A 72,089-nucleotide genomic window follows, 5' to 3' on the forward strand; every position below is an offset into this window, starting at 1 on the left:
TGTGGTCTCTTAGCTGGCTGTTCAAGGAGCATGCTTTGTGCGTTGATGTGTCTGGAGATATTATAGAGATGCTAAGTGCAGAAAATTAAGCTTACTGCCAGTCCCCCGCAACTGGCCTGCAGTAGCCTTAGAAATACATCACAAAGCAAAAAGAACAAACTTGGCAAAATGCACCAACAGCAGGCAAAGTGGATCCTTGCAGTTGGCTGGGCTGAAGGCAGTCATTGCTTAGCTACCTTAGAAGGGTGCACACAGCCCACACAGAAGACATCCATGGAGCACCTGGTTTTGGTGACTGGGGATATTGTGCTATAGGGCTCCACAGGACCTCTTCTACAAAAGTCTATTAATTGCAAGACCAGGAGATGTAGTTGACATACATAATACATAGAAGCAAACACAGTGAGCTATATGAAATAAGGAAAGAGACAAATATGTCCTAAAGGAAAGAACAAGACCAAATGATAGTAAAAGAGCTAAATAAAATGGAAAAAAAACAATATGTCTGATAAAGAATTCAAAATAATGATCATACATCCATTTATGTATCAGTTAGGAAAGACCTTGGGATTGAGGCTGATGTAGAGGAGATTAATTATTCTGACTTCCAATGCTTTAATGAAACTTCAGATGTGAAGCCTTCTGTCCAAGCATCTATGGTTTCATATTGTTGGGCATTCATTAGATTCATGGGGATTGCAGCTTTCTATAAGTTTGCTGTGGCCAACCAAGAAAGAAGGCATATGCAGATTCCTACAGAAATTATGATTCTAAGAAACATTTTTGAGGAGATAATAAGGCTAATATCTCTTAGAGTATAAAGTGATTTTGTAATGTTAAGAATTACTTTGGGTTGAGTTTCATGGAAGTTTGTCACTGACTGTGCTCTTGAAAGATGAAACAATAATATTGGGTTATGGAATAGTTTCTCTTGCTAAATAAACAATTAAAAATTGCAATAGTCATACAGATACTCACTGGAATTGAAGAAAGAGTGGACAAACTCAGTAACAACTTCAACAAAGAGATAGAAAATACAAAAAAAATGTCCATTGAAAGCTGAAAATTTCAATAACTGAAAAAAATGTTTTAATGTTTATTCATTTTTGAGAGACAGAATGTGAGCAGGCAGAGGCAGAAGGAAAGGGAAACACAGAAGCTCAAACAGACTCTAGGCTCTGAGCTGAAGCAGACTCCAGGCTCCAGCTCAGAGGCCGGTGTGGGGTTCGAACCCACAATCCATGAGATCATGACCTGAGTCAAAGTCAGATGCTTAGCCCACTGAACCACCGTGGTGCCCCAAATAAGAGAAATGTAAAAGTGCATAGAGGGAATAAAAAAAAAAAACAGAAGATGAACAAATGTGTAATATTTGAGGACAAGATATGTAAAACAAACAACTCGAACATCAAAAAGAACAAAAAAGAATAATAAAAAATGAGAATAGGTTAAGGGAAGTCAGTGTCATCATTAAGAATAATAACAGCCATATTATAAGGATCCCAGAGGGAGAATAGAGGAGACAGAAAGCCTATTTGAAATAATAGCTGAAAACTTCCTTAATATGAGGAAGAGAACAGGTACCCAAGCCCAGAAGAACACAGAATCCCTAACAAGTTAAAGCCAAAAAGGTCCACAACAAGACACATAATAATTAAAATGGTAAATATTACAATAATTAGATAATTTTTAAATTAACAAGAGAAAAAAAGGTTACATACAATGGAACCTCATAAGGTTATCAACCGAACTTTTTTTTTTTCAAAAGAAACTTTACAGTCAAGAAGATATTGGCACGATACATTCAAAGTGCTGAAAGAAAAATACTACAACCAAAAATACTCTACCTGGCAAGGTTATTATTCACAATAGAAAGAGAGATAAATAGTTGCTATACAAACTAAAGTTAAAGGAGTTTATCAACAGTATCCCAGTCTTACAAAAAAATGTTAAAGTGATCTTTTTAGTGGAAAGAAAAGACCATAATTAGAAATAAGAAAATCATAAAAATAAAAAAAAGTCATAGAAAAAATCAAACATAGTCAAGGTAGGAAATTAACATTTATAAAGTCAGTATAGAGGTAAAAACACAAATGTAGTAAAATGAATTATATCTAGAAAAAAATTAGTCATGGCATTGACAAAATAAAAATGGGTAAAATAAGACATCATATGCATAAAATGGGGACAGGCAGCAAAAAATTTTGTGCTTTTAGAATGTCTTTGAACTTAAGCAACCAACTTAATATAGGCTGCTATACACATAAAAATTTTTATATGAACCCAAATGCAACCACCAAAAAAACAAACCCACCCTATAATAGACACACAAAGAAAAAAAAACACAATCCAAGTATAACACTATAGAAAGCCATGAAACCACAAGAAAGAGAGCAAGAATAAAAATATAATGTTGTTAAAGAGGCCAACATGGTAGAGAAGTAGTAGGTTCTCTACTTCCCATGTCTCTCAAACAAAGAAGTGCTAAAGCCAAAGGATTTTGAACCCCAAGAGTCTGGGAGTAAAAGAGACTGAGTCAAAAAGGGATAAACTGCTACATCCTTGATGGCTATAGGTGGGTGATTGTGAAATGAGGGAGATAAAACAGGCCATGTAGGTATGGAGGGGAGAGATCCCCTTTTGCAGAGAGACAAAGGGAAGAGAAAGAGCAGCCAGGGAAATGTAAGACTGTATCTGGACAAGAGATAAATCTTGAACTGGGACTGAGAGGGATCCCATCTCTAACTGGGGCTTTCTTCTGATTGGTACCAGCTGCCCCATTCTTGCACCCGGGGAAGAGAGGAGACAGCCCTGGGTTCAGTGGTAGGTCAGGGACACAGTCCACAGTAGGACAAAGCAGTCCCCTCCCTGGAATGCTGTGGGACAGGACAAAGCCTGTCTGCCCCTGCCACCCCCAGTCTCCTCTAGATGGTGAGGTCAGCAGCACAGTCTGAAGCAGGAAAAGGCCGTCCTCCCTGAAGTGCTATGGCACAGACAAAACCAGCAGGGAGCACATATCAGACTGCACAGAGAGGTGTTCCCCCAGTGCCAGAGCACATGGAGGGATGTTGAATCCTAGCCAAGTGGAGGATCAGGGGAGTCAGTGGAGTGAGAAGTATCACCTGTCTGTGCCCGGGGCACAGTGAGGACATCTTGAGCAGAGTGCACCAGGACCATGGAGAAGAGACTAGGGGATGGCCAATTTCCTGCCTCCCCCCCCCCATACTACCAAGGGGGGATCCTCAGCGATGGGTCCCCAGGGGCTCATAGTGGATGTAGGACCAGCCTTCACCATTCCACGCCCCTACACTCTGGGTAATTGCATATCTGCTGGAGCAGGATAGATGCTGTGGAAACAGATGGGTCCATCATCCAGACCAATGCTGCTGCATAACCTAGATTAATTCTAGGACAATTCTTGTTATTTAGATATATTCTCCCTTCCTTACTCTTCCCTCCTCTAGGCTGATTTATTCTGGTTGTTGGTTTGTTTAAGCAGACATATTTAACCCATTCTCTTGGTACATGTTCTACTCCTCCTTCTGTACTTTCATTTCTCTCTCTCTCTCTGGAATAATCAAGCCATATAGTTTCTCCGTGTGGGTATCTATTTCTTCGTGTTATTTTATTTTATTTTTTATTTTTTTTCTACCTCCTTTATTTTCCTTTCTCTCTCTCTAGATTAAGCCATTTAGTCTCTCTACCTGGTCAATGTTTATTTTTTCTTTGTCCCCGACCATCATTTCTCTCTTTGTATGTGCTCTTCCATCAGCACTGCCTCCACCCTGTTTTTTACTTGTAGATGGTGTTTCTGGTTTTGTGCTTTTGGATTGTTTTTGTTTGTGCGCGTGTGTGTGTGTGTGTGTGTGTGTGTTATTTGTCTGTGTGCTTGCATGTCTTTCTTTCCTGTTTGTTTGTCTGTTTGTTTTCCTTTCCAGGGCTACTTAAGGGAAAAATCAAAGCACACCTCGGGAGGGTCCAAAACATCATTACAAGTAGAGAAATAAAATAACCAAAATCACAACAACAGAGAGCCAGTAACACTCTCCAAAAAACGCCTCCAGGTGGGCCAGGCCCTGGACAGTGTATGACTCCCATTAATATAGCAGTGCACACAGATGCAGAGAACATAACAAGTTTTTAAAACTCATAAGGGATAGAAAACTAGCCAAAATGACACAGAAGAATTCCCCTCAAAAGAAATTCCAGGAAGAAGTTACAGCTAAAGTATTGATCAAAAAAGATATAAGCAATATAACTGAACAAGAATTTAGAATAAGAGTCATAAGATTAATCACTGGGCTTGAAAATGAAATAGAAAAACAGCAGAGAATCTATTACTGCAGAGATCGAGGAACTAAAAAATAGTCATGATGAAATAAAAAATGTTGCAAATGAGGTGTAAAATACAATGGAGGTGGCCACAGCATGGATTGAAAAGGCAGAGGGGAGATTAGGTGAATCAGAAGATAAAATTATGGAAAAAGAAGAAGTTGAGAAAAAGAGAGAGAACAAAACCAGGATCAAGAGGGGAGAATTAGAGAACTAAGTGATGCAATCAAAAGGAACAATATCCATATCATAAGAATACCAGAAGAAGGAGAGAAAGGGGCCAAAAGTGTACTTGAACAGATCATAGCTGAGAACTTCCCCGATCTGGGGAATGAAACAGATATTGAAATCCAAGACACACAGAGAACTTCCTTTAGACATAACTTGAATCGATCTTCTGCATGACATATTATAGTGAAACTGGCAAAATACAAGGATAAACAGAGAATTCTGAAAGCAGCTAGGGATAAACGGGCCTTAACATACAAAGGTAGAAGCATGAGAGTAGTAGCAGACCTATTTAATGAAACTTGGTAGGATGAAAGGAATGGCAGGGAATCTTCAACATGATGAACAGGAAAAATATGCAGCCAAAAATCCTTTATCCACAGGTGGTCATTCAGAATATAATGAGAGATAAAATTTTCCCATAAAAACCAAAAACTGAAGGAATTCACTACCACTAAACCAGCCCTCCAGAAGATCCTAAGGGGGAGTCTGTGAGTGAAATGTGGCAAGGACCACAAAGTACCAGAGACATAACTACAAGCATGAAACCTACAGATAACAAAATGACTCTAAACCCATATATTTCAATAATAATGCTGAACTTAAATTGATTAAATGCTCCAATCAAAAGACATAGGGTATCAGAATGGAAAAAAAAAAGACCCATCTGTTTGTTGTATGTTAGAGACCTATTTCAGACATGAGGACACCTTCAGGTTGAAAGTGAGGGAATGGAGAACTACCTATCATGCTACTGGAAGTCAAAAGAAAGCTGGAGTTGCCATACTTATATGAGACAAACTAGACTTTAAATTAAAGGCTGTAACAAGAGGTGAAGAAGGGTATTCAATAATAATTACAGCATCTGTCCATCAGGAAGAGCTAACAATTTTAAATGTCTATGCACCAGATTCAGGAGCACCCAAATTAAAAATAAAAATAATAATAATAATAATAATAATAATCACAAACATAAGCAATCTTATTGGTAAGAATGTGGTGTTTGCTGGAGACTTTAATATTTCACTTACAATAATGGACAGATCATCTAGACACAAAATCAGTAAAGAAGAAATGGCCCTGAATGATACATTGGACCAAATGGACTTGACAGATATATTTTAACCCCAAATCCCAAAGCAGCAGAATATACATTCTTCTCGAGTACACATGGAACATTCTCCAAGATAGATCAAATACTGGGTCACAAAAGAACACTCAATAATATAAAAGAATTGAGATTATACCATGCACACTTTCAGATCACAATGATAATGAAACTTGAAATCAACCACAGATAAAAGTCAGGAAAACCTCCAAAAGCATGGAGGTTAAAGTATATCCTATTAAAGAATGAATGGTTCAATCAGGGAGACAGAGAAGAAATTAAAATATATACTGAAACAAATGAAAATGAAAAAACAACAGCCCAAACACTTTGGGATGCAGCAAAGGCTGTCCTAAGAGGAAAATAAATTGCAATCCAGACCTATCTCAAGTTACAAGAAAAATCTCAAATACAAAATCTAACAGCACACCTAGATAACTAGAAGCAGAATAGCAAAGACACCCCAAACCCAGCAGAAGAATAGAAACAATAAATATCAGAGCAGAAATAAATACAGAATCCACAAAAACAGTAGAACAGATCAATGAAACCAAGAGGTTTTTTTTTTCTTGAAAAACTAAACAAAATTGATAAATCTCTAGCCAGGTTTCTCAAAAAGAGAGAGGACCCAAGTTGATAAAATTATGAATGAAAATGGATTTATTACAACCAATCCCTCAGAAATACAAACAATTATCAAGGAATACTGTAAAAAATATATATACCAACAAACTGGACAACTTGGAAGAAAGGGACAAATTCCTAAAAACCCATACACTACCAAAACTCAAATGGGAAGAAATAGAAAATTTGAATAGACCCATAACTAGTAAAGAGATTGAATCAGTCATCAAAAACTTCCCAAAACATGAGTCCTGGACCAGATGGCTTCACTGGGGAATTATACCAGACATTTAAAGCCAACTTAATACCTATACTTTTCAAGCTATTGCAAAAATTGAAATGGAAGGAAAACTTCCAGATCATTCTCTGAAGCCAGCATTACTTTGATTCCCAAACCAGACAGAGACCCAGCGAAAAAAAGAGAACTACAAGCAATTATCCCTGATGAATATGTATGCAAAAATTCTCAAGATACTATGGAATCAAATTCACCAGCATATGAAAATAACTATTCACCATGATCAAGTGGGATTCATTCTTGGGAGGCAGGGCTGGTTCAATGTTCGTAAATCAAGCAATGTGATACATACCATTAATACAAATAAAGATAAGAACCATATAGTCCTGTGATAGGTAGAGAAAAAGCATTTGACAAAATACAGTATCCTTTCTTGATGAAAACCCTCAAGAAAGTCTGGATAGAAGGAACATACCTAAACATCATGGAAGCCATTTATGAAAAACCCACAGCTAATATCATCCTAAATAGGGAAAAACTGAGAGCTTTCCCCCTGATATCAGGAACACAACAGGGATGTCCACTCTAACCACTATTGTATAACATAGTTTTGTAAGTTCTAGCATCAGCAATCAGATAAGAGGAAATCAAGGGCATCAAAATTGGCACTGATGAGTCAAGCTTTCACTTTTTGCAGATGACAGGATATTATACATGGAAAACCCAATTGCCTTCACCAAAAGTCTGCTAGAACTTATACATGAATTCAGCAAAGTTGCAGGATACAAAATTAATATACGGAAATCAGTCGCATTCTTATACACTAATAATGAAGCAACAGAGAGACAAATAAAGAAACTGATCCCATTCACAATGGCACCAAGAACCAAAAAATACCTAGGAATAAACCTAACCAAATATATCAAAGATCTGTCTGCTGAAAACTATAGAAAGCTTATGTAGGAAATTTAAGAAGATATAAAGAAATGGAAAACATCCCATGCTCATGGATTGGAAAAATAAATATCATTAAAAAGTCAATACTACCCAAAGCTACCTACACATTCAATGCAATCCCAATCAACCTTGCACCAGCATTCTTCTCAAAGTAGAACAAACAAGCCTAAAATTTATATGGAACCACAAAAGACCCCAAAGAGCCAAAGTAATATTGAAGAAGAAGACCAAAGCAGGAGGCATCACAACCCCAGACTTTAGCCTCTATTTCAAAGCTGTAATCATCAAGACAGCATGGTATTGGCACAAATACAGACACTTAGACCAATGGAATAGCATAGAGACTCCAGAATGGAATAGAATAGAGACTCCAGAATTGGACCCACAAAAGTATGGCCAACTAATCTTTCACAAAGCAAGAAAGCGTATCCAATGGAAAAAAAAAAAGGCAGTCTCTTTAAAAATTGGGTCCTGGGAGAACTGGACAGAAACATGCAGAAGAATGAAACTAGACCACTTTTCTTACACCATTTACAAAAAGAAACTCAAAATGGATGAAGAACCTGAATGTGAGACAGGAAACCATGAAAACCCTAGAGGGAAAAGCAGGAAAAAACTTATTTGACCTCAGCCTCAGCCATTTCTTAATTCACACGTCTCCAAAGGCAAGGAAATCAAAAGCAGAAATGAACAATTGGGGCCTCATGAAGATAAAAATCTTCTGCACTGCAAATGAAGCAATCAACAGAACTAAAAGACCATCTACGGAATGGGAAAAGATATTTGAAAAAGACATATCAGGTAAAGGGCTAGTGTCCAAAATCTATGAAGAACTCACCAAACTCCCACCTGAAAAACAGATAATCCAGTGAAGAAATGGGAAGAAGACATGAATAGACACTTTTCCAAAGAAGACATCCAGATGGCCAACAGGCACATGAAAAGATTTCAACATCACTCATCAGTAGGGAAATACAAATCAAAACCACACTCAGATATCACCTCACACTGGTCAGAGTGACTAAAATGAACTAATCAGGAGACTATAGATGCTGGAGAGGATGTGGAAAAACGGGAACCCTCTTGCACTGTTGGTGGGAATGAAAACTGCTGAATCCGTTCTGGATAGCAGTTTGGAGTTTCCTCAAAAAATTAAAAAGAGGTCTACCCTATGACCCAGCAATAGCACTGCTAGGAATCTACCCAAAAGGTACAGGAATCCTGATGCATAGGGGCACATATACCACAACGTTTATAGCAGCACTTTCAACAATAGAAAAATTATGGAAAAAGCCTAAATGTCCATCAGCTGATGAATAGATAAAGAATATGTGGCTTAAATATATAATTGAATACTACTTGTCAATGAGAAAGAATAAAATCTTGCCACTTGCAGCAACGTGGATGGAACTGGAGGGTATTATGCTAAGTGAAATAATTCAGGAAAGAAAGACAGATATCATATCTTTTCACTCATACGTGGATCTTGAGAAATTTAAAAGACTATGGGGGAGGATAAGGGGAAAAATAACAGAGAGGGAGGGAGGCAAATGATAAGAGACTCTTAAGGACTGAGAACAAACTGAGGGTTGATGGGGGGTGTGGGAGAAGGCAAAGTGGGTGATGGGCATGCAGGAGGTAACTTGTTGGGATGAGAATTGGGTGTTGTATAGAAACCAATCTGACAAATTATATTTAAAAAAAATATAGTGTTCAGAAATAGGACAGTGTGTGGGAAACAGCAGAAAGAGTAAAGCAGGCAGCTGCTACTAGTGGTAACACTACTTCCCTTTATTTTAAGGGCAGGGAGTGGTGTAAAGGGAACCAAGAACGCTGCCCAAATGGGTTATGGCCTTTTGTGAAGGAATGCAATCAACTCCTCAAACACAGCCTGGTGAAGGTGGGGCCACCAATACTCTGAACTCTTCCCTCTGATCTGCCAGTGCCTCTCATAGATCAAATTTAACAGGATGTCAGAATACAAGAGAATTGGGGTGATAAAGCCTGAGTAGGGGTCCATACCGGTCAAGAGAGGGCAGGGTCAAATATGGACTACCTAGCACAGACCCCATGACAGTGACCCATAGCATATGGGTGCTTCCTGTCCCAAGGCCACCAAAGGAGATTTGTCAATAACCTGTGAGGCTGAAGTAATATGTCTCCCTTTTGGGTCCAGAGATTTAAAACTGCATTCTTTCAGTATGCATACCTTTGAGGTATGGTCAGAATTGGATTACATCTTCTTACTGATATTCTTCCACCTCTGTTCAAACTTCTACTATCTCTCACTTTAAATATTGCAATACTTTTCCAATTGGCCATAGATAATGTGCTCCTGATGCTGTCTTACTGTGTCTCCTATCACTTTTTCAAAGAGTCTGGTGTCGCCTCATCAGTGTCCCTTGAACATGCTATGCCCACTTCTACACCCAAAGTCGTTTTTAAATTGTTCTTTTGTTTGAACAATATTTTCCTAAATGTACTGTCCCTCCTTTACTCATTACAGTCTCTGTTCAAATGCCCCCTAATCAAAGATGCTTTACCAGGTCATACTGTATATAAAGGCATCCCATCTCTATCTTTCCTCCCTGCTTCTCTTTTCTTCATGTCACTTATCAGCATGTTACGTATTGAGTATTTATTATTTCTCATATTCCACAACTAGAATTAAGTTCCATAAGAGTAGTGCTCTTCTTTTTTCCACTGCTTTAGCTCCAGTGCCTAAAATAACTCCTGCCATATAGTAGGTTCTCAAAAAATATTTCTCGGGGCGCCTGGGTGGCTCAGTCGGTTAAGCAGCCGACTTCAGCTCAGGTCACTATCTCGCGGTCCGTGAGTTCGAGCCCTGCGTCGGGCTCTGTGCCGACTGCTCAGAGCCTGGAGCCTGTTTCACATTCTGTGTCTCCCTCTCTCTGACCCTCCCCCATTCATGCTCTGTCTCTCTCTGTCTCAAAAATAAATAAACGTTAAAAAAAATTAAAAAAAAATATTTCTCAAACAAAATGACCATAGTCTCTGATGTCATATTGACCTGAAATTTTATGAAGAAACCCTGATGTTTGTTTGTATGTCAACAAAAAGTTATTTGTCACCACAAAACTGCTCTCTTCCTTGATAATTTTCTCTTTCAAAGTTAGAGTTAGTGAGGCATGCTCAAAAACAATTGGAAAAAAAAAAAAAAAACAAGACTTTGACCAATCACTCATGTTCTATAGTGATTTTAGTTTTCGAGATATTTCATATGTAATTTTGTATCCCTTTGACTTTTTATGTGCAAGTTGTAGAATTGGTGATTACAATCTACATATCTAATTTGTCAAGAAAGCCTCAGCTAATTTCTTGTGGTGATATGACTGATACTGCTATTTTTAATTGTCTCAAGTCAGAGAACCATTTGAAAAGTGTTTATCTTCAAATACATCCTGCCCCCTCCCCGATACAATTTAATGTTTATTTTCCATTTGTAGTATCTCAGAGTCTCTGTGCACCTGAGATTGTGGTCATCTTGTCCTTTTCATAAAAGTTTCATTTTCCTACATCTTAAACCCACGGAGTTCAGTTTCCATATTAAAGCAATTTATTCAGTTACAAAATTTTATTTTCATGTATATTTAGTAATGTGGTTGATTTTTAAATATTTTATTTATTTACAGAAGATATTTGAGTTGTTCCACAACAGATATACACATATAGGATATCTGTTAAAATGGAAGAAGAAAATTAAAATCATGAATATGAGAATGGGAAGAAACAAAAGAACCATGATTTAATTAGAATTGAATCATAATTCCTCTGAATAATCATGTACTTAACTACTTTATTTATTTTCCCCTAAAGCATTAAGTCCTCTTGTGTAAAGGTGCTCCTCCAACAATAGTGTGTTAGAACCACATAGTTTAAAGTCCAAGATGAGTGCTTTCCAGACATCCATCTGGAAAACTATTTGCTGTGAACTTCACATGGTTAAAATGTTCATTTATGAGTTACATATAAAAATAGAACTCTTTGTAAAAACTGTCAAACATAAATAACATGCTTTATGAACATATATGATTCAGCAGAAACTCTTCAGCTAGCACTATTTCATCATTTAAGTACTTCTCCCTTCCTTCCTAGCATCATCTTCTAAATTCAATCTTATCTGTGGATTCCCCTTAGAGTACCAGAATATTATAGCACGAACAACTGGGTAGTGACAGACCATTGTAGTACCTATTAAATGACCCACTCCTCCAATTTGAGATGAGTTAGAGATAGTTTTTATTTTATTTTATTTTTTAGAGAAGTGGTATTTTGAGTCAGTTTCAAGTGAAATTCTCAGGGTCCTTTCTTGAACCATATTCTCTCAGCCATTCCTCTAGTAATTCTGGAGGGGACTTTTTTAATATTGTTGGCACAGTTGAAATTTAACACAAATAATTTAAGTTTTTCCAAACTCAGCTTTGTAATACAATCTCTGAAATACAATGTCTAGTTGATGGCTTCTGAGATATTTAAGAGAAAAATAATTAGGCTGTTAGTTCTCCTTCTGAGTGTTTCCTATTCACTAAAAAACTGTTTTCCTGTAATTTCTCTCAGTCACTTCTAAAATAAAAAGTCAAGGGTGCCTGGGTGGCTTAGTCAGCTAAGTGTCTGACTCCTGATTTCAGCTCAGGCCATGGTCTCATGGTTTGTCGGATTAAGCCCCCCATTCACCTCCACACTGTCAGCATGGAGCCTGTTTGGGGTTCTTTCTCTCTCCCCCCCCCTCTGTGTCCCTCCCCTGAGTGCACTGTCTCTCTCTCAAAATAAATAAAAATAAATTAATTAATTAAATTTAAAAAAGAAACACATGTAATAAATTCCTAGTGTTCTACCTATGTAGTATATTTTTGACATATATCAATATTTTAGAAACACTATGATGCATCCTACTTAAAATTTCATTCTGTTATAAATATTTTCAATCATTCATATTTTATATAACAAATATGAGTCTTGTTTACTTTCTCAACTACTGTGTGCTCAAAATATTTAAATTCTGAAGTATTCCAAACATAAAGTTCATTCTCTACTATCTTAAAAAATAACATTAGTTTTTGCCAGCCACCTTAAAGATTATTTTGCAAGATTATTTTGCAAGGCTGGTCTAGAAAAGGGGGTCAATAATTATATCAGTGACTCACAAACTTTGGTAAACATGAAAATCACTAAAAGGTTTGCTAGTCAGATTCTTAAGCCCAATTTAACAGATTCTAATGATGTTCATCTGAGATGGGTGCAAAATTAGCATATTTTGTGAAGTCAGCAAATGATTCTAATGCAAAAGGTCAGAAAACCACTCTTTGGAAGCACTGACATAGATTGAAGATTGTATTTTTCCAGGATTAAGAAGAATTAAAATTATGTTAGGGAGAAAAAAGAAATACTGGTAACTTTATTTGATTCCTGATGATTTATCATGGGACTCATTAATTAACTTTACCAGGGAATTATCCTGAAGCACAACCTAAGTTCTAGGTGATTATTTTGCATTTTAGATATGCAGACACTGGCCTTTCTTTCATGGAATCAATATGATGCTTTGGAAATAATAAAATTCACATTACCATCAATTGTAAATCATGAAGAGAATTGATGTATACAGTCCCTTGTTCTTTATCATCACATCATCTAGAACAACTGGACAGAAATTTTTAGATACAGGGAGGAAAAGATAAACATTTTTTTTCCTTCAGATAAACTCAGTAAGATTAGTTGACTTTACCAGGGTTTGAAGGGATTATTATTTAACAGACAAAATGTCCCTTTGTTGGTACATCTTTATATTGCCTACGGCTGATATTGGGATTTCTGCCATTTACCTGGAGGATTGACACCGCCCCATTAACTTTTTCAGTGCACTTAGAACTTCCTTGTTCCTGAGACTGTAGGCAAGAGGGTTTAGGAGAGGGGTGAGGACAGTTCCAAACAGAAAAAGACCCTGATTTAACTTTGGAGTCTTGGCAGAACCAGGTCTCATGTATATGCACAAACCTGGACCAAAATAGAGACCCACCACACAGAGATGAGAGGAGCAGGTGGCCAGAGCCTTGTTCCTACCTTCTGGGGAGTTCACTCGGAGTACAGCAAGGAAGATGAGAACATAAGAAGACAAGATGAGAGATAAGGGCAGGAGCAGAACAAGGATGCTTGTTATCACCACTGCCTTCTCATAGGCTGAGATATCCTCACAGACGATCCTAAGCACAGCCATAACTTCACAGAAGAAGTGGGGAATTTCTCTGGGGCTGCAGATATTAAAATGCAAGGTAAAAGCCGTGTGGCCCAAGGAAGTAAGTGCCCCTCCAACCCAAGACATAGCAATCATCTGTAAGCATACCCTAAGATTTATAATGGCTGGGTACCGAAGAGGATCGCATATGGCTACATAACGATCAAAACACATGAGTGTTATAAGGATGCATTCCGCAATGGCCACAGTCAGGGAGAAGAAAATTTGAGTCCCACAAGCCAAGAATGATATGCTCCGCCATCCGGAGAAGAAGTTGGCTGCCATCTTGGGGATGATGCTAGAGGTCAAAGTTAAGTCCATTAAGGAGAGCTGACTGAGCAGGAAGTACATGGGTGTGTGGAGATGGGAGTACAACCAAATGAGGAGGATCAGAAGAGTGTTGCCAGTGAAGGTTGCCATGTAGATGAGGAGAATGATGGAGACCATGGCTGAAATGTATTTAAATTCAGGGAAGAAGCCCAGGAGGATGAAATCTGTGGGTTTTGTCTCATTCCCGCTCCTCAAGGCTGTCTGTAATGCTAACAGGAAGAGAGGAGATTTAAAAAAGGAAGAGAAGAGATTTTTTTTAAATATCGTAGAAATGAAGCATTTTCTTATTAAAGTTTAAGAATAATATTGTAATAACAATGGCAAATATGAAAATAATCATCCATGATCACTTGAATCAGTTCTTAATATTTCTTTCTACATTACTTATCCATGCCCTAATGTACTTCTAGAAACCAGAGTGTATGTATTATAATGCATTCCATTAATTTTATTTTATGAGATTTATTTTCATATATTAAAAGAAACTTTGGATAAATGTAGTTGTTTTTTTTTACAATTGTAAAATATGATGATGTGTTGATAAGTCACAATTTCCAACTGCCCATTTTCCAATTTTTCATAACTTTAGAAAATTATGCTATTTCCATTCTCATCTCAGTGATTTCCTTAATATAAATTATATTTATATATAATATAAAAATATAAATATATATTATATAAATACATACAAAATATTACATATATATATATACATATATATATATATATATATATATATATATATATATATAGTATATTTTTGAGAGAGAGAGTGAGCACAAAGAGAGGGAAGGATGGAGACAGAGACTGGGACACAGGATGTAATGTAGGCTCTGTGTTGACAGCAGAGAGCCAGATGTGGGACTTGAACTCACCAACGGTGAGATCATGACCTGAGCCAAAGTCCCACACTTAACTGACTGAGCCACCCACATGTCCCAATAATATTTTTGAGGAAAAATTATAGATTTTGTTTTCCCATAAAAAAAAATCACTGTTAATTTAATTTATAGAAGGATTTTTCAAAATTTTAAAATACTTCTACTTTAGTCAAGCCTTTTGGCTCTGGGCACTTAGGGGACATTATAATTTAGGAGAAAATTGATCATTAGGCCTGTGCTTCGTGTTACACACATTTATGGTTATTTAAGTTTTTAATCTAATTGGTCTGATTTTCTATCCAGGGAAACTACTCATTGTATTTACATGGTTTATAGTAAATTCAGATTATGTATTAATGAGGGAGAAAGTTATTTCTATATGAGCTTATAGGATTCTTGCTCTTATAGAATTTGTACTGTCTTTAACCTCTAGCTACAGCTGTTATGCCACTGATGGGCTCAGAGAAAAACTATAGGCCTCCTTTCCTTCAAGTTTACTAACTTTATCCTTTTTAGATTATCTTAGCTCTATTTAATCCTCTTTCTAGATATCTATAAAACACTCTAAATATCTATACAACTCTTGCTGAGTCTATAACAGTCTTTGTATGGGACTCCTATAACCTTATTACAAAAACCTGGCGATGATAGTACAAGAAAGAGAAATTGTATTCTTGCAAAAAGTTTCCAAATTATTTTTAAAAAGAGTAAATTGACCCTAATTGTGTATTAAAAAAACATAATTACCTGAATTTAATGTAAGGCAAGATTAATATCAGAGTATTTCTAAAGTTAGTTCACCAATTAGAACAGATTAAATTTTAAAAAATAATATGCCTTTTGCATTAGTTACAAAAGCTTGATAGAATTTACTAAATCATGATTTAAAAACCTACCTAAGAAACGTGTAGTAAAATAAGAGACTCCAATATCCTATTCTATTATCTCCTTGGAAAACTGTGACATTCATTCATGACATTCTTGAAAATATAATTTCTAAATTGTTAGGATACTCCCCTCTTCTGAAAGCTGTGTATGTATGTATGTATGTATGCCAACTGTAAGAGGGAGATCCAAGTTTCCTTTGTTATTTACAAAAAGGACTAAAAGAATCTGTTGCCCACATCCACCCAGTACCCTCTCCTTAGAAACAGTGTGTTCAAATATTAGGTCATTGATTACTTTTCTAATACTTGTGCAATTTGATTTCAATTCACTGCTTCTTTCCAGATACTTCATTTTGATTTGCTCACCAAAAATAGTAATGACTTTTGGATACAGAAATTATGACAACAAAAATATCCAAGTCTGTTCTCCCTTTGCTCACACTAAGAGCCTCAAACTTCTTGTGAAGAATGAGAAAGCCTCTGTGGGTTGGTACTGCCAGAAATAGGCATCTGTTTTCATATATCCATACTTTATTACAGCATTCTGTGTTGATCGCCTTCAAATCAATTGATCACATGCGAATCAGACCTGCCTTCTGTCACCAGGTGTTTGATATACTTGATGAGTTAGCCTGCTTTTAGATATGGAGATAGTTTAAGATAAAAATAATAATAGTAATAATAATAATAATGACAAAACTTGCCATCATGAATCTTACTTTCTCCTGCCTTGGAGTGAGTCTTGGTGTAACCAGTGGGTTGTCTGTGCTTGATATAGAGTCATCAGATGGCAAGGAACTGAATTTTCAGAATGGCTAGATGTTTCAAAGTTGTCTAACTTCTCAGAAAAGCAAAGCAGGGTTCTGTGACTTCAGTGCCATGTTACATAGTTTCTGATTCCTAGCTCAAGTGCTGTTTCCTGAAGCTTTTGGGTATCCATAAGCTTGGCTAAATTCTATTATAAAATTTCCTTACAAATTCTATTCATTATAGCCTGGGCTGAAACCTAAATTTCATCATTGTTTATGATTATATATTTTAACGTATGCCTTGTCCCTTAAACCATGAGATATATGATGCAAGGAACTGTCTTTGCCACATTCCACCTTTTCTCTTTAGATCCATCATGTTGCATTCAGTGAAAATGAGTTAAATACATCATCAGCTTAGGGATGGAATACTAGATTTTGTGCATGGACCAAGTAAATGTTTTTAGCACAAACATTTTTCTACCAGAAATTATTGCTTTATTTTGACTCATGATCCCTTATAGGCTTTAAAGCACTTTCCAGCATTTTATTTTGTTGAAATATATAGAAGGGGGCTCGACATTATTATGTCCACTTGAGAAATGATATAAATAAAGTACCAGGTCACAGTCAAATAACACTGTTCTATTTCTGAGCAAATTATCCATTTCCCAAGTTGAGCCTTGCAAACACTATTGATAAATATGCGTTAGCATAAACCTATTTTCACAATCCAGAAAAATTGAGTTACTTCCTCTATCAAGGTGCTTACCTTGTAATTTTTGTTCAGTCATTAAAATTTCTTAGAAAATATAAAATGTTCAAAATTCCTATTGCCAATTAATATTGAATGTATTGTTAAAGAAGAAAACATAAACTATTTTAGTAGGAAAAAAACAAGTAACTCTGTAGGCCTTGATAAGCTGTCTCTCCTCAGCCTGTTGCTTTGTGAGCAGAGCTGGGATCTGCCTAATTCCTCAGTGCCCTGGGGTTTAGTGTGGAATGTCTTCTCAGACCAAACACCGCAGCTTCATGACAGCCCTTCCAGTTTCTCATTAAGAGCTGTGGTATTCAAATGTAGCAATCTTCTCCCCATGATATAGAGTTTTTCAAAACTATCTATTAGAACATGCTTAGATTCTTTTTTGGTTTTTTTTTGTCATCACTTCTATTATTTTCCCAGAGGTCCAATTTATAATTCTCTTTGTCTTTTAGTCATTAATCCCATACAACCATTAAACAAGTTATTGATTTTTTTTTCCTTTCTAACATCTCTTATTTTCTCCTTACTTTGTATTCCCAGAACTATCACTCTAAAACTATTTCCCCTTTCTAGAATCATCTCCTTTACCGTATCTTCATAGCTACATTTTCCATTTTCTTCAAGGTCAGATTTAAGTCTGACCTCTCTAGGAAAGTCTCCTTTTATGTCCACAGTGGATAACAACATATTTTTCTTAGTTAATTACGATATATATGTTTGGGCTTATTACCTACATTGTATTGTTACTGGTCTCTTAACATGCTCTTACAGTTAATAACAACATTTTAAACTCTGGAAAGCCTAGGATTTTGCCTCAGTTTTCCTTTCGTTTCCTATTCCTGGTAGGTTTATTCTTACATTTCATTAACTCAATGAATGCTATACTATATGCTTTAAATTAAAAGTGGGAAAAAAATGAATTCACTCAAGCTTGTTAAAATGAAAGAATCTAGGGGTACCTTGGTGGCTCAGTCAGTTAAGTCGCCCACTTTGACTCAGGTCGTGATCTCATGGTGGCTCCTGAGTTTGAGCCCTACATCAGGCTCTGTGCTGACAGATCAGCCTGAAGCCTGCTTCAGATTCTGTGTCTCCCTCTCACTCTGCCCCTCCCCTGCTCATGCTTTGTCTCTCAAAAATAAATAAACATTAAAAATTTTTAAAAAGGAATATGAGGAAATTGTTTGGAGAGAATTTATTTCTTTCCACACACTCATTCTCTCTTTACTAACCCTACAGTCACCTTTGTTACTGCTAATACGGCCACATTTGAGCTTCAATCAAGTACTTTTGGCCACCCAATCCTATCACGCTACTTTTTAATATATTTTCCTCTTACAAATGGATCCAAATAGATCCCTGATTCAAAAGAAAATCTAATGATTCATCAAACTAGATACTTTTAAAACGTTAATAATATTTTAAAATAAACTTTTTATTTTTTGAACAGTTCCAGATATATAGAGCAGTTGACAAATAGTACAGAATTTCCATACATCCTTCATTCAGTTTTCTATATTGTTAACATCATACATTACTATGGAACCAACATTGGTTCTTTAGTAAAACTAAGAACCAATATTTGTACATTAATATTAACTAAAATCTATACTTTATTCAGATTTCACCCATTTTCCATAATGTACTTATCTTTTTTCAGATTTGTTTTAAGGAGATCACATTATATTTAGTCAGCATGTCTCCTTAGGCTCCTCTAGGCTGTGAGAGTGATTCAGTCCTTGTTTTTAAAGCCTTGACCATTTTGAGGAGTACTGACAGGAGTTTTTAGCACATCCCTCAATTATTTTTTGCCTGATGTTTTTCTCCTCATTAGACTAACATTATAGGTTTTGGGAAAGAAGATTGCAGATGTAAAGTGCTCTTGTCATGTCATGCTAGGGGTACATGATGTCTACATGACTTATCACTAATGATGTTAATCTTGGTCACTTGGCTGATAGTGCTTGTAAGATTTCTCCACTGTAAAGTTACTCCCCCCTTCCCTGTTATATGTCCTACTTTTTGAAAACAAGGCACTAAGTGCAGTTCACATTCAAGGTGGGAGGCAGGCTAATGTTCACCTTTTTTGAGGGGTGGGCTATCTACATTAATTATTTGGAATTATCCTATACAGGAGCTTGGTTTTCCTTCCTTCCTCCCTCCATCTCTTTCTTCCTCCCTTCCTTCTTCCCTTCTTTCTTCCTTACTCCCTCTATCCTTTCCATTCTTCCTTCCTTCCTTCCTCACTCCCTCCTTCCCTTTGCCTGCCTTCCTTCCTTCCTTCCTTCCTCACTCCCTCCTTCCCTCCCTTCCTCCTTCCTTTGTTCTTTCCTTTCTTCTCTCCTTTTCTTTCTTCTTTTTTTCCTTCCTTCTCATAGTGATTCATTTATGTCACTATGAAGTCACAGGCTTCATACTGTGGAAAAATCATATTTTTTTTATTTTCCATTCTTGAAAAAATAACAAGTGTTATGTATAGCCCTTAACTATGTTTTTTAACATTAAATTTTAAGATATGTATTTACATGCAGTTATGAAAAATAACACAGATGATCCCATTTATGCTTCACACACTTTCTCCCAATTACAGTCAGGAATTGATGTGATCCACTGACTTTATTCACATTTCACCAGTTTTATATCCATTCATTTCTATGTTTGTACACTATATGCACTTTTCCCCATGTATAAATTTGTGTGACCACCAACATAGGCAAGATACAAAATAATTCCAGAACAGGAATCCCTCATGCTACTTTTTTTTAAATAGTAACAGCTACCTCATTCTCTCCTCTTCTGTAGCCCCTGACCCACTAATCTGTTTTCCATCTCTGTAGTTTTGTTATTTCAGTAACGTTGTATGCATTGGGTAATATATTGTGTAACTCTATGATATTTGCTTTTTTTCCCCATCTAGTATTATTCCTTTGAGATCTATTCAAGTTGTACATTATATAAGTCACTAATTTACTTTAATTGCTAAGTAGTAATCCATGCTATGGATGTATCACAGTTTAACTATTCACCTGTTGAAGAAAATTTAGGTTAGTTTTGGCCATTAGAATTAAAGCTGCTGTGAGTACTTATGGGTTTTCTTGTGTAAACATAAGTCTTTATTGTCTAAGATACATACTCAAAAGTGCAATTGAAGGATGATAATTCCAGAATGGCTATGCCATTATATATTCCTCAAACAAATGTGTGAGATATCTGAATTTTCTACCATTTTTCCATCATTTGTTGTCACTACTAATTCTTTTAGTTCTTCTTGTAGGTGTGAAGTATATATTGTGGTTTTAATTTACATTTGTATAATGGCTAATGGTGTTGCACATTTTTTCATGTGTTTTTTTGCATCTATGAATCTTCTTTAGTAAAATGCCTGTTCATGTCTTTTGTTTGGTTTCTAATTAGATTATTACTGTTGAATTAAAAATCTGTTATATATTGGTCTCTTGGGTAGCTCAGTCAGTTAAGGGTTTGACTTTTGATTTCAGCTCAGGTCATGATTTCATGGTCATGAGATAAAGCCTGACATGGGGCTCCCCACTGGGCATGGAGCCTGCTTAAGATTCATTCTCTCCCTCTCCCTCTGCCCCTTCCCTAATAGCACCTTCTTTCTCTCTTTAAGAAAAAAAAAAGTCTGTTATATCTTTTGCTATAGTCCTTTGTCAGATGTGTAGTTTACACATATTTCCTCCAAGTCCATAACTGTCTTTTCACCCTCATAAAAGGGTCTCTTTCATTGTAATAAGAACACATAAGATTTACACTGTCAACAAATTTCTAAGTGCAAAATACAACATTGTTAACTTCAGGCATACTGTTGTACAGCAAAGGTCTAGTTCATCTTGTATAATTGAAACTTTATATCTGTTGAAGAGCCATCATGTTCCCTTCCTCCAGCCACTGACAACCACAATTCTGCTATCTGTTATATGGGTTAGACAATTTTAGATACTGCATATAATTGGAATTATACAGTATTTGTTCTTTTGTCAATCAATTATTTCACTTTGCATATGTTCTCCAGGTTCATACATATTGTCATATATGAAAGAATTTCCTTATTTTCTTTTTCCATTTGTCTGTTGATATACATTTAGGTTGTTTTTACTTCTTAGCGACCATGAATAATGCCACCTTCCACAATTATGAAAGTGCATGTTTTTCTACAAGATCATGATGTCAAGTTGCTTTGGGTAAATACACAGAAGTAGGATTGGTAATCATATGGGAGTTTTATTTTTAATGTTTTGAGAAATTTCCATAGTGTTTTACATGGAAGCTGTGTCGTTTTGTATTCCAATCAACAGTATACAGTGGTTTCAATTTATCCAAATTCTCACCAAGATTTGTTATTTTCTGTTGTTGTTGTTGTTGTTATTGTTGTTGTTGTTATTTTGGAAACTGGCCACCATAACAGGGATGAGGTAATATTTCTTGGTTTTTATTTGCATTTCCCTTATGATGAGCATCAGGGAAGGACATTGAATACCTCTTCATATAAATGTTGCTATGTCCTCATAGAGAAATGTTTATTAAATTCCTTGCCCACTTTTGGGGCACGTGGGTGGCTAGTGGTTAAGTGTCTGACTTCAGCTCAAGTCATGATCTCCTGGTTCATGAGTTTGAGACCCACATCAGGCTCTGTGCTGACAGCTCAGAGACTGAAGCCTGCTTTGGGTCCTGTGTCTCCCTCTCTCTCTTGCCCCTCCCCTGCTCATGCTCTGTCTCTCTCAAAAAATAAATAAACATTAAAAACATAATTAAAAACTCCCTTGCCCATTATTGAGTATTTTATGTTTTATTTTCTCTTTCTTTCTTTCTTTTTCTTTCTTTCTCTTTGTTTTTTTTGAAGGAGTGTTTTTTTTTTTTAATATATATTTGTAATTTGTTTCATCAGACATATTGAAAGAATATTTTCTCCCATTCTGTAGCTTGCCCTGTACTTTGCTGATTATTTTCTTTTGGTGCAGACACTCTTATTTGATGTGATCTTACTCATCTTTTTTTTTTTTTTCTTTCTTTTGTTGTCATATACAAGGAATAATTCCCAAGATAAGTGTTATGAAGATTCCTCTTATGTTTTCTTCCAGGGGTTTGATAGTTTTAGGTCTCACAATTTTTCTCCTTTTTATTAAATTTAAACTTTAATTAACTTATGGTGAAATACTGGTTTCAGGCATAGAATTCAGTGATTTACCTGTTACATTCAACACCCAGTTCTCATCCCAAGTGTCCTCCTTGTACCCATAACTCATCTAGCCCATGCCCTCCTTACCTCCCTCCATCAACCCTCATTATGGTCTCTATCATTAACAGCCTCTTGTAGTTTGTTTCCCTCTCTTCTCTCCCCCCCCTTACCATACATTTATTTGTTTTGTTTCTTAAAGTCCGCATATGAGTAAAATCATATGGTATTTTTTTAATCTGATCAACTTAGTTCACTTAGTATAATACATTCTAGCCCCATCTATGTCATTGTAAATGGCAAATTTTCATTTTTTGATGGTAGGGTAATATTCCATTACATTTAAATGTATATATTTACACACACACACACACACATATATATATATATATATATATATATATAATTTGTTTCTTGATTGCTTTTTCTGTCTAGATGATCTGCCCATTGCTGTATTATATCATAATTATGGGGTATATCCATAAAGAAGAGCTAACAATTATAAATGTTTATGCACCTAATTTGGGAGAACCCAAATATATAAAACAATTAATCACAAAAATAAGCAATCTTATTGGTAAGAATGTGGTAATTGCAGGGGACTTTAAAACTCCACTTACAGCAATAGACAGATCATCTAGACAGAAAAGCAATCAAGAAACAATGACCCTGAATGATACACTGAACCAAATAGACCTGACATATATATTAACTTTTCATCTTAAAGCAGAAGAATACACATTATTCTTTAGTGCACATGGAGCATTCTCCAAGATAGATCACATACTGGGTCACAAAACAGCCCTCAATAAATATAAAAGAATTGAGATCATACCATGCACATTTTCAGATCCCCATGCTACGAAATTTGAAAACACCACAGAAAATTTTACAAAACTCCAAATGTATAGAGGTTAAAGGACATCCAACTAAAGAATGAATGGGTCAACCAGGCAATTAAAGAAGAATTTAAAAAATATATGGAAACAAATGAAAACAAAAGCACAACAGTCCAAACCCTTTCGGAGGTAGCAAAGGCAGTGATAAGAGAAAAGTACATTGCAATCCAGGTGTATCTCAAGAAAAATCTCAAATAGAAAAGCTAACAGCACCCTTAAATGAACTAAAAGCAGATTAATAAAGAAACCCCAAGGCCAACAGAAGAAGAGAAATAATAACAATCACAGCAGAAATAATATAGAATCCAAACAAAAAGAACAGATCAATGAGATGAAGAGCTGTTTTTTTTTTGTTGCAAAAATAAACAAAATTGATAAACCCCTAGCCAGACTTCTAAAAAAGAAAGAGAGATCCCATAGATAAAATCACTAATGAAAATGCATTTATCACAATCTATCCTACGGATAACACAATGACTCTAAACTCATATCTTTCAATAATAGCACTGAATGTAAATGGACTGTATGCTTCAATCAAAATACATAGGGTAACAGAATGAATAATAAAAGAAATAAGACCCATGTATTTGCTGTCTACAAGGGACCCATTTTAGACATGAGGACACCTTCAGATTGAAAGTGAGGGGATGGAGAACCATATATCATGCTATTGAAAGTCAAAAGAAAGCTTGAGTAGCCATATTTGTATAAGACAAACTAGATTTTAAAGGTTGTAACAGGAGATGAAGAAGAGAACTATATCATAATTACGGGGTCTATCCATTAAGAAAAGCTAACAATTATAAATGTTTGTGGACCTAATTTGGGAGAACCCAAATATATAAAACGATTCATCACAAAAATAAGCAATCTTATTGATACAAATGTGGTAATTACAGGGGACTTTAATGATATATTATTTGTATCTGTTTTGATCAATTCTTTAGCTGTCATTTCTTCCTGGAATTTCTCTTTAGGAAAATTCTTCCTTTTAATAATTTTGGCTAGTCGTCTGTCCCTTATGTGTTTTAAAAGCTTGTTATGTGCTTTGCACCTGCAAGCACTACTATATTAAAGAGGGTCCATACACTGTCCAGGGACTGGCCCTACAGGAGGTGATTTTGGAGAGTGTTACTTGATCTCTGTTATTTTGACTTTGATTACTTTATCTCCCTACTCATAGTGATGTTTTGGTCCCTCCACCAGATGTGCTTTGATTTGTTCATTGAAGTAGCCCTGGATAGGAAAACAAACAAACAAAAAACAGAAAATAAAAAAGCATACACAAACACACACACACACAGAAACAAACATTAAAAAAAAAAAACAGAAACACTAGCTATAAGCAAACAACATTGATGATGCAGTGCTGATGGAAGAGGCCTTATCCTATACAAAGAGAGAAATGACAGGGGCAGGGGAAAATAAAATAAAATAAAAATTGACCAGACCGAGAAACTATATGGCTTATTCCAGAGAAAGAGAAAGGAGAATAAAGAAGGAGGTGTAGAACATGTATCAAGAGAATGGATTAAATATGTCTGTTTAAACAAACCAACAGAGGAGAGAGGGAAGATGGCGGCATAGGAGGACGCTGGGCTCACCGTGCGTCCTGCTGATCACTTAGATTCCACCTACACCTGCCTAAATAACCCAGAAAACCGCCAGAGGATTAGCAGAACAGAGTCTCCGGAGCCAAGCGCAGACGAGAGGCCCACGGAAGAGGGTAGGAAGGGAGGTGAGTCGGTGCGCGCTCCACGGACTGGCAGGAAGGAGCCGGGGTGGAGGGGTGGCTCGCCGGCCAAGCAGAGCCCCCGAGTCTGGCTGGCTAAAGCTGAGGGGCCTGACGGACTGTGTTCCCACAGCAAGTGCGACTTAGCGTCTGGGAGGTCATAAGTTAACAGCTCTGCTCAGAAAGTGGGAAGGCTGGAGGACAAAGGGAGGGAGAGCTGCTGCGCCCCTGGAAAACAGAGCTCAGTTTGGTGGGGAACAAAGGCGCTTGCCAGAGCCATCTCCCCCGCCCATCCCCCAGCCAAAATCCCAAAGAGAACCAGTTCCTGCGAGGAAACTTGCTCACTCCTTGAAAACACCCAAATCTGTGCTCCTGCGGAGCCAAACCTCCGGCAGCGGATCTGACTCCCTCGCTGCCACAGGGCCCCTCCTGAAGTGGATCACCTTGCTGCCACAGGGCCCCTCCTGAAGTGGATCACCTAAGGAGAAGCGAGCTAAGCCTGCCCCTCCGGCCCCCATGCACCTTGCCTACCCACCCCAGCTAATACCTCAGATCCCCAGCACCACAAGCCTGGCAGTGTGCAAGTAGCCCATATGGGCCACACCAACCCACAGGGAACCCCGCCCCTAGGAGAGGGGAAGAGAAGGCACACACCAGTCTGACTGTGGCCCCAGTGGTGGGCTGGGGGCAGACATCAAGTCTGACTGCGGCCCCGCCCACCAACTCCAGTTATACAACACAGCACAGGGGAAGTGCCCTGCAGGTCCTCACCACTCCAGGGACTATCCAAAATGACCAAACGGAAGAATTCCCCTCAGAAGAATCTCCAGGAAATAACAACAGCTAATGAACTGATCAAAAAGGATTTAAATAATATAACAGAAAGTGAATTTAGAATAATAGTCATAAAATTAATCACTGGGCTTGAAAACAGTATAGAGGACAGCAGAGAATCTCTTGCTACAGAGATCAAGGGACTAAGGAACAGTCACGAGGAGCTGAAAAGCGCTTTAAACGAAATGCAAAACAAAATGGAAACGACGACAGCTCGGATTGAAGAGGCAGAGGAGAGAATAGGTGAACTAGAAGGTAAAGTTATGGAAAAAGAGGAAGCTGAGAGAAAGAGAGATAAAAAAATCCAGGAGTATGAGGGGAAAATTAGAGAACTAAGTGATACACTAAAAAGAAATAATATACGCATAATTGGTATCCCAGAGGAGGAAGAGAGAGGAAAAGGTGCTGAAGGGGTACTTAAAGAAATTATAGCTGATAACTTCCCTGAGCTGGGGAAGGAAAAAGGCATTGAAATCCAAGAGGCACAGAGAACTCCCTTCAGATGTAACTTGAATTGATCTTCTGCACGACATATCATAGTGAAACTGACAAAATACAAGGATAAAGAGAAAACTCTGAAAGCAGCAAGGGATAAATGTGCCCTCACATATAAAGGGAGACCTATAAGACTCATGACTGATCTCTCTTTTGAAACTTGGCAGGCCAGAAAGGCTTGGCACGATATCTTCAGTGTGCTAAAGAGAAAAAATATGCAGCCGAGAATCCTTTATCCAGCAAGTCTGTCATTAAGAATAGAAGGAGAGATAAAGGTCTTCCCAAACAAACAAAAACTGAAGGAATTTGTCACCACTAAACCAGCCCTACAAGAGATCCTAAGGGGGACCCTGTGAGACAAAGTACCAGAGACATCACTACAAGCATAAAACATACAGACATCACAATGACTCTAAACCCGTATCTTTCTATAATAACACTGAATGTAAATGGATTAAATGTGCCAACCAAAAGACATAGGGTATCAGAATGGATAAAAAAACTAGACCCGTCTATTTGCTGTCTACAAGAGACTCATTTTAGATCTGAGGACACCTTTAGATTGAGAGTGAGGGGATGGAGAACTATTTATCATGCTACTGGAAGCCAAAAGAAATCTGGAGTAGCCATACTTATATCAGACAAACTATACTTTACATTAAAGGCTGTAACAAGAGATGAGGAAGGACATTATATAATAATTATAGGGTCTATCCATCAGGAAGAGTTAACAATTATAAATGTCTATGCACCGAATACAGGAGCCCCCAAATATATAAAACAATTACTCATAAACATAAGCAACCTTATTGATAAGAATGTGGTAATTGCAGGGGACTTTAACACCCCACTTACAGAAATGGATAGGTCATCTAGACACACAATCAATAAATAAACAAGGGCCCTGAATGATACCTTGGATCAGATAGACTTGACAGATATATTTAGAACTCTGCATCCCAAAGCAACAGAATATACTTTCTTCTCGAGTGCACATGGAACATTCTCCAAGATAGATCATATACTGGGTCACAAAACAGCCCTTCATAGGTTTACAAGAATTGAAATTATACCATGCAGACTTTCAGACCACAATGCTATGAAGCTTGAAATCAACCACAGGAAAAAGTCTGGAAAACCTCCAAAAGCATGGAGGTTAAAGAACACCCTACTAACGAATGAGTGGATCAACCAGGCAATTAGAGAAGAAATTAAAAAATATATGGAAACAAACGAAAATGAAAATACAACAATCCAAATGCTTTGGGACGCAGCGAAGGCAGTCCTGAGAGGAAAATACATTGCAATCCAGGCCTATCTCAAGAAACAAGAAAAATCCCAAATACAAAATCTAACAGCACACCTAAAGGAAATAGAAGCAGAACAGCAAAGGCAGCCTAAACCCAGCAGAAGAAGAGAAATCATAAAGATCAGAGCAGAAATAAACAATATAGAATCTAAAAAAACGGTAGAGCAGATCAACGAAACCAAGAGTTGGTTTTTTGAAAAAATAAACAAAATTGACAAACCTCTAGCCAGGCTTCTCAAAAAGGAAAGGGAGATGACCCAAATAGATAAAATCATGAATGAAAATGGAATTATTACAACTAATCCCTCAGAGATACAAACAATTATCAGGGAATACTATGAAAAATTATATGCCAACAAATTGGACAACTTGGAAGAAATGGACAAATTCCTAAACACCCACACTCTTCCAAAACTCCATCAGGAGGAAATAGAAAGCTTGAACAGACCCATAACCAGTGAAGAAATTGAATCGGTTATCAAAAATCTCCCAACAAATAAGAGTCCAGGACCAGATGGCTTCTCAGGGGAGTTCTACCAGACATTTAAAGCAGAGATAATACCTATCCTTCTCAAGCTATTCCAAGAAATAGAAAGGGAAGGAAAACTTCCAGACTCATTCTATGAAGCCAGTATTACTTGGATTCCTAAACCAGACAGAGACCCAGTAAAAAAAGGGAACTACAGGCCAATATCCCTGATGAATATGGATGCAAAAATTCTCAATAAGATACTAGCAAATCGAATTCAACGGCATATAAAAAGAATTATTCATCATGATCAAGTGGGATTCATTCCTGGGATGCGGGGCTGGTTCAACATTCGCAAATCGATCAATGTGATACATCACATTAACAAAAAAAAAAAAAAAAGAGAAGAACCATATGATCCTGTCAATCGATGCAGAAAAGGCCTTTGACAAAATCCAGCACCCTTTCTTAATAAAAACCCTTGAGAAAGTCGGGATAGAAGGAACACACTTAAAGATCATAAAAGCCATTTATGAAAAGCCCACAGCTAACATCATCCTCAACGGGAAAAACTGAGCTTTTTCCTTGAGATCAGGAACACGACAGGGATGCCCACTCTCACCGCTGTTGTTTAACATAGTGCTGGAAGTTCTAGCATCAGCAATCAGACAACAAAAGGAAATCAAAGGCATGAAAATTGGCAAAGATGAAGTCAAGCTTTCGCTTTTTGCAGATGTCATGATATTATACATGGAAAATCCGATAGACTCCACCAAAAGACTGCTAGAACTGATACATGAATTCAGCAAGGTTGCAGGATACAAAATCAATGTACAGAAATCAGTTGCATTCTTATACACTAACAATGAAGCAACAGAAAGACAAATAAAGAAACTGATCCCATTCACAATTGCACCAAGAAGCATAAAATACCTAGGAATGAATCTAACCAAAGATGTAAAAGATCTGTATGCTGAAACTATAGAAAGCTTATGAAGGTAATTGAAGAAGATTTAAAGAAATGGAAAGACATTCCCTGCTCATGGATTGGAAGAATAAATATTGTCAAAATGTCAATACTACCCAAAGCTATCTACACATTCAATGCAATCCCAATCACAATTGCACCAGCATTCTTCTCGAAACTAGAACAAGCCATCCTAAAATTCATATGGAACCACAAAAGGCCCCGAATAGTCAAAGTAATTTTGGAGAAGAAGACCAAAGCAGGAGGCATCACAATCCCAGACTTTAGCCTCTACTACAAAGCTGTCATCATCAAGACAGCATGGTATTGGCACAAAAACAGACACATAGACCAATGGAATAGAATAGAAACCCCAGAACTAGACCCACAAACGTATGGCCAACTCATCTTTGACAAAGCAGGAAAGAACATCCAATGGAAAAAAGACAGTCTCTTTAACAAATGGTGCTGGGAGAACTGGACAGCCACATGCAGAAAGTTGAAACTAGACCATTTTCTCACACCATTCACAAAAATAAACTCAAAATGGATAAAGGACCTGAATGTGAGACAGGAAACCATCAAAACCCTAGAGGAGAAAGCAGGAAAAGACCTCTCTGACCTCAGCTGTAGCAATCTCTTACTCGACACATCCCCAAAGGCAAGGGAATTAAAAGCAAAAGTGAATTGCTGGGACCTTATGAAGATAAAAAGCTTCTGCACAGCAAAGGAAACAACCAACAAAACTAAAAGGCAACCAACGGAATGGGAAAAGATATTTGCAAATGACATATCGGACAAAGGGCTAGTATCCAAAATCTATAAAGAGCTCACCAAACTCCACACCCAAAAAACAAATAACCCAGTGAAGAAATGGGCAGAAACATGAATAGACACTTCTCTAAAGAAGACATCCGGATGGCCAACAGGCACATGAAAAGATGTTCAACGTCGCTCCATATCAGGGAAATACAAATCAAAACCACACTCAGATATCACCTCACGCCAGTCAAAGTGGCCAAAATGAACAAATCAGGAGACTATAGATGCTGGAGAGGATGTGGAGAAATGGGAACCCTCTTGCACTGTTGGTGGGAATGCAAATTGGTGCAGCCGCTCTGGAAAGCAATGTGGAAAGCAATATTCCTCAGAAATTGCTCAGAAATTGGTGCAGCCGCTCTGGAGAGCAGTCTGGAAAGCAATTTTCCTCAGAAAATTAAAGATAGACCTACCCTATGACCCAGCAATAGCACTGCTAGGAATTTATCCAAGGGATACAGGAGTACTGATGCATAGGGGCACTTGTACCCCAATGTTTATAGCAGCACTCTCAACAATAGCCAAATTATGGAAAGAGCCTAAATGTCCATCAACTGATGAATGGATAAAGAAATTGTGGTTTATATACACAATGGAATACTATGTGGCAATGAGAAAGAATGAAATATGGCCTTTTGTAGCAACGAGGATGGAACTGGAGAGTGTGATGCTAAGTGAAATAAGGCATACAGAGAAAGACAGATACCATATGGTTTCACTCTTATGTGGATCCTGAGAAACGTAACAGAAACCCATGGGGGAGGGGAAGGAAAAAAAAAAAAAAGAGGTTAGAGTGGGAGAGAGCCAAAGCCTAAGAGACTGTTAAAAACTGAGAACAAAGTGACGGTTGATGGGGGGGTGGGAGGGAGGGGAGGGTGGGTGATGGGTATTGAGGAGGGCACCTTTTGGGATGAGCACTGGGTGTTGTATGGAAACCAATTTGACAGTAAATTTCATATATTAAAAAAATAAATAAATAAATAAAAATTAAACAACAACAACAACAACAACAACAACAATCCGAGTAACCAGACAAGAGGAGGGAAGAGATAAGGAGAAAAGTAAGGAAGAATGTATCTATACAATAAGAATTGTCCAAGAATTAAGTCAGGCTATGTAACAGCGCTGGTCTGGAGAAGGGGCTAATTTCTCAGCGTCAATCCTGCTCTTGAAGATATGCAGTTACCAAGTGTGGAGGGGCATGGTTTGGTGTAGGTGGGTACTGCCTCCACTGTGGGTCCTTTGTCCATTCCCTGACACCCCACCTTGTTGGTGATGGGGAGAAAAATGGTGACAACCCTGTCTCTCCTCCATAGACCAGGTGTCCTAAACCACTCTGTTCAAGCTGTCCTCACTGTGCCATGGGTGTAAACGAGGCAATTTGCCCCCCTCTTCTGACTCCCATGCCTCCCTGGTGCTTGGCTTGGATTTAAACCCTGATGTCTTAGAGATTCCCACTCCGTGCATCCTGGTTCTGAGTAAGAGATGCCCCACAGCCTCACAGTACAGAGAATGTGTGGCTTATCCCACTCTGCTGACTCCCATGTGTCGCTGGCACTCCGCTGGGACTTCAACTCTGATGTCTTTAAGGTTACCACTCTGTCTGCCCCGGTTCAGGAAGTTTCACTCCTTTGAGCTGATATATACCTTCTTCCCACAACACTCCAGGGAGGGGATCGCTTTCTCCTACTGTGGACTGCACCTCTGAGCTAGTTACTGAGCCTGGGGCTGGCTCCCCACCTCTCCAGGTATGTGAACAGGGCAGCCAGGCTGAGTCCAGAGAAAGCACTGCAGTTAGAGATTCGATCTTTCTCCTTATTGGTCATTGGTTTTTCTCTTGTCCAGATACAGTCCTATATTCCCCAGCCTCTCTTTCTCTTCCCTTTGTCTCTCTGTAGAAGGAGTCCCTCCCCTCCATTTGTTTGATCTCTCTCAGTTCACAATCACCCACCCATAGGTGGCCTGTCAGGTTGTCCCAGTGGGTCCTTGGAAGTGACTCTGTCACTTTGCTTTTTGGACTCTTACAGTTCAAACTCCTTTGGTCTCAACACTACTTTGAGAGATGAGGGAACGTCGGATTCTCCTACTTCTCCATCATGTTGGCCCCTCCTCCTTAATTTCCTTTTTGTATAACTTGTTAGTTTTAGAAACAGAGTTTTAAGTTTTGATATTTCAATCTGAAAATTTGCTTATTTTTTTACTCTATTTCATTTTTAATGTTTTTTAAAGCTTTGCACATATAATATATTGTCAGTTACAACCAGAAATAACTTCTCTTCTGATTCGAATGAGTATTATTCTGTTTCTTTTTTTTTAACGTTTATTTATTTTTGAGACAGAGACAGAGCATGAATAGGGGAGGGGCAGAGAGAGAGGGAGACACAGAATCTGAAACAGGCTCCAGCCTCTGAGCTGTCAGCACAGAGCCTGATGCGGGGCTCGAACTCACAGACCGTGAGATCATGACCTGAGCCAAAGTCGGATGCTTAACCGGCCAAGCCACCCAGGCGCCCCTATTATTTATTCCATTTCTTGACTAACTGCCTGGTCTAAAACTTGCAGACCTATATTGAATAGAGGTAGTGAGAGTGAGCATTTTCTTTTCCTAGTTCCTGATCTTATTTTATTTATTTTATTTTTATTTATTCATTCATTCATTCATTTTGAGAGAGACAGAGACAGGGTGTGAGTTGGGGACGGGCAGAGAGAGTGGGAGAAAGAGAATCAAGCAGGTTCTATGCCCAGCACAAAGTACCATTCAGGGTTCAAGGTCACGACTGTGAGATCATGACCTGAGCCAAAATCAAAAGTCAGAAGCTTAACCAACTGAGCCACCCAGGTGCCCCTTTTTAAAAAATTATTATTATTATTATTTGACAGGGAGAGTAGTTCCTGATATTAAAGGAAAAGTTTTTCACCATTAAGTATGATGTTCACTGTGGACTTTTTACATATCACCTATATTTTGGTGAGATATTTTTTTTTTCTATTCCTAAATTGATGAGTTTTTATCATGAAAGGGTATTGAATTTTGTCAAATAATTTTTCTGCATTTATTGAGATGATGTAATTATTTTTATTCTTTATTCGTTTAACATATGTTAATTGGTTGATTTGGGTTCTTAACTGATGGAATTAATTGACTTGGATATGTTGAACCATTCATGCACTGCAGTAGTAAATATCCCAAGTGAGCTGTTCATGGTGTATGTTCCTTTTAACGTACTGTTACATTGAGTTTGCTAGTGTTTTGTTGAGGATTCTTATGTCTATATTAATCAAGAATATTGATCTGTAGTTTTCTTTTGTTGTAGTGTCTTTGTTTGGCTTTTATATGTGATTAATGATGAACTTTTAATCTAAATTTGGAAGTGTCCCCTTTATTCTATTTCTTAGAAAACTTTGAGATGGACTGCTATTAATTCTTCTTTAAATACTTGGGAAAAGTGACCAGTGAAGCCATCTGGTTCTGGGCTTTGTTATGTTGGGAGATTTTAAATTATTGGGCCAATCTTCTCACTCGTTATTAGCCTGTGCAAATTTTCCACTTTCTCTTGATTCTTGGTAGATTTCTTGTTTCCAGAAATGTATCCATTTCTTTTAAATTACCCTATATGTTGGCTTGTAATCATTTATAGTAATCTCTTAAAATTCTTTGTATCACTGTGGCATCAGTTGTAGTGTCTTTCATTTATAATTTTAATAATTGGAGTCATCTTTTTCATACCTAGTTTAACTAAGGGCTTTCCAATTTTGTTTATCTTTTCAAAAAGCCAACTTTTAGTTTCATTAATGTTTTTCTATTGTATTTCAGTTTTCATTTTGTTCTTTTCTGCTTTAATCATATTGTCCCCTTCTTTCTATAGCTTTGGCCTTATTTTTTTCTACTTTTCTAAACCTTTCAGCTGTAAGTTTAGCTTATTTGAAATATTTTTTTAATGTAAGATTAATAAAATTCCATCTTTGTACTGCTATTGTTGCATCATGTAACTTTTGGTGTCTCATGTTTTCCTTGTTTTTGTTTTTTTTTGTTGTTGTCATTTACTAACTTCAATTTTGATTTCTTCTTTGACTCACTTGTTCAGAAGTGTGTTATTTTATTTGTATATATATATATTTTTTGTTTCCTGTCTGTTATTGATCTAGCTACATCACCGTGTTTGGAAAATATACTTGGTATGATTTCAATATTCTCATAGTTTTAAAGAATGTTGTTTTTCTTGTCACTTAAAACATGATATATCCTTTAAAGTGTTCCATAAACACTTATGAGAAATGTATGTTCTACTGCTTTTGGGAATAATTACTTGTATACATCTACTAGGCTTATTTTTTTTTTCCTATAGTATGTTAAAATCTTCTGTTTCCTTACTAATTTTTCTCTTGGTTCTTCTATCCATTATTAAAAATGAGATACTTAATTTTCCTATTGCTTGTTTTGTTATTTATTTCTCCTTCAAGTCAATGTTTACTTATACATTAGATGCTCCTATTTTAGGTGGAAACATATTTATAATGTTTATATCTTCCTCATGAACTTATTATTATTACATAATGACCTTTTTTTCATTTCATGTCAGTTTCTTCAAATAAAGTTTATGATGTCTAGTATAAATACACATCATTGCTCTCCTTTGGTTATCATTTGTACAAATATCTTTTGCCATCACTTAATTTCAGCCTATGTGTGTCTTGTAGACAGCATATCCTATTTTATTTTTTATTTTAATACTTTGAGTCATTCTGCCTTTTCATTGGAGAGTTTAATCTATTTGGTTTAAAATAATCATTAATATCTATGAAATTGTTATTGTCATTTTTTAAGTGTTTTTCATCTGTCTTTTAGATAATTTGTCTCTCTTTTTCTCTCTTGCTGCCTTCTTTTATAATTTGTTGATTCTGGGAAATGATGCACTGATTTGTTTTCTTGTTATATTGTGTATGTTCTAGAGATACTTTCTTCATGGTTATCATAAAACTTAAGTAAAACTTTATATAGTTATAACTATCTGTTTTAAGTTGATAGCAACTTACTTTAATTGCAAATTAAAACTATAATTTGACTCATTTCTACACTTTATATTATTGATGTCACAATTTACATATTTTTATATTGTGTATCCAATAACATGCTTTCAGTTATTCTTCTTATTATTACTTTTTTTAATTAAATTTTATAGTAAATTTAAAAATGAATTTCACACCACTGTTATAGTATTACAGTAGTCTATACTTGTCTATAGATTTATCTTAACCAGTGAATATTAAATTAACATGCATTACTATGGTTTTTAAGCTTGTTTCTATTTCAAGTTTAAACATTCCTAGAGAGATTTGATGGAAGATGACAGATTAGGAGAAACCCACAGACATAATGAGGCAACAAATGCACCTATCCAATGAACTCTGAAAACAATCTGAAGACTATCAAAATAGATCATCCACAGTTAATTAAATAGAGAAGGCCAGATGGGATTGCCTGGGTGGCTTGGTCAGTTAAATGCCCTACTCTTGTTTTTTGGCTCCTGTCATGAACTCACAGTTCATGAGTTTGAGCCCCTCAACAGGCTATGTGCTGACAATGTGGAACCTGCTTGGGATTATGTCTCCTCCTTTTTTCTCTGCCACTCTCCCAAATGCTTTCTTTGTCTGTCAAAATAAATAAAACATAAACTTAAAAAAGAGAGAGAGAGAAGGCCAATTGAAGAGTGTAAAAGAGGAAGAGATGTGGTTGTAAATTAAACTCAAGCCCAACTAACCAAAAACAAAAGTGACATCACAAGCATAGAGATGTGAAAGAATAAGACCCACACCTGAAGCCCCTGGAAACTGGGACCTTCACAGGTAAAATTCATTCCCATGATGTCTGGTTTTGAAAATCAACAAAGCTTAACTCCAAAAGCTTTAAAATTTGGTGGGTTCTAACTCCAGGAGTTATAAAATTCAGTGATATTGGGGAAACTAAGTAGTGTAGCAGGAAGACCCTAGCCTTGTCTTGTCCCTTGAACACAACTAGATAATTATCAAATCATTCTGAATATCCAAGAAATAAACCTTCGGACTGACAGAACAAACCCCACAGCTAGGGGGAGAGAAGAGACCACATTGATGAAGGTAGGAAGTGCAAAAAAAGTTTGGGGGAGATATGAATCATAGTGCTACAGAAGGGGGGGGGCTTGATCTAAAGAAAGATGAGAGAGACATGATCATACAGAACACATAATGAGAACACTTCCCAGTCATTGGCTGAAAAAATTAGAGAAGTTAACTTTTGCAAGTTTTTGCAACCAATGGGGCTTAATGACTGGAGTTTTAAGGTTCAGCAGCCTTGACTGAGATAAAGCCATGAGGGTATGGCCCTGCTTCTGGAGAGAAGGCAGACAACCTGGAAGCAGTTGTGATCTGAAGAAAGCCTGAGACACACACGTGGACATTATTGGATCTTCTTGGAACACATCTGTGAAAGGTAACATTCACAGAGACTCCTCTCGAGGGACAACAAAGCTTTCCAGTGCCATTTTTCTCCCCCATCCCTCAGCATAAATGTAAAACCACCTTATAGGGGCAGTGCAACTCCCACTCTGGCTGCCTAGACTGCTTAGTCCGAGTCCCATGTCCCTGAATTCTGGTGAGACTTCCCTTCTTGGTCAAGGTTCAGTGTAGTCTCAGGTCGGTGAGAGCCTCCCCAGGAGGTCTGCACAGGCCCCTCCACACACCAAATCCCTAGATCCTGGAGTTTTGAAGTCAGTTGGCTTTGCTGGGATAAAGCATGGGGAGTGTTGCAGTACTCCTGGAGAAAAGGCAGGACAACAGCCTGGAGGAAGACAGCATGAAGGGAGTGATTTGGGGGTGCCTTGGACACACAGGATGTTTGCTTTCCGTGGGGTGCTTTCCTGAGAGTGATAAGCATGAAGAACCCACTCTGGGAACAAAGCAGATGACTGGAAACATTTCTCTCACCCACATCTCAAGATAACCTTGGTACCACAACTCTGACACACACTGCATAATCAGCTTACACCAGATCCCATACCTCTGTACTCTGCCAATAGTGCCTTTCATGTTCAAATTTCCTCAGAAGGACAGGTGGGCCACTTCTGCAGAAGACCATTAGAAACCACACCCACACCAAGTCTCCCAACCAGAGAATTCTGCAAGGCTTCAATTTTATTGGAAGTAACATTATATCTCATTTAACAAGCAGACCAGAGAACACCTAGTTAAAACTCAACACACTCTAGCCAAAGAGAAAACACTGTGCACTGTAGGCAAGGAGGGCCTCTGTAGATTGCTGGACTGAAAGACAGAGCAGCCAAAACACACCAGCATAGTACACCCAGCACACATCAGAGACACTCCCTGAAGTGCCAAGCCTGGGACACTATATGACCTCTTCTTCATAAACCCATTATTTTCATGAGAACAAAATATAACAGGCTTTCCTAACACACATAAGAACATAAAGACCTAGACAAAATGCCAAGACAGTAAAATTTATCTCTTAAGAAAGAACAAGAACATTTCACATCCATGGATATAATAGAAAGAGATATAAGCAATGTGCCTAATGGAAAATTTAAAGCAACAATACTAAGGATGCTAGCTGGGCTTGAGAAAAGAATGGAAGATTTCAAGGAGGCCCTTACTGCAGAGTTAAAAAAAAAAATCAGTGAGAAACAAAAACTGCAATAAATGAGATTCAAACCTGACTGGATTCAATGAACACAGGATGGGAAAAGCAGATGAAAAAATAAAGGATATAGATTATAAAATAATGGAAAATAATGAAGCTGAACAAAAGAGAGAAAGAAGAAGAATGGAACACAAGAACAGACTTAGTGAACTAAGTGACTACATCAAATGTAACATTTGTATTTTAAGAGACATAGAAGAAAAAGAGAAAGAAAAGGGGGAAAAAAGTTATTTGAGGAAGTCATAAGTAAAAACTTCCCTAATCCAAGGAAGGAAACAGACATTCAAATCCAGGAGGCACAGAGACTCCCATCAAAATCAATAAAAGAAGCAAAACACCAAGCCATATTGTAATCACGTTTGCAAAATATACTGATAAAGAAGAATTCTTAAAAGTACTAAGAGAAAATAAGCCATTAATTTACAAATGAAGACCAAAAAGGCTAACTGGAGATTTCTAAACAGAAACTTGGCAAGCTAGAAGGGAGTGGCATGATATATCAATGGGCAAATGGGAAAAAATCTGTAACCAAGAATACTCTGTCCAGAAAGGCTATTATACAGAATGGAAAGAAAAAGAGTTTCCCAGTCAAAAACAAAACAAACAACCAACAAAGAAACAAAAATTAAAAGAGTTTGTGACCTTTAAACCAGACCTACATGAAATATTAAAGGGGTGCTTTGAGTGGAAAGGAAAGACCAAAAAAAAAAAAAAAAAAGACAAAAACAAGTCAGGAACATAGAAAATCTCCAAGACAGTAACAAATTAAGTAATGAGATAATAAATATGTATCTATGAAAATTGTCCTGAATGTATATAAACTAAATGCTCCAATCCAAAGATATGGGATGTCAAAATGGAGAGAGTGTGTGTGTGACAGAGAGAGAGAGAGAGAGAGAGAGAGAGGGAGAGATCTATAAGCTTCCTATAAGAAACTCATTTTAGACCAAAAGATACCTGAGGATTGAAAGTGAGAGGATGGGAAGATGGTGGCCTAGAAGGACGCTGGGCTCACCTCGTCCTGCTGATTGCTTAGATTCCACCCACATCTGCCTAAATAACCCAGAAAACTGCCAGAAGACTAACAGAATGGACTCTCCCAGGGAAGCATAGAAAAGAGGTCCATGGAAGAGGGTAGGAAGGGTGGATAGGCGGTGTGTGCTACACGGACTGGCGGGAGGGAGCCAGGGAGGTGCAGGGGCAGCCGACTGGGCAAGGCAGAGCCCCTGAACTCTGGCTTGCAAAAGCAGAGGGGTGAAACTCTGTGAGTTCTGACAGCTAGTGGGACTTAACATCTGGAATGTTAAAAGTCAACAGCTCTGCTCTCGAGAGTGGGAAGGGTGAAAGGATGCTGGGAGGGAGACGGGTTGAGTCCCTGAAGGACAGAGCTCAGCAGGGGAACAAAGGCACTGGCAAACACCATTACTCTCTCCCATTACCCAGAAATGCCAAAGGGAACCAGTTCCCATCACAAAACTTGCTCGCACCGCACAAAGGTCCAACACTGTGCTTCTGTGGATCCATCTCACCGATGGGTCTGCTTCCCTCCCAGTGCTGCAGGGCCCCTCCCTCAGGAGACCACACATGGCAAAGCTAGTTAAGCCTACCCCTCCCACCCCTGTGCACCTTGTGGATACACCCTGGCAAATATGCCTTTGGCAGATCCCATAGAAGCAGCATCACAAGCCTGGTAGTGTTCAAGCAGCCCAGATAGGGTCCACACCACTCCACAGTGAGTCCTGCCCATAGGAGAGGAGAAGATAAGGTACAAACTAGTTTGACTGTGGCCCCAGCTGTGGGCTGGGGGAAGACATCGGGTCTCACTGTGGCCCTGCCCACCAACACAAGTTTCTCCAGACAGCACAGGGGAAGTGCCCTTCAATTTGGAAATACCACAGGGATTACCCAAAATGACAAAATGGAAGAATTCTCAAAAGAAACTCCAAGAAGTAGTGACAGCTAACGAATTGATCAAAACCAATTTAAGCAATATAACAGAATAAGAATTTAGAATAATAGTCATAAAATTAATCACTGGGCTTCAAAAAAGCATAGAGGACAACAGAGAATCTATTGCTACAGAGATCAAGGGACTAAGAAATAGTCATGAGGAACTTAAAAATGCTATAAATGAGGTGCAAAATAAAATGGAGGTGCCCATAGCACAGATTTAAGAGGCAGAGTTGATGATAGATGAATTAGAAGATAAAATTATGGAAAAAGAGGAAGCTGAGAAAAAGAGAGCTAAAAAAATCCAGGAGTATGAGGGGAGAATTAGAGAACTAAGTGATACACTCAAACAGAACAATATCCCTATCATAGGAATTCCAGACAAAAAAGAGAGAGAGAAAGGGGCTGAAGGTATACTTGAACAAAACATACCTGAGAACTTCCCTGATCTGGGGAAGGAAACAGGCATTGGAATCCAAAAGGCAGACAGAACTCCCTTCAGACATGAATTGATCTTCTGCACAAGATAACATAGTGAAACTGGCAAAATACAAGGATAAATAGAGAATTCTGAAAACAGCTAGGGATAAACGGGCCCTAACTTACAAAGGTAGCACATAAGGGTGGTAGCTGCCCTATCTACTGAAACTTGGCAGGCCAGAAAGGAATGGCTGGAAATCTTCAATGTGATGAACAGAAAAAATATGCAGATAAGAACCCTTTATCCAGCAAGTTTGTCATTCATAATAGAAGGGAAGATAAAGGTTTTCCCAAACAAACAAAGACTGAAGGAATTCATAACCACTAAACCAGCCCTACAAGAGATCCTAAGGGTACTTTGTGAGTGAAATGTGGCAAGGACCACAAAATAGCAGAGACATCATTACAAGTATGAAACCTACAGATATCACAATGACTCTAAACCCATATCTTTCTATAATAACACTGAATGTAAATGGACTAAATGCTCCAACCAAAAGACATAGGGTATTGGAATGGATTTAAAAAAAAAAAAAGACTGATATAGTTGTTGTCTACAAGAGACTCATTTTAGACCTGAAGACACCTTCAGATTGAACGTGACGGGATGGAGAACCATCTATCATGCTACTGGAAGTCAAAAGAAAGATGGAGTGGCCACACATATATCAGACAAACTAGATTTTACACTAAAGGCTATAACAAGAGATGAAGAAGGGCATTATATAATAATTACAGGTCTATCCATGAGGAAGAGCTAACAATTATAAATGTCTATGTGCCAAATACGGGAGCCACCAAATATACAAAACATTTAATCACAAACATAAGCAATCTTATTGATAAGAATGTGTTACTTGCAGGGAAATTTAATAACCCACTTACATCAATGGATAGGCCATCTATACACAGGATCAATAAAGAAACAAGGGCCCTGAATGATACATTGGATCAGATGGACTTGACAGATATATTTAGAACTCTGCATCCCAAAGCAACAGAAGATACTTTCCTCTTGAATGCACATGGAATATTCTCCAAGATAGATCACATACTGGGTCACAAAACAGCCCTTAATAAGTATAAAATAATTGAAATCATACCTTGCACACTTTCAGACCACAATGAAACTTGAAATCAACCAAAGGAAAAAGTCAGGAAAAACTCCAAAAGCATGGTTGTTAAAGACCATCCTACTAAAAAATGAAGTGGTCAACCAGGAAATTAGAGAAGAAATTAAAAATATATAGATATATATATGGAAACAAATGAAAATGGAAATACAACAATACAAATCCTTTGGGATGCAGCGAAGGCAGTCTTGAGAGGAAAATACATTGCAATCCAGGCCTATCTTAAGAAACAGGAAAAATCCCAAATATAAAATTTAACAGCACACATAAAGGAAAGAGAAGGACAGCAAAGACACTGCAAACCCAGCAGAAGAAGAGAAATTATAAAGATCGGAGCAGAAATAAACAATATAGAATCTAAAAAAACTGTAGAACAGATCAATGAAAGTAAGAACTGTGTTTTTTTTAAATAAAGGAAATTGATAAACCTCTAGCCAGGCTTCTCAAAAAGAAAAGGGAGAGGACCGAAATAGATAAAATCATGAATGAAATAGAATTATCACAACCAATCCCTCAGAAATACAAGCAATTAGCAGGGAATACTATGAAAATCTATATGCCAACAAACTGGACAACCTGGAAGAAATGGACAAATTCCTAAGCACCACACACTATCAAAACTCAAACAGGAAGAAACAGAAAACTTGAACAAACCCATAACCAGTGAATTAATTGAATAAATTATCAAAAATCTCCCAACAAATAAGAATCTAGGACCACTTGGCTTCCCTGGGGAATTCTACCAGACATTTAAAGCAGAGATAATACCTATCCTTCTCAAGCTGTTCCAAAAATTAGAAAGGGAAGAAAAACTGCCAGACTAATTACATGAAGCCAGCATTACTTTGATTCCCAAACCAGACAGAGGCCCAGCAAAAAAGAGAACTACAGGCCAATATCCCTGATGAATATGGATGCAAAAATTCTCAACAAGATACAAGCAAATCGAATTCAACAGCATATAAAAAGAATTATTCACCATGATCAAGTGGGATTTATTCCTTGGCTTCAGGGCTGATTCAACGTTCACAAATCAATCAATGTGATACATCACATTAATAAAAGAAAAGATAAGAACCATATGATCCTGTCTATCAATGCAGAAAAAAAAATTGACAAAATTCAGCATCCTTTCTCAATAAAAAATCCACGAGAAAGTCAGGATAGAAGGAACATACTTAAACATCATAAAAGCAATTTATGAAAAGCCCACAGCTAATATCATCTTAATGGGGAAAAACAGAGCTTTCCCCTGAGATCAGGAACACGACAGGCATGTCCACTCTCACCACTCTTATTTAACATAATTTGGAAGTTCTAGCATCAGCAGACAACAAAAGGAAATCAAAAGTATCAAAATTGGCAAAGATGAAGTCTAGCTTTCACTTTTTTCAGATGACATATTATACACGGACAACGCGATAGACTCCACTAAAATTCAGCTAGAACAGAAACATGAATTAAACAAAGTTGCAGGGTACAAAACTAATGTAAAGTAATCCTTTGCATTTCCAGATAAAGAAGCAACAGAAATACAAATAAAGAAATTGATCCCATCCTTTTTTTTTAATTTTTTTCAACGTTCATTTACTTTTGAGACAGAGAGAGACAGAGCATGAACAGGGGAGGGGCAGAGACAGAGGGAGACACACAGAATCTGAAACAGGCTGCAGGCTCTGAGCAGTCAGCACAGAGCCCAACGTGGGGCTCAAACTCACGGGCCATGAGATCATGACCTGAGCTGAAGTCGGACGCTTAACCGACCAAGCCACCCAGGCACCCCAAAACTGATCCCATTCATAATGGCATCAAGAATCATAAAATACCTAGGAACAAACTGAACCAAGGATTTTAATTATCTGTATGCTAAAAACTATAGAAAGCTTATGAAGGAAATTGAAGAAGATACAAAGAAATGGAAAAACATCCCATGCTCATGGATTGGAAAAATAAATATTGTTAAAAAGTCAATACTACCCAAAGCTATCTACACATTCAATGCAATCCCAATCAACCTTGAACCAGCATTCTTCTCAAAGTAGAACAAGCAAACCTAAAATTTATATGAAACCACAAAAGACCCCGAAGAGCCAAAGTAATATTGAAGAAGACCAAAGCAGGAGGCATCACAATCCCAGACTTTAGCCTCTATTACAAAGCTGTAATCATCAAGACAGCATGGTATTGACACAAAAAACAGACACATAGACCAATGGAATAGAATAGAGATTCCAAAATTGGACCCACAAAGGTATGGCCAACTAATCTTTGACAAAGCAGCAAAGAATATCCAATGGAGAAAAAACAGTCTCTGTAAGAAATGGTGCTGGGAGGGGTGCATGGGTGGCTTAATTGGTTAGGCGTCCAACTTTGGCTCAGGTCATGATCTCATGGTCCATGAGTTCAAGCTCCGTGTCGGGCTCTGTGCTGTCAGTTCTCAGCCTGAAGCCTGTTTTGGATTCTGTGTCTCCCTCTCTCCCTGCCCCTCTGCCACTCACACTCTGCCTCTCTATATTAAAAAAATGAACAAATGTTAAATAAAATAAAAAATAAACGGTGCTGGGAGAACTGGACAGCAACAGAAGTAAACTGGACCAATTCTTACACCATTCACAAAAATAAACTCACAATGGATGAAGGACCTGAATGTGAGACAGGAAACCATCAAAACACTAGAGGAGAAAGTAGGAAAAAACTGACTTCAGCTGCAGCAATTTCTTACTTGACACATCCCCAAAGGCAAGAGAATTAAAAGCAAAAATGAAGTATTGGGACCTCATCAAGATAAAATGCTTCTGCACTGCAAAGGAAACAATCAACAAAACTAAAGGGCAATCGACAGAATGGGAAAAGATATTTGCAAATGACATATTAGACAAAGGGCTAGTGTCCAAAATGTATAAAGAACTCACCAAACTCCACACCCGAAAAACAAATAATCCAGTGAAGAAATGGGCAGAAAACATGAATAGACACTTACTTCTCTAAAGAAGACATCCAGATGGCCGACAGGAACATGAAAAGATGCTCAACGTCGCTCCTCATCAGGGAAATACAAATCAAAAACACCCTCAGATACCACCTCACGCCAGTCAGAGTGGCTAAAATGAACAAATCAAAAGACTACAGATGTTGGCGAGGATGTAGAGAAACGGGAACCCTCTTACACTGTTGGTGGGAATGCAAACTGGTGCAGCTGCTCTGGAAAACAGTGTGGATGTTCCTCAAAACATTAAAAATCGATCTACCCTATGACCCAGAGATAGCACTGCTAGGAATTTACCCAGGGGATACAGGAGTGCTGATGCATAGGGACACTTGTACTCCAATGTTTATAGCAGTACTTTCAACAATAGCCAAATTATGGAAAAAGCCTAAATTTCCATCAACTGATGAATGGATAAAGAAGTTGTGGTTTATATATACAATGTAATACTACTTGGCAATGAGAAAGAATGAAATATGGCCCTTTGTAGCAACGTGGATGGAACTGGAGAGTGTTATGCTATGTAATAAATCATACTGAGAAAAACAGATACCATATGTTTTCACTCTTATGTGTATCCTGAGAAAGTTAACAGAAGACCATGGATGAGGGGAAGGGGAAAAAAAGTTACTTTTTTTTCATAAGAGTCTCTTAAAAACTGAGAATTAACTGAGGTTTGATGGAGGTTGGGAAGGAGGGGAAAGTGGCTGATGGGCATTAAGGAGGGCACCTGTTTGGATGACCACTCGGTGTTTTATTGACACCAATTTGAGAATAAATTTCATTAAAAAAAATAAAGTGAGAGGATGGAGAAACATGTATCTTGCAAATGACCACCAAAAGAACGCCAGAGTAGCAATAATGATAGCAGAGAAATTAGATTTTAAACAAAATCTGTAACAAGAGGTGACGAAGGGCAATAAACTAGCTGATAATAATACAATAATAAGGACATTAACTCCCCAAAAACATCAATGGGGAGATCATCTATACAAAATATCAACAATAAAATATTGACTTCAAAAGCACACTGGACTAGATGGACTTAACAAACATTTTCAGAAAAAAAAAAAAAAAGAAACATTCTTTTCAAGTATACATTGGGCGTTCTCCAGAATAGATCACATGTTAAGTCAGCAATCAGGCCTCAGCATGTAAAAAAACATTGAGGTCAAAACATGAGTATTTTCTCAACACAAGGCTATGGAACTTGAAATCAACCACAAGAAAAAAAAATAGAAAGACCAAAAATACATGAAGATTAAACAACATGCTAATAAACAATTAATGGGTCAACCAGGAAATCAAAGTTGAAGTGAAAAAATACATGGGAACAAATTAAAATGGAAATACTGTGGTCCAATACCTACCTGTAAGATGCAGCAAAAGCAGGCAAAAGAGGGAAGTAAATAGCAATACAGTCCAAAGTCAAGAAGCAAGAAAATTCTCAAATACAACATTACACCTATTGGAGCAAGTAAAAGAACAAACAAAGCTTAAAGCCAGTATAAGGGAAATAATAAATATTAGAACAGAAATAAATGATATAAAAACTAAAGCAAAAATATAAAGAAAAACAAAAAACAAAAACAAAATAAAAGAAAAAACAAAAAGAAACAATAGGAGACATCAATGAAACCAGCAGTTGTTTATTTTGAAAATGTTAATAAAATTGATAAATACCTATCCAGACCTATAGAAAAAGAAAAAAAAAGATGCAAGTGAATAATATTGCTAATAAGATAGTATAAATAACCAATGCCACAGAAATGCAAAGAATTATAAGAGAATATTATGAACAACTATATGCCAAAAAAATGGACCACATCCACAAAATGGATAAATTCCTAGAAAAAAATATAAACTACCAAAACAGGAATAAATAGGAAACTGGAACAGACTGACAACCAAAGAAATTGAATCAGTAATCAAAAAAGGCAAACAAAAGGCCAGGACCAGATGGCTTTACATGAGAACTGTACCAAACAATTAAAGAATTAATACTGTTATTCTCAATCTACTCCAAAAAATACAAAGGAAGGAAAACTTCCAAATTCATTCTATGAGGCTATCTTTACTCTGATACCACAACCAGTAAAGACTTCCCAAAAAAGGGAACTACAGGTCAATATCCCTGATGAACATAGATGCAACATTTTTCACTAAAATGCTAGAAAATCAAGGGGTACATGAGATGCTCAATAAATTAAGCATCCAACTCTCGATTTTGGCTCCAGTTATGATCTCATGATTTTTAAGTTTAATCAGGCTCTGTGCTAAGAGTGAAGAGCCTGCTTGGGATTCTCTCTTTCTCCTTCTCTATCTGTCCCTCCTTTCCCCCTCTTTCTTTCTCTCTCTCTCTCTCTCTGTCAAGATAAATAAATAAATAAATAAATAAATAAATAAATAACTTTAAAAAAAATCTACTAACAAATTGAAGCCAACAGTGTATTAAAGGAATCATTCATAAGTATCAAGTGGGATTTATTCCTGAATTGCAAAGGTGGTTTATTTTTTCAAATCTATCAATGTGATACATTAAATTAATTAAAAAAGGAATAAGGGTCATATGATCCTTTCAATAGATGCAGAAAAGCGTTTTATAAAGTACAACATCCCTTCATGTAAAAATCTTTAACTAAGTAAGTTTACAGGAGACATACTTCAACATAATAAAGTCTATATTAAAAAAAAAAAAACTTATAGTAAATGGGGGAAAACTGAGAGCTTTTCCACTAGGGTTAGGAACATGACAGGGTTTCCACTCTCAACACTGTTATTTATCATAATAGGGGAGTCTGAGTCTCAGCAATGAAAAAAATCCAAATAAATAAAAGGCATCCAAATCAGCAAGGAAAAAGTCAAACTTTCACTATTTGCAGATGACATGATTCTCTATATAATTAATCCAAAGACTCCATCAAAAAACTGCTACAACTAATACATAGATTCAGTAATGTTTCAGGATACAAAATCAGTGTTCAGAAATTTATTGCATTTCTATATTCTAATAATGAAGTACCAGAAAGAGAAATCAATCAATCTAATTTACAGTTGCATCAAAACTCAATAGATACCCAGGAAAAAACCTAACTAAAGAAGTAAAAGATCTGTACCCTGACTGCTATAAAATGCTGATGAAAGAAATTGAAGAACACAAAAATAACTGGAGAAACATTCCATGGTTTTGGATTGGAAGAACAAATATTGCTAAAATATCTATAATACCAAAAGCAATCTACATATTTAATGCAATCCATATAAAAAATGCCTCCAGAATTTTACACAGAGCTAGAACAAACAACCCTAAATTTGTTTGGAATCACAAAAGACCCCAAATACCCAAAGCAATCTTGAAAAGAAAAGCAAAGAAGGAAGCATCATGATTCTGGACTTAAAATTATATTACAAAGCTGTATCAATTAAAACAGTATGGAACTAGCTATTTTGGGGTCTTTTGTGGTTCTGTAAAAATTTTAGTATTATTTGTTGTATTTCTGTACATATATATACATATATATAATCAATAATGTATAATGTATAATGTATAATGTATAAATATATGTATTTATATAAATATTATATGAATTTATATATATTATATACAATACCATATATATATATATATATATATATATATATATATATATATATATTGTTGTTATTTCTGTGTATTTTTTCATATCTATTCCAGGCTTTTGATTTGAAGTTACCTTACATTCATACACAACATATTATGCATATATCAGTCTATATTAAGTTGATGGTTCCCTAATGCAAAAGGGTTGCATTAAATATGTAGAATGATTTGAGTAGTGTAGACATTCTAACAACATTGATTCTTCCGATATATGAGCATGAAATTTATTTTATTTGTGTCATCTTCAATTTCTTTCACCAATATTTTAGTTTTATTATTTATTTACTTACTTATTTTTTACTTTGAATTTTTATTTTTTTAATACAATTTACTGTCAAAATGGTTTCCATACAACACCCAGTGTTCATCCCAACAAGTGCCCTCCTCCATGCCCATTACCCACTTTCCCCTCTCCCTCACCTCCCATCTACCTATAGTTTGTTCTCAGTCCTTATGTGTCTCTTATGGATTGCCTCCCTCCCTCTCTATAACTTTATTTTCCCTTCCCCTCCCTCATTGTCTTCTGTTAAGTTTCTCAAGATCCATATATGAGTGAAAACATATTGTATCTGTCTTTATCTGCCTGGGTTATTTCACTTAGCATAATACCCTCCAGTTCCATCCACGTTGCTGCAAAAGGCCAGATTTCATTCTTTCTCATTGTTAAGTAGTATTTAATTGTATATATAAACTGCATCTTCTTTATCCATTTGTCAGTTGATGGACATTTAGGCTGTTTCCATGATTTGGCTATTGTTGAAAGTGCTGCTATAAACATTCTGGTACATGTGCCCCTATGCATCAGCACTCCTGTATACTTTGGGTAGATTCCTAGCAGTGCTGTTGCTGGGTCATAGGGTAGTTCTATTTTTAATTTTTTGAGGAACTTCCACATTGTTTTTCAGAGTGGCTGCACCAGTTTGCATTCCCACCAGCAGTGCAAGAGGCTTCCCCCTTCCCCACATCCTCTCCAGCATCTATAGTCTCCTGATTTGTTCATTTTAGCCACTCTGACTGGCATGAGGTGATATCTCATTGTAGTTTTGATTTGTATGGCCAACTAATCTTTGACAAAGCAGGAAAGAGTATTCAGTGGAAAAAATCTCTTTAACAAATGGTGCTGGGGAACTGTACAGCAACATGCAGAAGAATGAAATTAGACCACTTTCTTACACTATTCACAAAAAATAAACTCAAAATCGATGAAGGACCTGAATGTGAGACAGGAAACCATCAAAACCCTGGAGGAAAAAAGCAGGAAATACCCTCTTTGACCTCAGCCACAGCAATTTCTTACTTGACACTTCTCCAAAGACAAGGGAATTAAAAGCAAAAATGAACTATTGGGACCTCATGAAGATAAAAAGCTTCTGCACTGCAAAGGAATCAACCAACAAAACTAAAGGCAACAGACAGAAAGGGAAAAGATATTTGCAAATGACATAGCGGATAAAGTGCTAGTGTCTAAAATCTATAAAGAACTCACCAAACTCCACACCCGAAAAATAAAGTCATCCAGTGAAGAAATGGGCAGAAGACATGAATAGACACTTTTCCAAAGAAGATATCCAGATGACCAACAGACACATGAAAAGATGCACAATGTCACTCTTCACCAGGGAAATACAGTTTTATAGTACAGGTCTTTCACCTGCTTTGTTAAGTTTATTCCCAGGTATTCTATTATTTTTGCTGCAAATGTAAACGGGAGTATTTTCTCATTTCTGTTTCTGCTACTTTATTATTAATGAATAATAAGGCAATCATTTTTGTATATTGACTTTTATCCTGAAAATTTACTAAATCTGTTCTCGTAGAGATTTTTGCTGGAGACTTTAGGGATTTTTATATGTAGTATCATGTCCTTTGCAAAGAGTAACATTTGTACTTCATTTTTATGAGTTTGGATGGCTTTTATTCATTTTTCTTGCTTTATTGCTGCAGCTAGTACCTCCTGAGCTACATTGAATGAAAGTAACCAGACAGAATATCCTTATCACTTTCCCGGTCTTAGAGAAAAAGCTGTCAGATTTTCACCATTGAGTATGATGTTAGTTGTGGCTTTTTCATAATATGTTGAGGAATGTTCCCTCTATACCTACTTTCTTTTTAAACTTTATTTATTTATTTATTTATTTATTTATTTATTTATTCATTGATTCATACATCCATTCATTCATTCAGGATAAATGGGGGAGGAGCAGAGAGAGGGAGAGAGAAAACCCCAAGTTTGAACTCACAAACCAAGAGATCATGGCCTGAGCTGAATTTGAGAGCTTAATTGACTGAACCACCCAGGTGCCCCTAAACCTACTTTCTTGAGAGTTTCTTTCATAAATCAGTTTTGTAGTTTGAATAATGCTTTCATGCACATATTGAGATGACCATAGGATTTTTCTTTCTCTTCTTAATGTAATGTATCACATTTATTGATTTGTAAACATTATACCATGCTTACATCTGAGGAATACATCTCACTTGGTTTTGGTGAATGAGGTTTTTTATTAATGTGCTGTTAGATTCAGTTTGCTGGGACACCTGGGTGGCTCAGTCAGTTAAGCATTTGATTTCAGCTCAGGTCATGATCTCATGATCCATGGATTCCAGTCCCATGTTTGACTCTGTGCTGATAGCTCAGAGCCTGGAGCCTGCTTTGGATTCAATGTATTCCTCTTTCTCTATCCCTCACCCATTCAAGCTCTCTTTCTCAAAAATGAACACTAATTTTTTTTAAAGATTCAATTTCCTAATATTTTCTTGAGAATTTTTGCATCTATGCATCTATGGTCACCAGAGAGATTGGCCTGCAGTTTTGTAGTTTCATGTTTTTTTTGTTGTTTTTTTTTTTTTTTAAATCAGGAAATGCTGTCTTTGTAGAATGAATTTGGAAGTTTTACTTTCTTTTTAAACTTTCATAATTGTTTGAGAAGAATAAGTATTAACTGTTCCTTAAATGTTTTATAGCATTCCACTCTTAATTCACCAGGTACTGGACATTTGTTTATTGAGAGTGTATTGGTTATTGATTTAGTTTCATTGCTGATAATTGGTCTGTTCAAATTTTCAATTCCTTCCTGATTCACTTTCAGCAGGAATCCATTTCTATTAATTTATCTATTTATTTTACCTTGTCCAATTTGTTGGCATACAATTTTTCATAAAATTGTCATACTCCTTTGTATTTATGTATTGTCAGTTATTTCTCCTAATTTATTCTATTATATTTCTTTTTTTTAAATTTTGTTAATGTTTATTTGTTTTTGACAGAGAGCATGAGTGGGGGAGGGGCAGAGAGAGGGAGACACAGAATCTGAAGCAGGCTCCAGGCTCTGAGCTGTCAGCACAGAGCCTGACGTGGGGCTCAAACTCACAGACTGCGAGATCATGACCTGACCTGAAGTTGGACACTCAACCGATCTGACCCACACAGGCGCCCCTATTCTACTTTATTTCTGATTTTATTTCTTTGACTCTTCTCTCTTTTTTCTAGTGAGTCTCACTAAAGTTTTATTAATTTAATCTTTCCAAAAAACTACACTCCTGTTACTTACCTGTTCTGTTGTGTGTGTTTGTGTGTGTGTGTGTTTTTTGTTTTTTTTTTTGTATAGTTGTGTTATTTTAGCTTTAATTTATTTATACTTAATTTTTATCAAGTTCTAACTTCTACTGGGTTGTACTTTGCTTATTCTTATTTTTCTAGTTCCTGTAGGTGTATAGTGTTAGGTTGTATATTTGAGATTTTTCTAAGTTTCTTGAAGTATGCCTATATTTCTACAATCATGCCTCTTACAACAGCTTTTGCTGTAACAAAAATAGTTTGGATATCTGTGTTTTTTAATTTATTTAGTATCCAAGAATTTTTACTTTGATTTTGAATTCTTGGATGATCCATTCATTGTTTAATGCATGTTATTAAGCTTTAATATATTTATTATATTTTCCAGATTTTTTTCTTGTGCTTGCAATCTAGTTTCATATCACTGTTTTGGAAATGTTTCCTGATATAATTCCAATCTTATTAAAATTATTGAGACTTATTTTGTGGACTAACATATGATATATTATGGAAAATGTTCTATATGTACTTAAAGAGTGTGTGTTCTCTTCTTTTGGATGGAATATTCTACATACACCTGTTAGGTCCATCTGTTCCAATGTCTCATTCAAAGCCACTTTTTCCCTGTTGATTTTGTTTTTGCATTGATGTAAGTTAGCTCTTAATGTCCTCCACTATTATTTTATTACTGTAATTTTCTTTATTTATGAGTATTAACAATTTCTTTATGTACCTTGGTACACACATGTTAGGTACATAGATATTTGCAATTATTACATCCTCTTATTGTATTGTTTTCTTTATCATTATGTAGTGTCTTTCTTAGTATCCTACTACAGTCTTAAAAAATATATTTTGGATTGTTTTAGGAAGATAACTGGGTAGGAGGAACTGAAACCCACTCTGTCCCACATTTACAAATAGATACCATCCACATATAAATCAATAAACTGAAAAGTGTCCCAAACCTAGAAGAAGAAACTCCACAACTAAATACAGAGAACAAGCTTCATCTGAAAGGTTAGGAAAGTCAAAAATGTGGAGGGAAGTTGCCTGCAAGAGGTAGGGGAATGAATGCATTAAGAGAGCAGGGAAATTGGCTCTTGCACCAGGAAGCTCACACGGGAAAGACTAATTCCCACAAAGTTTGGTTTTGAAAACTGGAAGGGCTGAATTGTGTTTGGGTAACAAGTGGTACTTGGAGCCTGGAATTTCAGATGTCAGCTGACTCAACACTAGGTGAGCCTGGAAAGCAAGTAATAGCTGAGTCTCCATTCTTGATGAGACAGCAGCCTTCTCTGAGAGGCAACATAAAAACAACAGCTTACACAATACTGAGGACAAACAGGAGCAACATATTTTCTACTGGATGCAGAGTCTGTTGAGGGACTTCTACAAAATGGAGGGAATAGGCAGGTGCCATTTTGCTCCATCATCCCTTACCATAAATATTTGTCTATCTGCAGATAGATGAGTTTCATAGACACTTGCTACCTTTGTGCTAACACTGTGCCACATCCAAGAGTTCTCCTGAGGGTTCTCTCCTCCCATCCTGCTAGATTTGGCCATAGGCTAAGGGAAAATTTTGGTAAAGCCTTGAGTGACTGCACAGCCTCTGGGTACCCTGTTCTCACCTTGCAGTACTCAGCCACCATGACCAGCCATTCCAAACCATTGACAAGATCCACGACCAGTAGAATAGACTTAGGTAATTCAGTGACTTCATCAAATATAATGACATTTGTATTATGGGAATCCCAGAAGGAGAGAAGAGAGAAAAGAGGGCAGAAATTAAAAAAAAAATGTTTATTTATTCTTGAGACAGAGAGAGACAGAGCATGAAAAGGGTAGGAACAGAGAGAGGGAGACACAGAATCTGAAACAGGCTCCAGGCTCTAAGCTATCAGCACAGAGCCTGATGTGGGGCTCGAACCCACGAACTATTAGATCATGACCTGAGTAGAAGTCAGATCTCAATTGACTGAGCCACCCAGGTGCCCCAAGAGGGCAGAAATTTTATATGAAGTAATAATAACTGAAAACATCCCTAATCTGAGGAAAGAAACACATATCCAGATCCAGGAGGCACAGAGTACTTCCATCAAAATCAACAAAAGCAGACCCATAATAAGACATACCATAATTAAACTGGCAAAATACAGTGATAAAGGAATAAATTTAAAGCAACAACACAAAGGAAAACAGTAACTTTCAAGGGAAAACCCATCATGCTAGTGGGATATTTTTCAAAATAAATTTTCCAAGTCACAAGGGAGTGAAATAATATATTCAAAATGTTCAATGGCCAAAATGTACAACCAAGAATACTCTATCCAGTAAGGCCATTATAGAAAATAGAAGTATAGATGAATAGTTTTCCATATAAACAAATACTAAGGGACTTCATGACCATTAAACCAGTCCTGAAGGAAATACGAAAAGTGTCTCTACCAGTGGACAGGAGAGACCAAAAGTGAAAGTATATAGGTAGGAAACAAAAAAAAATCAGTAAAAATAAACATTTCTCTAAAAAATTAATCAATGAACTCACAAAATAAAAGGACATAAAATATAACAACATATACCTGAAATGTGGAGGAGGGGTAAACATTGTGTTCAAATTTAAGTGAATATCAACGTAATATAGACTGCTATATACAGAAGTGATTCTATACAATCCTAATGGCAACCATATTTCAATAGATACTTATCAATATGCAAATATTAAGGACAAAGGAATCCATGTATATCATAAAACATCAGCAAAACGTGAAAGAGACAAGAATAGATCAGAGAAAATCTTCAAGAACAACAAAACATACAAAAATAACAATAAATACATAATTACTTTAATATAAATGGACTAAATTCTCCAATCAAAAAACACAGAATTATAGAGTTACAAAATGGTTAAGAAAAGAAGACCCATATATATGATGCCTACAAGAGATGACGTTTAGACCTAAGACACCTGTGAATTGAAGGTCATTGGATGAAGAAATATCTATGATGCAAATGTATGTCAAAAGAAGGCCAGAGTAGCAATGCATGTATGACATAATAGACTTTAAAACAGACTGTAAGAAAAAAAAAAAAGGTCACTACATAAAATAAAATAGACAATCCAACAAGGAGATACTTACAATTGTAAATATTTTTGCATCCAAAAGTGAAGCATCTAAATACAGAAAGCAGTTAATAACAAATAAAAATAACTAATTGATAATAAAATGACAGTAGGGGAATTTAACACTTCAGTTACAACAATGGACAGATCATCTAAAATAAAAAAAAATCAACCAAGAAGTAATGGCTTTAAATGACACACTGGAATAGAAAAAATTAACATATATATTCAGAACATTCCATACTAAAAGAGCACAATGCATATTATTTTCAGGTGCACACAAGGCATTTTCAAGAATAGATCACATATCCTATAAAATATCTCAACAAATTCAAGAAGATTGAAGCCATACCATGCATCTTTTTAAACCAGAATGTTATGAAGCTAGAAGACAACCACAAGAGAAAAACTGTGAAAGACTTCACACAAAGAGAAAGAGTGATAAATACGTGAAGATTACAAAACATGCTACTAAATAATGAATGGGCCAATTTGGAAATCAAAGAATAAATTAAAAAGTACATGGAAACACATAAAAATATAAACACAATGGTCCAAAACCTCTGAGATGCACCAAAGGCAGTTCTAAGAGGAAAATTTAGAGAAATATCACCCAACCTCAAGAAATTAGAAAAATCTCAAACAAACAAAACTTACATCTAAATGAGCTAGAGAATGAACAACAAACAAAACCTAAAACCAACAGCAGAAAGGAAATAATAAAGATTGGAGCATAAGTAAATGATATAAAGTTTTAAAAAATAGAACAGGTCAGACTGTGGCCCAGGGGTAGCGGGCGCTGGGACTTGCGCTGACTCCATCCCGAGAAGGTGTTCAGTAAAGATTCATTTAATAAATAATTGAATGAATAAATGAGTGCATTTATTATATAAATTATATCATTATATCAATGAGAATAAATACTAGTTCTTGGGATTCTGGGAAGATGGCGGCGTAGGAGGACGCTGGGCTCACCAAGCGTCCTGCTGATCACTTACATTCCACCTACACCTGCCTAAATAACCCAGAAAACCACCAGAAGACTAGCAGAATGGAGTCTCCAGAGCCAAGCCCAAACGAGAGGACCACGGAAGAGGGTAGGAAGGGTGGCGAGGCGGTGCGTGCTACACGGACTGGGGGAGGGAACCTGGGTGGAGAGGCAGCCCGCTGGCCAAGCAGAGCCCCTTAGTCTGGCTTGCAAAAGCGGAGGGGCCTGACAGAGTGTGTTCTGACAGCAAGCGGGACTTGACATCTGGAAGGTTATAAGCTAATAGCTCTGCTCCGAGAGCAGTAGGGGTGGAGGACAGCGGGAGGGAGAGTCGTTGAGCCCCTGATGACAGAGCTCAGCTTGGCGGGTGAGCAAAGGTGCTCAACAGCACCATCTCCCTCACCCATCCCCCAGCCAAAATCCCAAATGGAACCAGTTCCTGTCAGGGAACTTGCTTGCACCTCCCAAACACCCAACGCTGTGCTTCTGCGGATCCATCACTCCAGTGGGCCTGACTCCCTCCTGGTGCCACAGGGCCCCTCCCGAAGTGGATCTCCAAAGGAAAAGTGAGCTGAGCCTGCCCGTCCTGCCCCCGTGCACCTTGCCTACCCACCCCAGCTAATATGCCAGATCCCCAGCACCACAAGTCTGGCAGTGTGCAAGTAGCCCAGACAGGCCATGCCACTCCACAGTGAATTCTGCCCCTAGGAGAGGGGAAGAGAAGGCACAGACCAGTCTGACTGTGGCCCCAGCTGTGGGCTGGGGGTAGACATCAGGTCTGACTGTGGCCCCGCCAACCAACGCAAGTTATTCAAGACAGCACAGGGGAAGTGCTCCACAGTCCTGCACCACTCCAGGGACTATCCAAAATGACGAAATGAAGAATTCCCCTCAAAAAAAGTCCCAGAAATAATGACAGCTAATGAACTGATCAAAAACGATTTAAACAATATAACAGAAAGTGAATTTTGTATAATAGTCATAAAATTAATCGCTAGGCTTGAAAACAGTATAAAGAACAGCAGAGAAGCTATTGCTACAGAGATCTAGGGACTAAGGAACAGCCAGGAGGAGCTAAAAAATGCTATCAATGAGCTGCAAAATAAAATGGAGACAACCACAGCTCAGATTGAAGAGGCAGAGGAGAGAATAGATGAACTGAAAGATAAAATTATGGAAAAAGAAGAAGCTGAGGAAAAGAGAGATAAAAAAATCCAGGAGTATGAGGGGAAAATTAAAGAACTAAGTGATGCACTAAAGAGAAATAATATACGCATAATTGGTATTCCAGAGGAGGAAGAGAGAGGAAAGGTGCTGAAGGTGTATTTGAAGAAATAATAGCTGAGAACTTCCCTGATCTGGGGAAGGAAAAAGGCATTGAAATCCAAGAGACACAGAGAACTCCCTTCAGACATAACTTGAATCGATCTTCTGCACAACATATCATAGTGAAACTGGCAAAATACAAGGATAAAGAGAAAATTCTGAAAGCAGCTAGAGATAAATGTGCTCTAACATATAAAGGGAGACCTATAAGACTGGTGACTGATCTCGGTGTGCCTGGGTGGCTCAGTTGGTTAAGTGGCCAACTTCGGCTCAGGTCATGATCTCGCCATCTGTGAGTTTGAGCCCCGCAGTGGGCTCTGTGCTGACAGCTCAGAACCTGGAGCCTGCTTCCGATTCTGTGTCTCCCTCTTTCTCTGACCCTCCCCCGTTCATGCTCTGTCTCTCTCTGTCTCAAAAATAAAATAAACTTTTAAAAAAAAAGAAAGACTCGTGACAGATCTCTCTACTGAAACTTGACAGGCCAGAAAGGAATGGCAGGAGATCTTCAATATGATGAACAGAAAAATATGCAGCCGAGAATCCTTTATCCAGCAAGTCTGTCATTTAGAATAGAAGGAGACATAAAGGTCGTCCCACACAAACAAAAACTGAAGGAATTCATCACCACTAAACCAGCTCTAGAAGAGATCCTAAGGGAGATCCTGTGAGACAAAGTACCAGAGACATCGCTACAAGCATGAAACCTATGGACATCACAATGACTCTAAACCCATATCTTTCTATAATAACACTGAATGTAAATGGACTAAATGCACCAACCAAAAGACATAGGGTATCAGAATGGATAAAAAAAAAACAAGACCCATCTATTTGCTGTCTACAAGAGACTCATTTTAGACCTGAGGACACCTTCAGATTGAGAGTGAGGGGGTGGAGAACTATTTATCATGCTACTGGAAGTCAAAAGAAAGCTGGAGTAGCCATACTTATATCAGACAAACTAGACTTTAAATTAAAGGCTGTAACAAGAGATGAAGAAGGGCATTATATAATAATCACAGGGTCTATCCATCAGGAAGAGCTAACAATTATAAATGTCTATGTGCCAAATACAGGAGCCCCCAAATATATAAAACAATTACTCACAAACATAAGCAACCTTATTGATAAGAATTTGGTAATTGCAGGGGACTTTAATACTCCACTTACAACAATGGATAGATCATCTAGACACAAGGTCAATAAAGAAACAAGGGCCCTGAATGATACATTGGATCAGATAGACTTGACAGATATATTTAGAACTCTGGATCCCAAAGCAACAGAACATACTTTCTTCTCGAGTGCACATGGAACATTCTCCAAGATAGATCACATACTGGGTCACAAAACACCCCTTCATAAGTATACAAGAATTGAAATCATACCATGCATACTTTCAGACCACAATGCTATGAAGCTTGAAATCAACCACAGGAAAAAGTCTGGAAAACCTCCAAAAGCATGGAGGTTAAAGAACACCCTACTAAAGAATGAATGGGTCAACCGGGCAATTAGAGAAGAAATTAAAAAAAAATATATGGAAACAAACGAAATGAAAATACAACAATCCAAATGCTTTGGGATGCAGCGAAGGCAGTCCTGAGAGGAAAATACATTGCAATCCAGGCCTATCTCAAGAAACAAGAAAAATCCCAAATACAAAATCTAACAGCACACCTAAAGGAAATAGAAGCAGAACAGCAAAGACAGCCTAAACCCAGCAGAAGAAGAGAAATGATAAAGATCAGAGCAGAAATAAACAATATAGAATCTAAAAAAACTGTAGAGCAGATCAACGAAACCAAGAGTTGGTTTTTTGAAAAAATAAACAAAATTGACAAACCTCTAGCCAGGCTTCTCAAAAAGAAAAGGGAGATGACCCAAACAGATAAAATCATGAATGAAAATGGAATTATTACAACCAATCCCTCAGAGATACAAACAATTATCAGGGAATATTATGAAAAATTATATGCCAACAAATTGGACAACCTGGAAGAAATGGACAAATTCCTAAACACCCACACTCTTCCAAAACTCAATCAGGAGGAAATAGAAAGCTTAAACAGACCCATACCAGCTAAAAATTGAATCAGTCATCAAAAATCTCCCAACAAATAAGAGTCCAGGACCAGATGGCTTCCCAGGGGAATTCTACCAGACGTTCAAAGCAGAGATAATACCTATCCTTCTCAAGCTATTCCAAAAAATAGAAAGGGAAGGAAAACTTCCAGGCTCATTCTATGAAGCCAGTATTACTTTGATTCCTAAACCAGACAGAGACCAAGTAAAAAAAGAAATCTACAGGCCAATATCCCTGATGAATATGGATGCATAAATTCTCAATAAGATAGTAGCAAATTGAATTCAACAGCATATAAAAAGAATTATTCACCATGATCAAGTGGGATTCATTCCTGGGATGCAGGGCTGGTTCAACATTCACAAATCAATCAACATGATCCATCACATTAATAAAAGAAAAGATAAGAACCATTTGATCCTGTCAATCGATGCAGAAAAGGCCTTTGACAAAATTCAGCAAGACTTCTTAATAAAAACCCTCGAGAAAGTCGGGATAGAAGGAACATACTTAAAGATCATAAAAGCCATTTATGAAAAGCCCATAGCTAACATCATCCTCAATCGGGAAAAACTGCAAGTATTAAAAAAATGTTAATACCGATATTAATTAAACTATACTAATAAGTATAGTTCAGTATAGGTCTGATGGACATTTACCATATAAATGAAAATAAGAAGAAAGTTTGGTTAGCAATACTTATACTGAACAAAAGATAACTTAAAACAAAGACTGCAGCAGGAGACAAAAAGAACACTACATGATGAAAAAAGAAACAAACAATGGGATATAATGATTATAAATATTTATGCACCCAACATGGTAGATCCTAAATACATAAAGCATCTATTAACAGACATAAAAAGAGAAATTGACAGTAATACAATAATACTAGAACATGTTAGCACTCAATATGCATCAATTGAGAGATTATCCAGTGAAAATCAAAGAGCAAACAGTGTCTTTGAATGACATGTTGGACCAGATGGACCTAACAGATATATTCAGAACATTCTATCCAAAAACAGCAAAACACACATTCTTTTCATGTGCACATTAAACATTCTCCAGAATAGATCACATTAGTACACAACACATTTCTCAATAAGCAGAAAATTATTAAAATAGTAATGTTTATTTTTTCTGACCACAGTAGTATAAAACTGGGCACAAATACAGAAATAAAAAAAAATCTGGAAAGACACAAAGACACGGGGGCTGAACAATGTGTTACAAAACAATGAATGGGTCAACTAGTAAATCAAATAGGAGACAACAAAAATATATGGAAACAAATGAAAATGGAAACACAATGGTTGTGCTGAACCATTCAATCATTGATCCAAACGGACACCTGTGTGACTAGGTTGGTTAAACATCTGACTCGTGATTTTGGCTCAGGTCATGATCTCATGTTTGGTGGGATCAAGCCCCATATTGGCCTCTGTGCTGGCAGTATGGAGCCTAATTGTGATTCTTTCTCACCTTCTATCTGTGCTCCTACCCCACTCATGCTCTCCCCCACCTCTCAAAATCAATAAATGAATTAAAAAAAATAAGAAACCAAATCATTGAAGCGCAACAAAGCTTTTCTAAGAAATAGAGCAATACAGGCCTATCTCAAGAAACAAGAAAAATATAAAATAAAAAAGCTAACCTTACATCTAAAGGAGTTAGAAAAAGATAAATAAACCCAGAAGCCATTATAAGGAAACAATACTAAAAATTAGAGCGAAAATTACAGAAATAGAGACTTTAAAAAAGCCAATAAAACAGATTAATGAAAGCATTAGTTTGTTCTTTGAAAGGATCAACAAAATTGATAAAATATTTCCCAAAATCATCAAGAAGAGAAAAAGATACAGAGACAGATACACATACACAGAGAAAACCCAAAGAAATAGAGGAGAAATAACTGCCATCACAGAAATACAAAAGTTTGCAACAGCATGGTATGAAAAATTACATGCCAAAAAATTAGACAACCAAAATAAATGCATACATTTCTAGAAACATATCATCTTTCAAAACTAAATAAGGAAGAAATAGAAAATTTTAACAGAATAACAATGAAATAAAATCAATAACCATAAAATTGCCAATAAACAAATGTCCAGGATCAGATGGCTTCCCAGATAAGTTCTACCAAACATTAAAAAAATGTTAATACTGATATTAATTAAACTATACTAATAAGTTGAGGAAGAAGAAAGGCTACCAAATTTATTATACAATCCAAGACACTACAATAAGAAAACTAACTAACCAACCAACCAACCAACCACAAAGCCAGTATCTCTGAGGAATATAGATTAAAAAATCTTTAAAAAATATTACCAAACTGAATTAAACAATTTATTTTCAAAAAATTCACTATGAGTATGTGGGATTTATTTTATGCATGCATGGGTGGCTTTATAATTGCAAATAAGTGAACATGATATATTACATTAATAAGAAAAATAATTAAAAACTGTATGATCATCACAACAGATGCACAAAGAACATTTAACAGAGTAATTTTTTTTCAAATTTTTACTTAAATTTTAATTAGATAACGTACAGATAATAAATAATATTGTTTTCAGAAGTAGAATATAGTGATTCATCTCTTACATAAGACTCAGTGCTCAACAAAAGTGCCCTCCTTAATACCGATTATCCATTTAACCCATCACCAACCCACCACCCTCCATCAACCTTCAGTTTGCTGTCTATCATAAAGAGTCTTTTGTGTTATATTCCCCTCTCTCTTCCCTCCTTTCCCATATGTTCATCTGTTGTGGTTGTTAAATGCCACATATGAGTGAAATCATATGGGATTTGTCTCTCTCTGACTTACTTCACTTAGCATATACACTTTAATGCCATCTACATCCCTTTTAATGGCTAAGTAATATTATATATATATATATATATACATATATATATATATATATATACATATACACATATATATGTATATATATATATAGTGCATGTATATATATAATATATATTAATATATATTAATATATAATATATATTAATGGCTGAGTGAATATATATAGTGCGTGTAATATATGTAATATTACATATATGTATATATAGTGCATGTGTGTGTATAGCAATATATATTATATTATATTATATTATATTATATTATATTATATTATATTTATTATATTATATATATACACACATATATAGTGTGTGTGCGTGTGTGCGTATAGCAATTATAAATATTTATACACCCAACATGTTCCTCGGTATCCTATGACTTTTGGTGCAACTTTAAATGGGATTTATTTCTTGATATCTCTTTCTGCTGCATTACAGTTGGTGTATAGAAATGCCACCAATTTTTGTATGTTGATTTTATATACTGTGACTTTGCTGAATTCATGTATCACCTCTAGTAATTTTTTGGTGGAGTCTTTTGTTTTTCTATGCAGAGTATTATGTCACATATGAAGAGTGAATTTGACTTCTTCCTTGTCAATTTGGATGACTTTATTTCTTTTTGTTGTCTGATTGCTGAGCTAGAGATTCTAATGCTATGTTGAACAACAGTGTTGAGGGTGGACATTCTTGTCATATTCCTTATCTTAGGAGGAATGCTGTCAGTTTTTCCTCATTGAGGGTTATATTAACTGTGGGCCTTTCATATATGGCTTGTATGATGCTGAGTTATGTTCTTATATCCCTACTTTCTGGAGGGATTTTATCAAGAAAGGATGCTATATTTTATCAAATGCTTTTTCTGAATCTATTGGAAGGTTCGTATGGTTTTTATCCTTTGTTAAGTAATATGGTATATCATACTGATTTATTTGTGAATATTGAGCCAGCCCTGCAGCCCAGGAATAAATCTCACTTGATCATGGTTAATAATTCTCTTGATGTACTGTTGAATTTGATTACTAATATCTTGTTGGGGATTTTTGCATCCATGTTTAGCAGGGATACTGGCCTTTTAAACTCCTTATTAGTGGTATCTTTTTCTGGAATCAAGGTAATGTTGGTTTCATAGAATGTGCCTGGAAGCCTTACATACATTTGCCTTTTGGGGGAAAGATTGAAGATAATAAGTATTAACTCTTCTTTCAATGTCTATAGAATTCACCTGGAAAAGTCATCTGGCCCACGACTCTTATTTGTTGGGGGATTTTCAATAAATGATTCAGTTTCTTTGACGGTTATAGTCTGTTCCAATTTTCTATTCCTTTCTGAGTTTTGGTAGTGAGTGAGTGTCTAGGAATTTGTCCATTTACCAGATTGTCCAATTTGTTGTCATATAATTTTTCATAGTATTCTCTTATAATTTTATTTCTGTGGTTTTGGATGTGATCTCTCTTGTCATTTGTAATTTTATCTATTCAGGCCTTCTCTCTCTCTCTCTCTCTCTCTCTCTCTCTAGATGTTTGACTAGTGGATTATCAATTTTGTCCATTCTTTCAAAAACCAGCTCTTAGTTCCATTGATCTGTTCTACTGTTTTTTTTTAATTCTATATTGTTTATTGTTGCTCTAAACTTTATTATTCCCCAACTTATGCTGGCTTTGGTCTTTATTTTATGCTCCTTTTCTAGCCACTTTATATGTAAGTTTAGATTTTGTATTTGAGACTTTCCTTGCTTCTTGAGTTAAGCCTGAATTGCAAGATATTTTCCTCTCAGGACTGCCTTTGCTGTATCACAAATATTTGGAGTGTTGTGTTTTCATTTTGATTTTCTTCCATGTATTTTGAAGTTTTTTTTTTTAATTTCCGAGATAATCCACTCATTCCTTAGTAGGATGTTCTTTAACCTCCATGTATTTGAGGGCATTCCAAACTTTTTCTTGTGGTTGATTTCAAGTTTCATAGTGTTGTGATTGGAAAATAAGCATGGTATGATTCCAATCTTTTTTTACTTGTTGAGGGATGATTTGTGGCCCAATATGTTATCTATTCTGGAGAATGTTCCACGTGCACTCAAAATGAATATGTTTTCTGCTGCTTTAGTATGAAATGTTCTAAATAGATCTGTTATGTCCATCTGGTCCAGTGTTTTATTCAGAGCCATTGTTAACTTGTTGATTTTCTAACTAAATTATCTGTCCATAGCTATAAATAAAGTTTTAAAGTCTCCTCCAATAATGGTATTATTATCAATGAATTTGTTTATGAATTATACACTTGGGTTCTTCCATGTTAGGGTCATAAATATTAAAATTGTTGGCTCTACTTGATGCATAGACCCCTTAATTATGATATAATATCTTTCTTTATCTCTTGTTACAGTCTGTTTTAAAATCTAGTTTGTGTAATATATGTATGGCTACTTTGAATTTTTTTTAACCTCCCTTAGCAAAGTAGATGTTCCTCCATCCCTTCACTTTCAATCTGCAGGTGTCCTCAGGTCTAAACTGATTCTCTTGTAGGAAGCATAGAGATGGATCTTGTTTTTTATCCATTCTGATACCCTATGTCTTATGAATGGGGCATTTCATACATTTAAATTAAGAGTGATCATTGAAATATATGAATTTTGTGGCATTGTTTTATGTAGAGATTTAGTGTTTCTGGTGATGTTCTTGTGTCCTTTGTTGTCTTTCCTGCTTTCCACTCAGATAGTCCCCTTTAGAATTTCTTGCTGGACAGGTTTATTGGTCACAAACTCCTTTGGTTTTAGTTTGTCTAGGAAAGTGTTTATCCCTCCTTCTATTCTGAATGGCAGCATCACTGGATAAAGGATTCTTGGCTGCATTTTCTTTTCTATTCATCACATTGAATATTGCTTGCCACTCCCTTTTGGCATGCCAAGTCGGTGAGCAGTTCTGCTACTAACCTTATGTGTCCAACTTTGTAATTTAAGAACTTTTGTCCCTAGCTGCTTTCAGAATTCTCTATTTTTTTTATGTTGGAAGTTTCACTATATCTCATGGTTTTGACCTGTTTTTGTTGAATTTGAAGAAAGTTCTCTGTGCCTTCTGGACTTGGATGCCTGTTTTCTTCCCCAGATTAGGGAAGTTATCAGATATAATTTTTTCAAATAAACTTCTGCCACTTTTTCTCGCTCTTCTTCTACAATTCTTATGATACAGATATTGTTTCATTTCATGGAACCACTTAGTTCTCTAATTCTCTCATGATCTAGTGTGAGGTTGTATGGCATCATGTTTTTTTTATTTGTATTTCCCTGATGATGAATGATGTTAGGTACTTTTTAATGTGTCTGTTAGCCATAGGGATGTCTTCTTTGCAAAAATGTATATTCATGTTTTCTACCCACTTATTAACTGGATTATTTGTCTTGTTTTTGATGTTGTTGTTTGATAAATTCTTTATATATTTTGAATACTAACCCTTTATCAGACATGTCACTTGCAAATATCCTCTCCAATTCTGTCAGTTGCCTTTTAGGGTTTTTTTTGTTGTTGTTGTTGTTGTTTTTTTGTTTTGTTTTGTTTTGTTTTGTTTTGTTTTTTCTGTTTCCTTTGCTGTGCAGGGCTTTTTATTCTGAAGCTATATTGCAAAGCTATGGTCATCAAGAACATATGGGATTGTCACAAACACACATAGATCAATGGAACAGAGTAGAGAACCCAGAAATGGAACCACAACTATATGGTCAATAATCTTTGAGAAAGCAGGAAAGAATATGCAATGGAAAAAATACAGTCACTTCAACACTTGGTGTTGGGAAAACTGTACAACTACATTCACAAGAATGAAACTGGACCACTTTATTACACCATAAGCACATATAAATTCAAAATGCATGAAAAACTTAAATGTGAGAGAGTAAACCATTAAAAATCTAGAGGAGAACACAAGCAGTAAGCTCTTTGACCTTGACCATAGCAATTTCTTACTAGATATATCACTGGAGGGAAGGGAAACAACAACAAAAAAAATGAACTATTGTCACTTCACCAAATGTAAATTTTGATTTACTTATGATAAAAACTCTAAAAAAAAAAAGAGAATTATAGGGAGCATACCTCAACACAGTAAAAGCATATATGAAAAAACTTTCAGCTAATGTTAAACTGAGTGGTGAAAAAATTAGAGCTTTTTCTCTAAGATTAACATGTTCACTCTCAACACTTTCATTTAACAAAACACCTAAAGTTCTAAGTAATCTAACAGTAATCAGAAAATAAAATAAATAAAACAAATATACATTTGTAAGAAAGATGTGAAATTTTTACTGTCTTACTTCCCAAAGACTCCACTGATAAAATGATAGATGAATTCAACACAATTACAAGACACAAAATTGATCTACATAAATCTGCTGAATATACAATAATGATGATTAGTAGAAAGAAAATTTAAAAAATTCCACTTCCCATTGCACCAAATATAATAAAATACCAAGAAATAAACTTAACAAAGAGGTGAAAGACCTAAATACTCTAAAAACTATAAAACAGTAATTATAGAAGCAGAAAATGACACAGAGAAATTGAAATATATGCATCCATATAGATAGGAAAAAACAATATTATAAAATGGCTATACTATCCAAAACAACCTATGGGTTAATGTAATCCCCATGAAAATAAAAACAGTGTTTTCACAGAACTGGGACAAATAATCCTAAAATTTCTAAGGAACCACAAAAGATCCAGGATAGCCAAGGAAATATTGAGAAAAAAAGATAAAGCTTGGAGATATCACAGTCCAAGTTTGAAATATATACTACTAACCTGTAATAATCCTAGCATCATGGTATTGAAACAAAAATAGAAAGATCTGTGATTAGAATAGTGTCCAGAAATAAACCCATGTTGATATGGAAAATTAATCTGTGAAAAAGGGAGCAAGAATATACAATGGGGAAAATGTAATCTGTTTAACAAATATTGCTGTGAAAACTGTATAGGTACATGTGAAGAAATGAAACTGGATCCTTTTCTTACACTACACAAAAATAAACTGAAAGCTAATTAAAAATATAATTGTGATCCCTAAAAACATAGAACTGCTAGAATAAAATATAGGCAGTGATTTCTTTGATATCTGTCATATTAATATTTTTTTCTAGTAATGTCTCTTCAGACAAAGGAAACAAAAGAAAAATAAATTATTGTGATTACATCAAAATAAAAAGCTTCTGTACTGCAAAGGAGAAAACACCAAAACAGTAAGCCTATAATGGGAAAGACATTTACAAATAAATTATCTGATAAACTGTTAGTATCCACAATATATAAAGAACTTCTAAAACCCAACATCCCAAAAAATGAATAACCCAGTCTACAAATGAGCATAAGGCACAAATAGACATTTCTCCAAAGAAGACAGCAAATGGCCAACAGATACAAGAAAAGATGTGCCTCAATATTATCAGTGAAATGCAAATCAAAACTAAATCACACCTGTCAGAATGGCTGAAGTCAACAAGAAATAACAGGTGTTGGTGAGGATGTGGAAAAAAAGGAACACTCATGTGTTGTTGGTAGGATTGCAAAGTGGTGCAGCCACTGTGGAAAATAGCATGGAGTTTCCTCAAGAAGTTAAAAGAACTACCCTATGATGGAGCAATTGTACCACTAGATATTGCCCAAAGAATACAAAAATACGAATTCAAAGGGAAACATGCACATTGATATTTATAGCAGGATTATATACAATTGCCAAATTATGGAAACAGCCCAAGTGTCCATTGACTGATGAATTGATAATGATGATGTGACTCACACACACACACACACACACACACACACACACACAGGAATAATACTCAGCCATAAGAATGAAATCTTGCCATTTTCAACAACATGGATAGAGCTAGAAAGTATTATTCTAAGTGAAATCAGTCAGAGAAAGAAAAAATACCATATGATTTCCCTCATATATGGAATCTAAGAAACAAAACTAATGAAGAAAGAGAAAAAGATAGGGAAAGAGGCAAACCAAGAAACAGAGTCTTACTTATAGAGAACAAATAAATGGTTATGAGAGTGGAGGTTAGGGTGGGTTGGTTAAATAGGTGATGGGAATTACACTGTGCACTTGTGACGAGCACGAGGTGTTGTATGGAACTGTTGAACCACTATATTGTCCACCAGAAACTAGTATTACACTGTATATTAACTAACTGGAATTTAAATAATTTTTTGATAAGTATTCCATTGAATCTGTAGATCGCTTTGGGTAATATGGACATTTTAACAATATTACTTCTTCCATTCCATGATTGGATTTCTTTTGCCAATGTCTAATAATTACCTCCTTGGTGAAACTTAATCCTAGGTATTTTCTTCCTGTTGATGCAATTGTTAATGGGATTTTCTTATTTTCTCTGATAGTTTGTTGTTAGTGTATAGAAATGTAACAGATTTCTGTATATTGGTTTTTTTACTCTGAAACTTTACTAAATTAATGTATTATACCTAACAGGTTTTTGGTGGAGTATCACCTCTTGGGACAATTTGTTAATATGGAATGTTTATTAGTATTTATTGACTTGTATTTTTGTATACTACTGACTTATAATTATAATAAGAGAAATATTAAGTGTTTACATAGATAATTTCACAGTGTATTAAGGGAATCCATAGACATTCTACTCAGATGCAAGGAACAATTCCCTAGAGAATCCTGATGATTAGAAAAGGTGTGTAATCCCAAGGGAAGTGATATTTTATGCATTTTCTAGGGTCCAGTGGGAATTAAAAAAAAGGGAGATGTTTTCCTTTGCAGACATTTGTGAGAGTTAAGGCAAGTAGAAGGTACTGCTAATTAAAGTGAAGAACAGAACTCCCACAAGACATTTGAAATGAGATTCAGAGTCACTACTTTAACACACCATGAATGTAGCCGACATCCTTTTAGGAAATTATTTATTTGTTCTCCCTCAAATCCAGCTCATATATAACTCTTATTTTGAAGTCACACATTGCCTCAGGCCCAGCCTTTGAGCCAATGGAAGTACAGATGTGTTGATGTCTGTCAATATCACATTAAATATTTGCATTTTTTATTTCTTTAGAGAGTTGCTGGTTCCTCTTTGTGAGAATAATCATCATCCACTGAAAAGAGTTTTGGAAACTAGCATATGCAATAGAAAACATTGGCTGAACTTGAATAAATTTTATCAACTTGCTAGAACAATTACCTAAGATCAGTCTTTTTTTTGGAATTTTATAATTATTACAAACATTCTATGATGTGTGGAATTCCAATTATTTGAAAAAATGATTGAGTTGGGGTTTGGAGACAGAAGTGAAAAGATGTGAACTGCTACAACAATAATAATTTAAAAAAACGCATCTTATTTTCAGCCTTTCCTCTCAGTAGTTATAATTTTGCCAAAATAAAAGTCTTTTATTTTGTATCTGTTAAAACGTTTTAAGAATCAAAGACCTAAATAAACATGAAGACCATCTATTTTATATCCTTCCCATGCTATATTTTTCAGCACAGCAGCAAATGAGTCATGTGTGGACGCCTTGACAGCACAAATAAACCTTAGGCCATACTTACGGTGTTTCCATTACTTGTTCACTCTTTTGAGAATAGAAATGAAACATAAGGGGGTGCCTGTGTGGCTCAGTCAGTTAAGCATCTGACTCTTGATTTCAGTTCAGGTCGTAATCTCAGGTATCATGAGTTTGAGTCCTGTGTTGGACTCTGTGCTGACAGTGCAGAACCTGCTTGGAATTCTCTTTCTCCCTCTCTTTCTGCTCCTCCTCTCTCTGTCTCTCTCTCTGTCTCTGTCTCTGTCTCTCTCTCTCTGTCTCTGTCTCTCTCTTTCTCTCTCTCTCTTGCTTTATCTCACTTTCTCTCTTAAATAACTAAACTTTAAAAAGGAATAAAACATGGAATCATGACATAGAACAGACTAGGGACTCAGGATATGTCACATAATGAGGAAAATCTGTGAGTCTTTCATCAGTTTCCTTATCTGAAAGGTGGAGATAGTAATATTTTCTTCATAGAGTTGTGGTTTATTCATTCGTTAGTCATTTAGTAACACCTATGTTCTGAAAGTGATTCTAAACATAAAGATTATCAAAGTAAATAAAACAAGGTCACAACACTCAATAAACTTGTGGGCTAGAAGTGGAGACAGATGCACAAGTAGAAACTAAAATTCAAAGAGGTGATAACAATGAAATATTACAAAGGACTCCTTGCAAGTTGTTAACTTATAACTATCAATAACGATTCCTTACATTAGCACAATCATGTGTTTCTTCAGCCATCTCTGTTAAGGGCCCTTATCAACATTTCTGCAGCCTCTCCAATTTTTTTTTGAGTTTATTTTTTTTTTAAAAGAGAGATAGAGAGAGTGGGGGAGAGGCAGAGAGTGAGGGAGAGAGAGAATTCCAAGCAGGCTGTCAATGCCGGACCCAATGTGGGGCTTTATCTCATGAACTGTGAGATCATAGCCTAAGCCAAAATCAAGAATCTGGTGTTTAACTGACTGAGGCACCCAAGTGCCCCTGGCCTCTCCAATTTTTTTCTAACTTCAGTGCTTTTTCAATTTGCACCATCCCCTCTTTGCTCTGCCAACATCACTATTTGCTGTTTTTAATGAGCCTATAGCACACTTTATTTTTGTTGGACTTTGATTTCCCACCGTATTGTGTTCAGAAAACAAATGGCCCTACTCATTGTCAGCATTCTTGAACAAAATTTATACAAAGAAAAAAATTCCTGAGCTCCATGGCATTTTATTTTATTTTTGTATTTTTATTTAAATTCAAGTTAGATAACATATAGTGTAGAATTGGTTTCAGAAGTAGAATTGAGTAATTCATCACATATATAACACCCAGTGCTCATCCCAAGTGACCTCCATAATGTCAATCACCCATTTATCCCATACCCCCACATACCCTCCATTAACTGCCAGTTTTTCTTTGTATTTAAGAGTCTGTTATGGTTTACCTTCCTCTCCGTTATAATATTTTATTTTTCATTGCCTTTAAATATGTTCATCTGTTGTGTTTCTTCAATTGTAAATATAAGTGAAATCATATATTTATCTTTCTCTGACTTACTTTTTTCACTTAGCATAAAGCACTCTAGTTCCATCTACCTTATTGCAAATGGCAAGATTTCATTCTTTTTGATTGTTGAGTAATATTCCATTATATATATATATATATATATATATATATATATATATATATATATATACCACATCTCCTTTATCCATACATCAATTGATAGACATTTGGGCTCTTTCCACAAAGTGGTTATTGTTGATTGTGCTATTATAAACATGTGCAATGTGCCCTTTTGCATCAGCATTTTTGTATTCTTTGGGGAAATACCTAGTAGTGCAATTTCTGGGTCATAGGGTAGTTTTATTTTTAATTTTTGAAGAACCTCCATATCGTTTTCCAGAATGTCCGCATCAGTTTGCATTCCTACCATCAGTGCAAAAGGGTTCCCCTCTATGTGCATCCTCACCAACATCTGTTGTTTCCTGAGTTGTTCACTTTAGCCATTCTGGCAGGTATGAGGTGTTGTCTCATTGTGGTTTTGATTTGTATTTTGCTGATGATAAATGATATTGAGCAACTTTTTATATGCCTGGCCATCTGGATGTCTTCTTTGGAAAAGTGTCTACTCATGACTTCTGCTCATTTCTTAACTTGGTTGTTTGTTTTTGGATTGTTGAGTTTGATATGGTCTTGATAGATTTTGGATACACCTTTATCCAATATGTCATATGCAAATATAGAGAAGTTCAGATGGCAGAGTAGTATGGAGACCCTGAGCTTATCTCCTCCCTGAAATACAGGTAGATCAGCTCAAATAATTTTGAACACATAGGGAATTGATGTGAGGATTAATGCAACAAACTGCATAATTTGAGCAGGAGATCTTGGCAGAAAGGGCAAATATTTTTATTATATTTATTTTATTTTATTATTTGAAAAAAGTTAATTTTTAATTTTTAAACCATTTTTCTTTTCTTTTCTTTCTCTTTATTTCTTTATCTTTCTATCAAGTTTCTCTTAACAACCAGACTGAAATATACCAAAGATCTCATTTCCTTTATTTGATTTTTTTTGTTTTTTTCTTAATTTCTTAATTTATTTTTTTTAGTAATTTTTTTCTTCTTCTTAT

The 72,089-nt window shown here is 36.3% G+C and overlaps 1 protein-coding gene across 1 annotated transcript; it reads right to left on the bottom strand.

Annotated features, from left to right (window-relative positions):
• Positions 1 to 13,326: 13,326 nt before the first annotated feature.
• LOC122229617 (olfactory receptor 2M5-like) lies at positions 13,327 to 39,282 on the bottom strand. Its single transcript, XM_042954911.1, has 2 exons — positions 39,198 to 39,282; positions 13,327 to 14,279 (listed from the first exon to the last, which is right to left on the bottom strand). Exons 1-2 carry the CDS (start codon positions 39,280 to 39,282, stop codon positions 13,327 to 13,329), a joined length of 1,038 nt encoding a protein of 345 aa, XP_042810845.1.
• Positions 39,283 to 72,089: the final 32,807 nt, after the last annotated feature.

This window comes from Panthera leo, chromosome A1, assembly GCF_018350215.1.
Source record: "Panthera leo isolate Ple1 chromosome A1, P.leo_Ple1_pat1.1, whole genome shotgun sequence".
In the NCBI taxonomy this organism is placed as follows: domain Eukaryota; kingdom Metazoa; phylum Chordata; class Mammalia; order Carnivora; family Felidae; genus Panthera; species Panthera leo.

Excerpts from the sequence above, each read along its gene's own strand:
- LOC122229617 (XM_042954911.1), bottom strand. The coding sequence starts at position 39,282 with ATGGATCCACAGAAGCACAGTGTTGGACCTTTGTGCGGTGCGAGCAAG. Across the intron at positions 14,280-39,197 it reads GTTCCCTTTGGCATTTCTGG|CATTACAGACAGCCTTGAGG; the intron begins GTAATGGGAGAG and ends TCTTCCTGTTAG.